The 72,089-nt window shown below is 38.2% G+C and overlaps 1 protein-coding gene across 3 annotated transcripts; it reads right to left on the bottom strand.

The window, feature by feature from the left end:
• Positions 1 to 23,413: 23,413 nt before the first annotated feature.
• AZIN1 (antizyme inhibitor 1) lies at positions 23,414 to 58,054 on the bottom strand. 3 transcript variants are annotated; one of them, XM_036749814.1, is made up of 13 exons: positions 57,227 to 58,054; positions 50,724 to 50,861; positions 42,484 to 42,629; positions 38,206 to 38,404; positions 36,395 to 36,568; positions 35,436 to 35,608; positions 33,389 to 33,523; positions 32,184 to 32,265; positions 31,390 to 31,464; positions 28,659 to 28,818; positions 28,124 to 28,239; positions 27,676 to 27,890; positions 23,414 to 26,188 (listed from the first exon to the last, which is right to left on the bottom strand). In XM_036749814.1, exons 4-13 carry the CDS (start codon positions 38,305 to 38,307, stop codon positions 26,074 to 26,076), a joined length of 1,347 nt encoding a protein of 448 aa, XP_036605709.1. In that variant the 5' UTR covers positions 38,308 to 38,404; positions 42,484 to 42,629; positions 50,724 to 50,861; positions 57,227 to 58,054; the 3' UTR covers positions 23,414 to 26,073. The 3 variants fall into 3 exon arrangements, with proteins under 3 accessions (XP_036605709.1, XP_036605701.1, XP_036605714.1); XM_036749806.1 differs by lacking the exon at positions 42,484 to 42,629; XM_036749819.1 differs by lacking the exon at positions 42,484 to 42,629 and having other exon boundaries at positions 28,124 to 28,236; positions 57,227 to 57,597.
• Between the last annotated feature and the right edge of the window lie 14,035 nt (positions 58,055 to 72,089).

Genomic DNA, 72,089 nt, shown 5'->3' with positions numbered 1-72,089 from the left:
AAGGAAATGAGATGTTTAGCCTAAAGGAGAGAGGACTTGGGTCTGGGAGAACACGGTGGCTTTCTTCAAGTATTTGAGGAGCTGTCATGCAAAAGAAAGATTAGACTTGTTCTAATTGGCTCCAGAAGACAGAACTAGGAGCAATGGATGGAAGTTTCAAGGAAGCACCTTTCAGGAAGATGTAAGGGAAAATTTCCTAATTATTAGAGCTGTACAAAAGTGAAATGGGCTAACCCTGGAGGAAGTGGGTTTCCCTTCACTGAAGGTCTTTAAGCAAAGGCAGCATGACTACTTGTCAGGTCTGTTGGAGCAGGAAGTCTATTCTGGTCCAATTCAAACCTCATGACCTGTGAGTTCCCTTCTGACAGAAAAATGGTTAGAATAAGGATAGAAATTGTTAATATCACTTGTCACTCCCTTAAATGATCCCAGTAAAGTCAGAATTTCATAATGTCCTTGCATTCCTACTGTTAAGCTATTTACTCTCCATTAGGTTAGTCCCTCCACCCTGGGATTTTACCTTGTAAAGAAACCTAGCTTGAGCTGGATATCAGGTCTTGATGTTTTTGTCCTCTTCCATTGGGATTCACAGCATGAAGGGCCAAATACCCAGAATGAAGTGGTTTTCTTTGCCTCTATGGCCAAGGGTCACTGGAGTCTCATAACCAGCCTTTGCTCCTCACCTATCTCTTCCCCCTCTCTTCCTAAAGCTATAAAAACTCTTTCATGGGTTTCTTTTTGTTAGAAATATGCTTGACACTGAAATTCAGGTATCAAAGGCAATTTATTATTATCGAGGAATTCAAAGGAATTGGTAAATGTTCCTGGCCAGGAGCAGACTCCACCCTCCTTCAGGAAGAGGAGTGCTGCTTACAAAAATGAGATCAGTTTTATAGTATTAAACTGACACAGATTGATGCACCATCAACTCAGTACCTCCTCTCAGAGAGAGGATTGGTCTGCTCCCTTATAGGTCACAATCTTCCCTATACTCCCCCAACATGCAACTCCTTGGCATGCTCCCCCCTCCTCGACATATGCCCTATGTTCAAAAATGGCAAAAACTCCTCCCTGTGGGTGCATAAGGTAATATTCAATTAACCAATTAAGCACGCATGATAGCCATTTGACCCAGTTTTCTCTTCAACCCTGACCATTATCTGGCCAGTTTAGACCAGTTTTCCTAACATCCTGAAACTGTGGTTTCTGCAAAACCACAATCTCTGTTCCCATTGGCTGGGGAGTCACATCCTGGTTAATTTTTACTCCTTCTTTGTTCAAACTGACAATTAATTATTCTGTGGAACTTGATTAACTCTTCTATGGAAACCTAACTTTCCCTAACTTTTATCCATCTCTCACATTTTGATGGGAAATCCAGTGGACATCCCCCAGGGTGATAGGTTTGCTACCATGTTATCTCAGTTAAAGATGCTTTACTCCTCAAATCATGGCTTTGATTTATTTCAGGACTTGACACTTCTATTTCTGAGATTCTGAGGTGCAAGACTGTGATAATGACTTTTGTACCAATGGAAACCTAAAATCAGTTGTGAAGCTCAATAATCTTGTCAGTTAGCAATCAGGAAAGCCAGTGTTGGTTTTAGTTGGCCATTTCATTGCCCCTAGCCAGCCTGATGTTGTTTGATAGCTCAGATGACAGTAGGGGATATGGGAGGTCCCTGGACCTATTCTCCTCTTCTCTCCACTTTTACTAATTGAGTAGGCAGTCCAGAGCAGCAGCCTAAAGATATGAAATTTGCCCCACTTCTGTGTTTTATAGAGTGCTCCAATTGCTGCATTGGGGGTCCAGCTAGAACCTAGGCCTTGCCAAATTAATCAACCTCTTCAAATACCCCAATGCTTTTATGTCCCAATGCAGATAAACCATCAGAACTGAATCAGCTGAGGATCTTGTACATAATTCCTTAAAGACAGTTGGGCAGCTTCAGGAATGGTACTAGAAAGTAAAGAGAAACTGTGGCCCTTATCTTGTTCCTTGTAGAGAAAATAGCTTTGGACTATGACATATAAGTAATGAATGATTCTAGAGGAGGTCATGGAAAGGCCAGCTCTGATGATTAGAGGGGATGGGAATGTGAGGGTTTTAGAAGGAAGAAAGATGAATATGGATGTTTTTGGCTCTCTGGGTGCCATAGGGGTGGCTAGTTCTTGGTATCAAAGGCAGGAATTTGGCTAGGCTACAAGAAAACAATGAATTTATAGGGGTGGGGGTGGCTTTCTTCCTATTCATTTGCATGAAAAACCAAAAAGAATCTGGAATGGAAAAACTAGGGGTAGGGGACCCTCAAACTTATAGAGTTCTCAGAAGTTTGTTGGAAAGATAGCCTTTGAGCTGATGCTGACTGGGTGTAGTTTAGCAATCAGATATTAAGCAGAAGTGATGAGAAATTTCTAACATTATGTCAGATTCAGTCTTCTGACAGACATACTGCTTCAGTAAGCAGGAATTTGGGGTTAAAACAGGCTTAAAGCCTGAAGATATTAGTTTACTGAGAGTCTTGTTCTAAATTCCAAAGAGTTTGTCTCTTAAGATAATTAGTAACCTTCTGGAAAGAAAATGCCCATTACCACCAATACCTTGAGAAGAGACAGACTCTCCCTGTGAGAAGGAAAAAACTACCAAGGGTTTTAATTCTCTAGTCCAATGACTAGGTATGTGAAGATTCTAAGAGTTGAGGCTAAAAGCTTCTGTATTCTAAGATAAGAGAAATAGCAAAGCTTGTTCTTACAACACATACTTTGCTACCAAAAACAGAAACAATACTAGGAGAATCTTGCCAAACCTCTACAAATTTGATCCTGAAATCTAAACCAGGGAGAGACAAAGTAGAGAAGAAAAACTATAGGCCAGCATGCCTAAGGAATAGTGAAATAAAAATATTAAGTAAAATATTAGCAAAGAGGCTACAACATTATATTTAAAAGATTATACATTATGGATAGGTTAGAATTATAGCAGAAATGCAATGTTTATTCAATATAAAAAACTATAAACAAAATTACATTAATTATTAATAATGATTAAGATATCAGTAGATGCTAGAAAGGCTTTTTGACAATTCAACCCCTGCTTCTGTTAAAAATATTAAAGGGCACAGGAATAAATGGAACTTTCCTTAATATGGTAAGTAGTATATAAAACCAAGAGTCAACATCACGTGTAAAGGTGGTTGTCCTTCCTGCTTGAAGAGGACCAAAATGACATCACTATGTCAAGGTCAAGATACAGTATGTCCATTCAGACCAATCAAATCAATATGAGTTCAGAATGTTCTACCACAGGTCGGGGACAAATAATCCATAGGAACATTTGGAGTGGAGATGTTATCCTTTGTTCTCAAAGAGGACAAAAATGACATCACTATATTGGAGTCAAATTATAGTGTGTTTGCCTGTGGCTGATCAGACCAGTATGAGCTTGGAATGTTCTACCACAGTTGGGCACAAATAGTCCATATGAATATTTGGAGCAGAAATGTCTCTAAATTTATTCATTTCATGTTTCTTTTGTGCTATTGCACTTCTGCTTTGCTCATAGAGCACAGCGCCTTCTTTGATGTGGACTTACCATGCTAAGGGATCCTAGGTCAGTGTCTCCCATGTTTCAAAATCAATTCCAAAGTTCTTCAGAGAGACTTTGAGAATATACTTGTATCATTTCTTCTGACCTCCATGAGAGTGCTTGCCTTGTGTAAGTTCTCAATAAAATAGTCTTTTAGGCAAATGTACATTTGGCATTTGAACAATGTGGCCAGCCCAACAGAGTTGTACTCTCTGCAGTAAATTTTGCATGCTTTGCAGTTCAGCTCAAGAAAGGACCTCAGTGGCCAGGACTTTACCTTGTCAGGCAACCTTCAGAATCTTCCTAAGATAATTCAAATGGAAGTGATTCAGTCTCCTGGCATGGTGTTGGTAAACTTTCCATATTTCATAGGCATACAACAACGGATCAGCACAACAGCTCTGTAGACCTTCACTTTGGTAGGCAGCCTAATCCAAACACTGAGCTAGCTCTAGCAATGCATGCATCAATCTCATCATCTATGTGTACATCCCTGGAAAGCATCCTTCCACGGTAAGTGAACTTTTCCACAGTATTCAAAATTTCTGTTTGCTAGAACTGATGGTTCCATATATGGATGGTGCAGTGCTGGTTGGTAAAGAACCTCTGTTTTCTTTATGTTACTTGTCGGGCCAAAATTAGCACAAGCAGCAGAGAATCGATTCATACTCTATTGCATCTCAGTCTCAGAGGCTACATTGAGTGCGCAATCACCTACAAACAAAAAGTTGAGCACCAACTCTCCCTCCACTTTATTCTTAGCTCATAGCCTTTTCAAGTCAAATAATTACTGACTGTGCAGTCACTGACCTTGATGATGTTTTCTATCTTGTTGAAAGCATCTTACAACATCACTGAAAATATCATGCTAAAAAGGAAAGGATGAAGTACACAGCCCTGCTTCACTTCACAGATGACTGGGAAAGTGCAAGATCATCCCCCATTATCTAGAACCCATGCAAGCATACCATTGTGGAACTGGCGTACAATACTGATGAACTTGTCCAGGTAATCAAATTTTGCCATGATCTTCCAGAAGCCTTCCTTAGTCAGATTGATGAATGTTGTATATAGACCTCTGTTCTTCTCCCGGCATTTCTCCTGGAGTTGTCAGGTAGCAAACATCATAACAACCATTCCTCAGCCCTTTCTGAAGATACATTGTTCTTGGATAGATGACCATCTTCCAGGTTGAAGATCAGTCTATTAAGGAGGACTCTGGCAAGAATCTTGCCAGCAATGAACTCCTGGGGGATAACTTCCTCTTGCCATGTAACCCAGAAGATTTCAGTCAGCTTTTATATGAGCAGTAGACCTCCCATCTTATCAATCTCTGCTGGAATAGAATCAGTACTAGGTGCTTTCTCACACAAAAGGAGCCTAATTGCATTCAAAACCTCTTCTTCAGTTTAAAGTTCAACTAGAGAGAGATTGACTTCAACCTGAGGTAAACAGTCAAGGGCTTCAGCATTGGTTGTTGATAGTCTGTTGAGAACAATATAGAAGTGTTCAGCCTATCTCTCCAGGATCATGTCCTTATCACTAATCAATGTGACTCCATCAGCCCTGAGTAGTTCAAATGTACCATAGGTCTTTGGCCCATAAATAGCCTTCAGGGCATCATAAAAGTGCTTTGGATTGTTACTATCAACATAAAATTGAATTTCATCTGCCTTCTTACTGAGCCAAATTGTATCTCTCTAAGCTTTACTTCTACTTTACTTTTGGTGGAGCTAAACGCTGCCTTCTTAGAGACACAAACTATCCTGCTGGTAAGCCCTATGGAGCTGTTGTTTTTCATTTAGCAGCTTCTGAATTTCCCCATCATTTTTAACAAACCAATCTTAATGTCTGCAAGTGTTCTGACCCAGATGAGTAAATGCAATGCTGTACACCAAATCCCTGAGAGCTGCCCATTCCTTTTCTGCTCCACTGTTGCCAGTTGTGTTTTGACTCAGCTTTCCCTCTGAGTTACCAACAAACTGTTCCTGCAGGAAAATGTAATGTTGACATCAAGTCTTCTGGTAGTTATCTTGCCTTGGGTTGCACCCTTTGTTGAATGTGAATGTCTAGCTTGGAGAGGATAAGACTATGATTGGTCCAGCACTCTGTGCCACATATCACATTCAGTACCTTCACTTATCTTCTAACAATGACATAATTTATTAAGTGACAAAGATGCATCCATGAAGTTTTGTTGCATTTAGGTAAACAGAAGACAGTGTGGGGGCTGAGTAGGTCATGAGATGCACGAGTCTTCAATAGTTAAGTGATCATTGCTATTGCTGTTTCTGACTCCATTTCTGTCTGTCATGTCTGTTAGTCTGTGCCTACTTACTCTGGTGTTAAAGTCACTCAGAATTATGAGTTTGTCCTCTTTTGGCACACTGATGGTAAGGATCTCCAGATCTTCATAATATTTTCTTTGATCTCATCAGAGTTTGTCATGGTGAGAGCACATTAACAAATGAAGATGCCTGCAAGTGGCAATTCCGTTGTCATGAGCCTGTCATTTACTCCTTTGGGGAGGCATACAAACTTGTTGACTTGATTAGTTTTGATTGCAAAACCTATGCCAGCTTCATGGCCCTCCCTATCACTGTGGTCACTCCAGAAATGTGTATATTCAGCTCTAACTTTGCTAAGCTGGTCTTCATTTGCCAGCCTTATTTCACTCAGGGCTACTATTTAGATGTGAATTTGCTGAGTCCTCTTGCAACAAGAGCTGTTTGTCTTTCAGATCTACTGGATTTCATGTTGTCCATAAGTGTGCACACATTCCCTGTACCAATGATGAGTGGAATCATCTTTGCAAAAGTCTTTGTGCATTTTTTTATTTTGACCACAGGATGGGATCCCTTATTACTTCCCGATTACTACCATAATAAATTATATAGCATTACTGCCACCAGGGGTGGGTTAAGCAGACAATTTTTAGGGCATTTTTTCTAGCCTCTTCCTCATGCCAGGAGGTGAACAGTGTGGTCCTTCGAAAAGACTGCTCAGACACACAGTTTGCTGCCAAGTCCCACTCTCTTTTCCAGAATCATCAGAATCCAGCAGTAAGACAAAAATCAGGACTAGGAATGGCTTGGGATACAGCAGATGACCTTGGTGCCTTCAATGTCTAACCAATCTCTAAGTGTTTCAGAGCACCTGCTTCAGTGGCCTTCATGGCCACTGGAATAAATCGTTCTCATCTATCCATTCTACTGGGGGGAAGTCTTTACATGCTTTACATGCCCCCAACTCACTGATGGTTTGAGGCCCCTCAACCTGGTTTAGCCTGTCTACCTAAACAGTTTACCAGGGTGTGACACATGTGCATGCTATAGCTTCTTGGATCCACAGGTGAGAGTTGGGTCAGTAGGTGGACACCAAAGGTGGAAAGCATCCTTGAAAAGAGCTTGGCAGCCCTTGCACCAGAGATACTAGTTTTCCCTGAACACCCATACACCCCATTATGTGTAATAGAGACTCAATCTATTAACAAACATATTTAAGAATGTCCTGTGTGCCAGGCTGGGGATACAAAAAGAGGCAAAAGATATTACAGTCTAATGGAGGAGACAACATGTAAACATATATAGACAAAGCAAGCTATATACAGGCTAAATAGGAAATAATTGAGAAGGAGGGCACTAGAATTAAAAGGAGTTAGGGAAGACTTCCTGTAGAAGGTGGGATTTTAGTCAGGTCTCAAAGGAAGTCAGGGAGGTGAGCAGTCAGAGAGGAGGGGGAAAAGTCAGAGAAATTAGCCAGAATTGAGAGATGGAATGTCTTTGTGGAACAGCCAGGACAACATCACTTGATTGAAGAAAATATTTCAATGAGTAAGGTGTAAGAAGATTGGAAAGGCTGGAGGAGTCTAGAATGCCAAACAGAGCATTTTGTATTTGCCCTTGAAGACAATGGGAAGCCATTGGAGTTTGGGGGTTTTATTTGGGGGGGGGCAATATAATTGGGCCTGAATTTTAGGAAAATTGTGGCTGAATGGAGGATAGATCGGAACAGGGAGAGACTTGAGGCAGGTCAACCCATCAGCAGACTATTACGGTAATCAAGGGGATGAGGGCCTGCACCAGAGTGGTGGTAGTGTCAGAGAAGAGAAAGAGGGTAGGGAGCATATTCAAGAGATGCTGCAAAGGTAAAATCAGCAGACTATAGTAGCAATTTGGATTTGGGGGGAGGGATGAAACATAGTGAGGAATCCAGGATGACTCCAGCCTGAGTGACTGGGAGGATGGTGTTGTCCTCAGTAGTAACAGGGAACGTAGGAGGAGGGGATGGTTTAAGGGTGAAAGACAATGAGTTCTGTTTGAGACATACTAATTTTAAGATGTCTATTATACAACTAATTCCAGATATCTGGAAAGTAGTTGGAGATGTGAGGTTGGAGGTGAGTAGAAAGACTTAGGCAGGGAAGGTAGATTTGAGAATCATTAGCATAGAGATGGTAATCAAATCCATGGAAGCTGATGAGATCACCAAGCACATAGAGAGAGAAGAGAAAAGGGACCAGGATAGAACCCTGAAGGACACCTATTGCTAGAGGGGATGATGTAGAGGAGGATCCAGCAAAGGAGACAGAAAAGGATTGGTTAGATAGGTAGGAGGAGAAGCAGGAGAGAGTGGCATCCCAAAAACCTAGAGAGAAGAGAGTATGAAAGTAAAAAGAATGATTAACAGTGTTTAAAGCTTCAGAGAGACCAAGGAGAACAATTGTGAAAAGTCCATTGAATTTGGCAACCAAGAGATCATTAGTCACTTTGGAGGGAGCAGTTTGGGTGGAATGATAAGATCAGAGCCGACTGTAAGGGATTAAGCAGAGTTTGAGAGGAAAGACAATGGAGGTAACTAGATGGCCTTTTTGAGGATTTTAGCTACAAAGGGCAGAAGACAAGTAGGACAATAGTTAACAGAAAACTTCTTAAGAAAAGTACAATTCTCATCTCCCGCTGCATTCCTAGAAATAATCCAGTCTCTTTGTATCATAGACATTTTTGACCCAAGGATTATATATTTTTGGATGTATATATAGTGGCCAGAGTACCAGACCTGAAGTCAGGAAGACTTCTCCTTCTGAGTTCAAATCTCACCTCAGACACTAGCTGTGTGACCCTGGGCAAATCACTTAACCCTGTTTGCCTCAGTTTCCTCATTTATAAAATGAGCTGAAGAAGGAAATGGCAAATCACTCCAGTATCTTTGCCAGGAAAACCTCAGCTGGGTCTCACAAAGAGGTGGACATGACTACAAATCAACAACAAATGTATATATAATATGTATGTAAGTATATCCTAGGATCTCAGGCTTAGAGCTAGAAGAAGCCTCAGGGGCCATCCTGTACAACTTTTTTTTTTAATAGATGAAGAAACTGAGATCTAAGAAGGTGCAGTTATTTGCTTTAAAGTCAAACAAGCTGGAAGCACCTTCCCTATTAATCTGTAAGCTCCTTAAATACAGAAAATGTCAGTTATGATTCTTTGGCTATAGTGCGTCCTTCCTACCATACTTACTGGGTTCATATTAGGCATTTAGTGCCCAATGAAATATGAATTTTTAAAAATTCAGTAAAAATCTGTCAGGGACAAATAAGGAAGAGTCAAGGGGACTGTCATTTAGCATAGACTCCATTGGAGAGCACGGCAGCAATGAGATGACCTATCAAAATTTATGGGATACAGCCAAAACAGTACTTTGGAGAAAATTAAGATCTCTAAACACTTAATAAAATAGAAAAAGAGTAGATCAATGAATTGGGCATGTAACTAAAAACAATTAGAAAAAGAATAAATTTGAAATCCTCAATTAAACACCCAATTGGAAATCCTGAAAATCAAAGGAGAGAATAATAAAATTGAAAGTAAGAAAATTATTGTGAGGATCAAAGGAGATAATATTTGTAAAGCACTTAACATTAACATGGAGCCAGGCACATAACAGGCTCTTAGTAAATACTTGCTTCCTTCCTTTCCTTCAATTAGAATAATGGGGAAGAAATGCAATGGAGTGTCAACAGTGAATTGTCACCTGGGAAAGAGTATTGCTTTTGTTTTTTAGATGGACTATCCCTTTTGACCAAATTTAATTCAACGTCGTTAGTAGCCCATTATGTATCCAATGGCACTATATGCTTCCTAGGAGAGGCAGTCTGCCATAGTTACTATCAAGCCAGCCTCAGAATCTGAAAGAGCTGGGTTCAAGTCCTATTTCTGACATAGACTGATTGTGTAACATTGGGCACATCACTTAACCTCTTAGTATCCATGAATTGCAGAGGAAGTTGCTGACTCACGTTAACGCAACATTTTCCTTCACTGATGAAATCATAAGCCTGGACCAAAACCACTGTGGCTGGTACAGTGTTTGGCAGGAGTTGGGGCTGAAAACAGGCCAAATGGAGACAGTCCTGGTCCTCAAGGAATTCATATTCCACTCGGGATATGCAACATGTACATAGATAAAGAAATACAAAGTAATTTCAGATAGGTGTGGTGCCAATAAGGTGTCTATTTTAGGAGACCTGATGGAAAACAGGGGGTTCCATTTTCTATCTGATCTTTCTACACCTGTGAGACAATAGATCTTGCAAACTTCAAGGTACTTTATAAGTGTCCAGTAATATCTCCTTTGTAATCTAAGATGATCGTCATCTTTAATCTTTGCCCCCTCTTCAGGGCCTTTCAACCATCTCACTTGGTTATTTTTGGCAATTTTTTAACCCCGGGTTAGCTTCCTACTACCACTCAATACTTTACCAAGTTGTCTCTTCCTCTCATAAGTAGTTATGTCCTAGGAGAATGCAAATTATGGTAATTCTAATGGTAAACCTAGTGTAAAACTGGGAAGGCAAATCTAATGGGGAAAGAATATAATGTTTCAAAATGAAATTACAAAGATTTTAAAATTGTTATCTTGGATTATACAGAGGCTACCCTCTTAATTTGTACAATCTTGAACTGCCTACATAACCTAAATTTTATGCTGGAGATATAAAATCCTGCTTTCTTCATAAGCCTGTCTAGAGCTCCTCCCCTCATTCTCTAGAGCATGCTCTAGACACATGCTATTTACATTCTCTAATTCCCTTAGAGCTATGTGATTGTTGTGTGATGTTTGGTTTCCTTCTTTCCTAGACTGTTGAAACTGCTCTCACTTGCTCTATTTCTTTCAAGAATTTAATCGAAGAATACACAGATTGTGACGGAGAAAGGTGTTACTTAAGTCAGAGATCAAAAAGGAAATAATAAAATACCCACTCATGAATTTTTACAATGGGGCTACAAAGTATTGCAATCATTTTCTCTGAGAATTTTTAAGAATATTTTATTTGTTTGAAATAGATGGAGTTAAGGGACAGGGAATATTTTTTTTATTCAGGGTCACAAATTAAAATAACTAGTTTTTAAAATATTAAAATTAAGAACAAGGAATGACACTCATTAATAAATGCAACAAGAAATAATACATTTCAATATAAATATTATTAAGGAAGAGAGACAAAAAGGAAGAGGAATGGTAAAAATCTGTAATTATGTTTGCCAGTAGAATGTAAATTCCTTGAGAGCACAGATCGCTTTGTTTTTGTCTTTCTTTTCCTAAGTGCCCAGCACATCAAAGGTGTTTAATAAAATACTGTGGAATTGAAAAATATCTTGTTAAGTTTTAAATAAAAGTATCAAACATTGCCCAATTTGTTATAAAGTTTTATTTTCTAAATATGCTGCCATCTATATGCCTGTGCATATAATATGTGCAATGAATAAAAATGAGCTAGCAATCTTTATGCAAGAAATTAAACATGACCTCAAAGGAGTCATGGTGACATGGAACTTTTTGCTAGAATATGGCAATAAAATTGGCATTTATAGAGCTTTAAAGTTTGCAAAAGAGGTACATAACTTTGTATGAGATATACTTTGTTGAAAAGGAACAATTTAAATAAAAAGGATAATGGAGAGATAGTATATATGAAGAAGGTAGAGTCCTGTGTGGAAATCCATGAACCTGAGTTAAGATGTATAGCTCAATATGTGGGTGAGGATATGGAGAGGGAGAGACAAAAAGGAGATTGTCTCCCAAGAGCTGGGAGACAGGGAGATTATACTATAGACTGCCTGATGAGAAAGAGGACTTTGTGGGATAAGTTCTTTATGCAAATCATGATATCAGCACAAAGGTATAGTTGAAGGAAGATTTCAACTCTTTGAATGTGTAGGGGAGGTCTCTCCTGGTGACGTGGAGACTGAGAAACTCTTGTCTTCCCGATAATTTCATCCTGAAATTTGAACATTTTCTGTTTCATTTGCAATGTTGGTGTGGGGAAAGTTCTTCGTAAACCCTAAGGCACTTTATATGCGCTTGGGAGCAGAGAGGGAAAGTTGGTCAGGACTCTGATCTCATTAGTATGGAAAGGAAAACTCCTAGTTCAAAGGATGAAAATACTGTGGCCCCAAGGGCAGCTGGGTGGCAAAGTACAATAAACAGAGCACCACACCTGGTGTTAAGAAGACCTGAGTTCAAATTTGACCTAAGACACTGGTTGTGTGACCCTGGGCAAGTCACTTAAGCATATTTGCTTTGGTTTCCTCTTCTGTAAAATAAGCTGGAGAAGGAAATGGCAAATCACTCCAGTATCTTGCCAAGAAAACCCCAAATGGGGTCAAAAAGAGTTAGATACCTCTGAAACAAATGAACAACAACAATGTGGGCCTAAAGCTTTAGGAGGGAAGATTTCAAGGAATTTATGGGTACGATTCCCCATTGTCTAGAATTCCAAAAGGGGCATAAGCTAAAGAAGAATGGGAGGCTCTCAAGAATGGGAAGGACAGAGCAAAAATGAGGAACAGGGAACTGAAATTCAAGATAAACAAAGGAATGGTGAGAAAGTAATAGGTTACCTTGATGAACACAAGTCACCCAATAGTAATGAATTACATCCCAGCATATTTTTAAAAAGTAACTTGTGCATACTAATGCAAAATTGGTCAGTAATTTTTGAAGATCTTGGAGAGTGGAAGAGATGCTAGGACTAGAGGAAGATAAACATTGTGCCAATTTTCAAAAAGGGCAAGGTGGATCCTTTAACTATAAGACAGTGAGCTCTTTACCCAATAAAATTAAAAGTCATTAAAGAGATGGTTTGAGGGTGCTTAGAAAGGGAATAGCATCAGCCATTCTAACTATCAGTCAACATAATTAAGAAGTCATGCCATCAGGGTACATTAATATAATAGAATATTCCTATTGTAAGAAATAATATGAAGAATTCAGAGAAACATGGGATGATTTATATGAACTGATAAAGAAATACACAAAATAAGGAAAATGCACACAACAAGTACAAACAAGTCCGACAACAACAACAAAAACCAACCCAAACTGAACAGCGTAATTATAATAATCAAACTTGGCCCTAGAGTATTGAGAAAATGCAACTTCCTCATTTTTTTTAGAAGTGGGAGGACTATGAGTGTGAAACATTATATTTATATATATATATATATATGTGTATATACATATGTATATATACATATATGTTTTATAAGACATGGAGTATTGATTTGATTTTTTAATGCTTTTCCTCTCTTTTAAAAATCTTTCTTATGAGAGGTGGCTCAATGGGTAAGGGAAGGAACAGGACCTATCTGGAAAAGAAAATACAAAAATGAAAGATGTGAATAAAAGCTAAAACCATAAATAATAAGTCATGTCACACTGACATATCTTTTTACAGTGACACAATTGGCAAATAAAGAGAAAGCCATAGACATACTTGTATTTCAGTGTAAGAAATGGGAGGAGTTTTGTTTTCACAGAACTAAAGGTGTACTTCCCCCCCCTCCCCCACCCCAGCTTTAGCAGAAACCAGGCCTCAAGGTTGGTCAGGTGGGAGGTCAGGGGCTTGTATGCATGCGTATGCTTTTTGAGAAGGCAGTCAGGGGAACTAGAGAGACCAAACTGGTTGAACCAGTTCAAGCTTATCTAGGGTCTGGTCTCGGTCAAGACTCCAGGCCTACTGATTTGCATATGTTAAAGAGGGAAGGTAGGGAAAGTAAAAGAATGTAGATTAATCCTAAACTAAGACAAGGAAAATCTAATTAACTTCACTTTTGCTTCTGTATCCTTATTATCCTACCTATATAAACTATATATCCTACCTATATAAACCTAGGAAAACTTTGTAAAAGGTAAAGAATGTAAACTAACCATAGCTCTAGCAGGAGTGGAGGGAATGGTTGTCCCCTAAACCAGGAAAGCAATGAGCAGCGGAAGCTCATCTTGGGCTGACTTCCTGACCCTGCCTTGGGGAGTCCTGTGATCCCCACTGTGGTGTTAAAGAGGGCTACCACTCAGGATCCCCCCCGGGGAACCCTGTGGTCTGCACAGCCCTCTTAAGGGGACATCACTTGGGTCTTCCAGCCCTGTCTCAGGAGCCTTGTGATCTTACTGCCGTCCTAAGGGGCCATCTCTTGGGTCCTCCTGAGGGTCTGACCCCTAGGAGCCCTGTGATCCCCATGGATTAAGGGGGGGGCTACCACTTGGTCTTCCTCTGGAAGTCCTGTGGTCTGCACAGTCTTCCCTAGGGATTATCACAGGGTTCTTCCTCAGGACTTTGGCCCTGCCTAGGAAGCCCAGTGATCCCCAAAACCACGTTTCTCACAATTTGGGGAAGTCCAGTGATCCCCAAAACCACATTTCTCACATCAGCAAGGATTAAAGGCCTCTCATGCCATTCTTGGATGGAGAAATTTGGATTGGGTGAAAATAGGTAAGTTCAGAATGGATTGAATAACCAAATGAAAATGATAATTTAATGGATCCATGTTAGCCTAAAGGGAGATGATTAGTGGAAAGTGACAGGACTTTTGTCCTTGGACCTGATAATATCAATGAAAGTATAGGTATTTTTTCACATTGCCAGATGAAAATAATCCTGGTTAAGAAAACCAATGCATTAAGTGGGGGGTGGGGAGGACCAAACAACAGAAAACAGGATTCAAAGAAATCCTGACAGACTGGTATAATGGATTAAATGTAATATGATGAAGTTTAACATAGGCTATGAACAGCTGGTTCAGAGTTAGAAAGACCTAGGTTCAAGTCCTGCCAGTGACAAATGTTAACATTGTGGCACTGGGCAAGTCATCACTTTTCAGTGCCTCAAGCAACTTTCTAAGATAGTAAATTACAGAGAAAGTGCTAGTCTATGTGAGAAGAGGGAATGCCTCTACACTATTGAAATCATGGGTCTGATTAAAAAAAAATCAAAGTGAGCAAAATTGTACCTATCTCTGAGTCAGTTTTGTGACGGCAAAGGTATAATCTATTATGAAATGTTACTTGCTAAGATCTGTTTCCTTCTAATAACTTCATCAAGGATACTCTTGATACGTATATTCACATAAAAATTTGAAATAAATGAAAAAGTAGACATATGGGTTGATGGTTATTGGTGCCTTTGCTTTTTGTTGTTAATATGGTTTGAGTTTGCACAACTTTGCTGTCCTCCATTTCTTCAGATAGATAGCTTGAGTCTCAATCCCTCAATGCCCTCATAACTGCACTGCCTTCAGCACAGACTTCCTCTGTATATACTTTGTTCTAGTCCAGCTGCTTTTCCCCGTTTTTGTTTTTTCCATTCTATTTTTAGTTCCTTAAGAAGCATATCCAAGACTGTGATGTTGATCCAAATGTGGTAGTTCTACTGCCCTTGATGATGAAAAGTTGGCTATAAACATTTTTTTACAGATCTTTTCCATCTTTTCTGTCGTTTTCCTTTCAGCTTGATCCTCTTTCTTGGGTATACAAAAGAATTTTACTTTTTAAAGCAAAATGATGCTTTAAAGGTTCTCATATGAGATGCCTTGTATACATACAATGAAATTGTATGATTGTTTGAAAGATATAAAAGATATCATCTTATTGATTATTCTAATTCTTAATATTTAAGAGACCAGGAATATGTGCATGTGTGCATATGTGCGTGTGTGTGTGTGTGTGCGCACGCAGGCATGGATGTATCTTGGATGGGTACTACATATTGGACAATGAACTGGGTCTAATATTTAAAAAGAAAAAGAGTAGGCTGGCTTATTTTTGGACAATTACAAATTTCTTTTAATGACTCCAAGTTTCTCCTTGCCATCACCTCTGGCTACACTCTCAACCCTTCCTACTCTGGATGCCTGCGTAAATCATTTCAACATATCTACATCTTCTATTCTTGAACCCTTGCTTCCTTGGCCCTATTATCACTCACTCCTTTCCAAACACCAATGCAGTATAATTCCTATCATCTACCTCCTTTTCTCCTACAGAGGTAGAAGTCACAAAACCATGCTGTGATTATGTACATGTACACCATAAATTTATATTATCTAATTTCAACTGGACCCTCACTGAAGCAAAGAAATCCTGCTCCCTAATCAGTTCTCTACCCCACTACCCACCACAGGGCTTTTCCACTTCTCAAGCTTACACAGCATCCCATCCCCAACCAAAACTCTCAGGTGAAGATGACTCATACTTTGAGGTTCCAATTTCCACCTCCCCCAAAGTACATTCAGGACTGTGACATTAAGATGAAAGCTACTGTCTTTGATGACGAAATGTATTATAAAAAGGTTCACAGACCTTTTCCATCTTTTCAGTCACTGTGAAGAGATGGCCCTTCTTGCCAAGTTTGACCCTTGATCTCATCCCCTCCCATCTTGAACAGATTATCCCCATCATTGTATATCCTCTTCTCTCTTAGTCTTCAAACTCCATCTCTCTCTACAGGTTCCTTCTCTGCTGCCTATAAATATGCCTAAGTAAGACTCCATTCCGAAGACACTCTTATTAAATCTTACCTTCCCCACTAGCTCTTTCTCCCTTCTCAGCTAAACTGGAAAACATTATCTACATTCAAAGCCTCCTCTTTCTCTTTTCTTCTAAATCATTTCCCATATGACTTCCAGTGATCTTAGTTGACAAATCCAGTGGCATTTTCTTAATACTCATCCTTCGTGACTTCCCTACCAAATTCAAAACCATTAACCACCTTTTCTTCCTGGATACTCTCTCCTTATTGGGTTTTCCTGATGTTACTTTCTTGGCTCTCCTACTTGGGTGCCCACTCATTTTTTAAAATTTTATATCTAAACATTTAAAAATTTATTCTAATTTATGGAGCAAGTATTTCCATAACATAGTACAATAAAAGATTGCACATGAAACTGCAAAATATATTGTGTACAACTTCCTATTCCTTTCAAATACATGATAGTTATTGTGTAAATGTCTTTTTCTTCCCTCCCTTCCCCCTGCCCTAGAGATGGCTACCATTAGGTGCCCACTCCTCAATCAAAATCTGGATCCTGTCAGTGCTGGATCTTCTAGTCAGTAAACATGTATTAATCGCCTACTATGTGCCACCTACCTTTCAAATTTCCCTTTTGCTATTGCAGGTACTACCATTATCAGGCACTCAGGTTCAAAATCTCTTCTCACTCCATCAGTTGCTAGTTCATTACCCAGGCCCTCCATCTCTCAGCTCACTCCTCTTCTTTCCATTCATTATTCTAATTCAGGTTATCACCTTTTATTTGATCTTCACTTTTCTCCCCACACCAATCTCTCTTCCATAGAGCAGACAAAATGATTTTCCTAAAGCAAGCATTGCACCATGAGACCCTCGAGCTCCATAAACTTCAGCAGCTATTACCTCTAGGATCAAATACAAACTGTTTTGTATTTAAAGCTCTTCATAACCTGGCCCTTTTCTACCTTTTCAGTTCTCTTACACAATTTCCCTCCAAGTATTCTAGTCTAGACTAACTTGTCCTCTTTGCTCTGACTGTCCAGATCCCTGGAATGTTCTTCCTTAGAAACCCAGGCTTACTTCAATACTTTGCCCAAATGACCACCTTCTATAGATTTTTTCTAGGTTCCTCAAGTTGCTAGCGCTTTGCCCTCTAAGGTTACTTTGCATTTTGTATATATCTTGTGTGTATCTATGTACATGTTGTCACAGCATTAGAATGTATGCTCCCTGTGGGCAGAGACTGTTTTTGTGTTTTCTTTGAAATGCTAGGGCAGCTTAGGACAGTGCCTGTTACATAAATGCTTAGTTGAATTCTGAATTGTGCAACAATACTGCATCCAAAAAATGAAAGTTGAAGGCCACTCAAAGCGCAAGAGAGGCACATGGAAAAAGTGAGCATATTGCCAAAAAATATTTATGAATGAAAAACATGGTCTGATTCCATAACATGAGGGAGAAACTGATAAACAGCCCACATGCTCCATTGGTACACTTGTTTTGTAAAAAACAAAATACAAAATTTAAAAAAACCCAACAAACTCCAAAGCAAATCATGAGGTGAATTGTGGAATTGGAACAGCTGTGATCCACTGAAATGCCTCTAAGATCTCAGATCCATGGGAGTACACATGCAAAAGTATTAGTCTTGTATCTAAAAGAAAAACTAACTGCTTTAAGTACAGTTAGGGTAGTGTGGCTAAAGCAATAATTAAAATAGTAACTTGGGGACTGCAAACTAAATTATGTCAAGAGTCTGATGTATTAACAGAAATATAGGGTCTAGAATAAAGTTAACTGTCCTATAGTACTTTGCTCTATTCAGAAATAACAGTGACAAGCTGAAACCTGGGCAATTCTTAACCTTATGTCATGACACATATATTTAGCAATTTGGTGAAGCATATGACCAGAATTCAAACCTGAATACTGTGTGACCCTGACCTGGACTTAAGTAACTTAACCTTTGTTTCAGCTTAAACTATAAAGTGGGGATAAATAGGTTCTACCTCCTAGGGTGGTTGGTTGTTAAATGAGCCATTTGTAATATAATTAGCACAATGCCTGGCATATATTAAGCACTTAGGAAACACATGCTTACTTCCTTTCTTCCCATGGATCCCTATTCAGAATGTTTGTAAATATGTAAAATGCATAGCATTACAAAGGAAACCAGTTGCATAGGAAAAAATGCTTTTCCTCATCCAAACTCATAGACCCCCAGAAATCTACTCATGGACTGTTTGGAAATCCATGGATGCAGATTAATAACTCATCCTTCTTGGGGAAGTTGAACAGAAGGATAATAAAATTAAGAGTCTGATCTAGGCCTTAGAGATTATTTAGTCCAAATTCATTCTTTTGCAGATGGAAGGTTGTGATTTACTAGCCCAAGGTCAAACCCTTAAATTGGGATTAAAAAAACAAGTTTAGATTTGGCACTGGTTTAAAAAGGTCTATCAACAGAATTAGGTCCAAAACAAAGTAAAAGAACCTAGTAGCACAATATTTCATAAATCCAAAGACCCCAGCAACCAAGGATTATGACAAAAATTGTTTTATCTGGGTTACATGATTACCAAGATGGAAGACTGAGCATGTTTTCCAACCTCTCAAACCTTTTCAAAATTAGAATTGTGTAAGAGACAAAGAAATTTCTGTGCCATAATGAACTGATTGCATCAATATGTAGCACTCCACTAGGCCTGAAGTAAGCATTAAAAACCTACTATATGGGAGAGACTATAGCAAGCTCTTTACAATTATCTCATTTGATCTTTACTACAACCCTGGAAGTAGGTGCTATTAGCATTATCATTTTGCAGCTGAGGAAGCTAGGTTATATGATTTGCCTAAGGCTATACATCTATTAAGTGTTTGAGGCTATATTTGAACTCAGGTCTTTCTGATTCCAGGACCAGTGCCATGGTCAATGTGCCACCTAGATGACTTAAGGGGAATGGCATGTAGCTGTGGCCAATTGTTTCTCCAGAAATCATTTGGAGCAGAAACTGAGGTCAGTAACATGCAAATTCCCCAGCATGGGAGGGAAAGATGAGACAGTTTAAGGTCTGGGAAGCTCACCATTAAGAGGAAGGAGTCAGAAAATGAGTGATAGGGGAAAAGGACTGAAATTACCAAAGATCTTAAAAAGAAGAAAATTCAATTAAAGACCTCAAGCATAGGTAGATAAAACTAACAAGGAAGATAACAGAAGGGAACATGGCCTTCAGATAAATGAATCTAACATCTATGAATAAATATTGCAAGACAAAGGAAAGTAAACCAACACCTGAAGGGCACAGGACCTTTTGGATTCCCAAGGGAGTATGGAAACACAGGATATTCCTGACTAGTTTGAAGAGAAACAAAAATTACAAGAAAATATGATCTTTATACAAGTAAAATATATTGTTCTCAAAGAAAACCCAAGTTCTCACAACAAACCACAATAAACTCTAAGTGGTTAGGTGATCCAGGTATGAAAGGTCACCTCAAAAAGATATTAGAGAAGATACTTCCTTTCAAATCTTTGGAAGGAAGAAGAGTTTATGACCAACAAGGTATACTGTCCCATGTGATAGAAGAATTAGTAGTTTTCAAAGGAAATTAGCCAAACTATCAACTACATTAAAGAATGCTCTAAATCAATGAGAAATACAAACTAAAACAACTCTGAGGTTCCATCTTGTACCCATCAGATGGGTAAAGATGACAAATAAGAAAAAAATGGCAAATGTTAGGACAAGAAGAGGAATATTAATGCACTGCTGGGGTAGTTAGCAATTTGTTTAGCTATTCTGAAAAGCAGCTTGAAGCTACGTATGATAAAATACTAAATCATGCATACCATTTGACTCAGCTTTACCACTACTAGACCTACACCTCAAACATATTAAAAAAAGGACTCACATGCTAAAAAAAGCCCACAAACATATGTATACATGTGTGTATATGTATGTACAAATATATAGAAGCTTTTTCATGTAGCAAACAACTGGAAGCTACAGGGGTATCCACTGATCTGAGATTGGCTAAACAAATTTGTCACGTTATTATGCCATATAAAAGATAAGACTTCAAAGAAACCTGGAAAGACGTATATGAACTAATGTGAAGTGAACAGAACCAAAACAACGTATACCATTAACACTATAAAGATAAACGACTTTGAAAGATCCAGTATGATGACCAACCATGAATCCTGAGGACTAAGATCCATGCCATCACCTCCTCCTAGACTGGAAATGGATTCAAAATGCAAAATAACACATTTTTGGACATGAACATGGGAGTTTATTTTGTTTGGTTATGTATGCAAATTTGTTACATTGTTTTTAAATTCCTTTTCATTTGGGGAATGGGATAAAGGAGAAAAAATGGTTAAAACAAAACAAAAATGCAGTGTTCTTTCCACCATACATTGTAATTTCCCAAAATAGCCTGAGGAACAACTGAAATAAAAGGAAAAAAAAAACAACAAAAAAACCCAACCAACAACAAAGGGCATTTAGCCTACAGAAGACTTGGGTGGAACATCAATAGCATTCAAGTATTTTAAAGTTTCTCATACAGAATTATTACTTATTTTTACCTTTCACTTTGAATACAACACTAGGACCAAATAAACTGCAGAGGCAAACTGCAGCTTAATATTCAGGAAAAAGATCCTAAAAATACAGGTGTTTTTAGTGGAATGGGTTGCCTCAATAGATGGCTTCCTCACCACTGGAGGTCTTTGAATCTAAATGACTTGTCGAGGATATTATCATAGAGGACTCTCATACTTCAGATATAAATTTGGACTAAACTATCTCTGTGGAGACCTCTCTTTCAAATCTTAAGGGTACAAAATGAATTTTTTTCTCCAGTCAGAAAAACCATTCTTACTCTTGAAAATGCCTTCTTCAGCATCAATATTATAAAAGGCTTTGTTAAGACTAATTTTAAAGGGATACTGCATTTTCACATAGCTTTTTTGGTAGTTAGGTACTTTGTGAAACTTACATGACACTCCTCATTTTAGGTGACTACTTAAGTCTTTTTTTCTAAGACAAATCAAAAACATCTTTTGCAAACTCATAGCATCTTAAAGCTACAACTAAAACGGATCCCTTACACTGCAAATAAAGAAACGGAGGCCCACATAAGTGACTTGACCAAGTTCAAAATCAGGATTCAAACTCAGTTCCTATGATAACTTCAAGTTCAGTGAACTTTCTATTGCACCAATGATCTTGGTTCAACTCCCCCCTGACACCCAACCAAAAAAAAATCACTTTTCCCCTAAATTTTCACTTGTGCCATTGCCTTCAATGTTGGAATAGCATAAATTGTCTCCCCCTTATTTGGGGTACTGGCTGCCCTTGCTTGCCAGCTGGCACACCATAAGTGGGACTTAAATCTAGACCTATCCACTACGGCAAATTACCTCCCCTTTAATCTCTCTACAGCAAATTCTAAAATCACATCTTTTCACACCTCTCTTTCAAACCAAAAATAGTACCAAGTATTGTAGATTCCCATATTTTTTAGAGCTTGAGATTAAAATGGGAAAGTTAAATGGTCTAAAATATAAAAACTTCTTACACCCTGCTGCCAAGTGCTATAAAGAACCCCAAAGGGTGGAGACCTTTTCAAACCACTGTTAGAAACCCCTTAAACTCAGAGCTGAGTCTTCAAAAGACCATGACAAATGCTTCATGTGTCCAGTAGTGAATTATAGGACACTATATTGTGGAAGTAGCAATCCACGACTATGCAGAGCAAAGCTACCATTAGTAATACCCCTAAATGAAGCTTGCATAGGTATCTACCAAGACTCCACACCCCCATAGTTACCTAAGACTTCTCCCAAAATACTTATCAGGCAGGCAAAAAGGACCTATTTTTCTACATTTCAAGGAACATACAACTAAGTTGGGATGGGGAAAACAGATACACAGATGTGGTAAGGAGCAACAGGACAAATGAAAACTCCAAGAGCTCAAGGAATAGTTGAAGAATTAACTTGCGAGGGTAGGGGCACAGATTAATTAGAAATGTGTGAATGAAAGGCATCTGAAAGGAAAATAGTGATTTGGAAAGGCCAAGATGAAAAGGATACATATATTTTAGAGATGAGAGAAATTTCCCTGGAAGTAATATTCGTTACATACAGCTGGAGCCATATTGTGGCAGCCCTTAAATTCCGGTAAAAGTAGTTTGTATTTTACCCCAGAAGCAATGAACAATGGTTTTGCATAGTGCTTTGCCATGGAGAGTTAAAAAAAAAAAATCACTGGAAAGCTGTGGCACCATAGACAAAATGGTTTTGAGAGCTAGAGGAGAAAAGGATTTTGGATATACTGTTTGAGGTTCTAGCAGAATATTCCATATGGAAATGGTCAGGAGGCAGTTGGAAATTCAGGACTGAAAATCAAATTAACGGGGCTGAATATGCAAATTTGGAACCAGGGACAACTGAATCCATAACTGGAAAAGAATAAAGTAAGAGGGCTTAGGAACAGAACCTTGAAAAACATGCCATGTTTAAGGACCAATGGTGAGTGAATAGTCAGAAGTAAGATAATGAAGCAAGAACATTGCTATAAAGGAGTCAAGGAAAGAATGACAGAATAAGTAGTATTAAATGTAAAGGAATTTAGACTGAAAAAAGGTCAGAAGCTGGGCAACTCCCTATCAGCATGTTGTAGAGGGGATTCTTAGGTTGGACTAGAAAGGGCCTATGAGATTCTTCGCAGTGTCCTTACTGACCAAACTATTAAGCATGCTTTAAATGAGTATCCCAAATGCTCATCTGAAGAAATTTAAAAGGCCTTAGTTTGGAGGTACAGAGAAAAAAATACCTTACTCAAATTATGGAAATGAAACTTTTCCAATCAATTTGTAGCAACAATTAAAAAAACTATAGTACGATTCACTTTCGAAGTCTTGAAATATTGTCTTTTGGCTACAGACTTCTATATGCTTGTAATAACTTCAGGGGGAAATCATATTAAATTTTACCCAAAAAAGAATATGATTTAATGCTTTTAATACTTAACTTGTACACAAGTGTCAGTTTTTACTCTTGGATTTTCAGTTTTATAGGTATTAAGACACTATATAAATCTACTATTAATCCTGTATTGCAACACCAAGTTATAGCAAGTGTTGGGAATCAATAAAATGCTAATGTTTCTCTCTTAATATGCATGTGGTGACAACTTATGTGGCCCTAGGAAATCTTTACATTATTGCAAGCAGGATTTTATTTGATATTTTCAAAACATTCATTTTTTTCTGATCTTAAGTACTTCATCAGCTTAAACTTGTCATAGCTCTTTAAATAACAATCTAATGCAAACGTTAATTGTACCATAAGAAAACATTCTGGAAGAATGCTTAGAAGTTAACATACCAAGGCTGATATTTAAAACTTCAACTTCACATTAAAAGCCATTAGGATTAAAAGGTGACTTAAAAAAAACTTTAGGGTGTGTATTTAGAATCACACACAGGTTACCTTTACAGTTCAATTTACTATATAGAAATCATGTTTTTATATTCAGTTAAATTCTGAATTGAGATTACAATATTGTAAACAGAAAGGATAGTAACATTAATTCAGTATTTTTTTTTTAGCATATCAAATTGGAACACACAGGTTCAGAACTTCGATTTTTATGGCAAACAGTCTTCAAATACAATACAGACATCTCCTGAAGTTACTACCATATCATTCACAAGGTAATACAGCTCTGAGCTGTTTTCATTTTCACATAAAACAAATCTTCTACAGACTTCACAGCAAAACTGATACGCTGTGAAACTTAGAAGCTATCGTAAGTGATCAATGAGCTCGAAGCTGCAGAAGTTTGGCATTTCTGGGCCACAAACAAGCATGACATGTAAAGGAGGTAGGGAAGCAATTCCTCCATCTCTCTGAGTTCCAAGGATATTGCATGGTAAGTTTAGAATTTTGAATTTTGCATAAAATCCTACATTTAGCCTTGGTCACCCCCACAAATACAATTAAGATGACACACCAGCATGCTAGGATCCTAAATTTTAGTAGCCCCAATATTAAGTTCAAATAGGCATTCATTAAATCACAAAGTATCAAGCAGTGAATGCACCCTATTGGTTTCAAAGGTTGAATTTTTGGAGAATCATGATCAATCTCTTTCTGCTTTGAAGCACAAGTGTAAAAACCAGCTTAATATTTATATTCCTAACTCATTAAGTACAGGTCAGGATTTTCTGTCAGTTGGCACCAATGTGAAGTTATATTTCCACTTGGGAGGCAGAAATTCCACACCTGAGCAAAAGATAAGTTAGGAACAATGATCCTTGTTTCATTACTATTTCAATCCTGAAAACTAAAATTAATAATAACATTAGCAGTGAACATTGCAAATCCTGACTAAACACTGTCAGGCCAAGGATAAACAAAGAAAAACCCCAATCAAATTAGTACAAGAATTAAAAGAATAATGTTAACTCCACTGAAAGTAACAAAGAATTAAGGGAACAGCTTAAATTTTTTTTTCCTAATTATTACTGCAGTTGAAAAACTTAATAGTGTGCTTTCCTGCAATTAAAAATTTAAATATCCAGTGCAAAAGAGCATCAAGATTTTTGAAGATGGATATAGCCCTTCTTTTTACTGATATGCATAACTATTTGCAATTTATTCCCCCCCCATCTACTCTGCTATTTAGCATATATTACCATTTCAGCCAATAAACTTGTACTTGTATGTCTAAGGTACTACATGCATTGTATCTATATACAGCTGCCTATTTATTACTGTTGGGCTTGCAGGTTTAACATTTTTGGTGTTAGAATTGTTAAAGAAACATACTATGTTTAATAAACATTGCAAACTACATGTCAACTTTCCAGTAAAGAATCTGAAATTCACAATGATTTATCAAACTTATTTTACTTAAATTACTGAAAACTTAAATAATTGAAAAAAAATTAAAGTACTGCCAAACTAAACTTGAAATAATGGGCTAAAGAAAAATAACTTTCAAAACAGTCATATACACATCTATTTCAAAACTACCTTTGCTAACTAGCCCCTTTCCCAAAGTTTTAGCCTGAAAAAACAGTAAAATCTACACAAAATTTTATTGCAATCATACAAGGGTTACGTCAGGTCAAATACAACAAATACTATGATGCAATTTTACATTTATTAAACTACAGTTCAAAGCACAAATTTACACATTCTAAATACACTAAACATATCTAAATGAAGTCACACTGGTCTTCCACTTGACATCTGATATATCTGAGCGAAAGACAATAACTTTACAAGACTTTCTAACAGGAATCCTTAGTATAAAAACTGTGTACTTGTATGTAAACGGTTTATAATGGGGAACCCAAGTGATGGGCTTCCATCTCCACTAAGTCATCCATTTTGTTGCATATTTTATTTTAAACGCTTAGGGGTTGGACAACTGGTAAGTTTAAATCTGGACACATTATCTAATTCCCACTTCACCCCAAAGAATTGTAGTTGTAAGCTGGTTTTGCCTGGTCCCAATTAGCTATTATTACTAATTTGTTTCAAGTTTTGGAGAGTGAATAGTTAAGATTGTTCAATTTTTCTTCCACACTGGAATGTTGACCAGACAAGCTTAACTTGCAACTTCAGGTCTAAAAGGAAGCGTTAATGCCTGTTTTAAGCTTCAGTGGAAAAGCTGCTGTTATCTTGACTCAGCTGAATGCAAGAAGGCACAAAGAAGAAGTTCTTCATCATTGTGTCTGAAGTAATTCCAGCATCTTGCATTTCATACCTATATTTTTGAAAAGAAAATAGCTGAAATCAACTTTTGCTGAAATCATCACTCGGCACAAATAATTTAAGGGTGATAATATAGTAGTTTTGTATATCAATGTTTAATTAACGTTTGTTAAACTGAAAAAAAAAAAAAAAAAAAAAAACCAAACAAACCCACCAACAGCTATAAAATGACATACTAGAAAGAAAGATACTAAACGGCTTGCCCAAGGTCTCACTCGCCCAGCAAGTAACTTGAACACAGGTCTTCCTGACTCTGATGCTGCCTCTTATACCACTTAAACCTCAGTGTTGTTGTGAAGAAAACACTATTATTACTCTGAATACACATAAAAACTTTCATTCTTTATATTACAAGTAACTAGTCAGTCAAAAAGTATTTATGAAGCGCTAGGCACTGTGCTAAGCACAAAGAAAAGAAAAAAGAAAGGCAAAAGAAGAGTACCTGCTCCCAAGGAGGTCACAATCTCATGGGGGAGACAACAGGTAAAACTATATATGAATAAGCTATTTACAAGATAAAGGGGGCGGGGAGAGAGAGAGACACACAGAGACAAAGAGACAGAGAGAGAAAGAGATTGATCTAAGCTTTAGGAAAACCACTTTGGTGGCTGAATGGAGGATGGACTGGAATGGGGCACACATGGCAAGCAGACGAACCAGCTAGTCTAGGCATGAAGTGACAAAGGGCCTTTGGTGGTGTCAGAGGAGACAAAGAAGCATATGCAATAGATATTACGAAGATAAAATCGACAGGTTTTGGCCAGAGGTTGAATGACGAGTGACAGCACCTAGGCTGCAAAGCCTGGACAATGATGGTACTCTTGATAGTAATAGGCAAGTGTCTGAAATGGTGTAAGGTCTAAGGGAAAAGACAGTGAGTTCAATTTTGGACATGCTGAGTTTAAATCTACTGGACGTCTTGTTTGAGATGTCTGAAAGGCAACTAGACAGGTGAGACTGGAGGTCAGCAAAGAGTCTGGAGCTGGATAGGTGAGAATTATCAGCACAGAGTTAATTAAATCCATGGGAGCTGATGAGATCACCAAGTAAAGGAATACAGAAGAGGACCCAGGACAGAATTATATGGGGCACTTCTGGTTAGTGGGGGTGGTCTGGATCCAGCAAGGGCAACTAAGGAGCAGATACATAAGAGATCCAGGAGAGCGGTGTCATGAAAACCTAGAGAGAGGAGAGTATCAAGGAGAAGAGGGTGACTGACCTTGTCAAAGGCTGCAGAGAGATCAAGGATAAAGAAATTGTTAGTAACTTTGGAGATAGAAGTTTTGGATGATGAAGTTGGAAGCCAGACTGTAAACAATTAAGAATGACAGGGAAGGAAATGGAAACATTTATTATTGATGGCCTTCTTTTAGTCACAAAAGTCAGGAGAGATATAGGGACGGATAAATATGTAATTAAAATTATCACCAAATCAAACTCCAAATATCCCATCTAGCTTAAAAAAAAATCACACCTTACCAATCACTGAATGACATCATGTAGTAAATAGTTGGCCTCTGAAAATCATTAAAAGCAGATGGCTCATGGAGAGTGTCTGCCCCCATATTATCAAAGATCAGCCAATCTCCCACATTCAGCTCAGGAAGAAGACAGTTTTCCACAATTTGATCAAGCTCATCACAGGATGGACCCCAAAGGCTGCTTGTAAACAGAGCCGCATCTTTCTTGTATTTCTACAGGAAAAAAAAGTTTTAAGTACCTCATCAGAAAATCCTAAAACTTCTGATCTCCCACTAACCTCCTCCTCCAATCCCCAAGACATAGCTAGACAAAGTTTTCTAAGGGCAGAGACATCTCTTTCTTCTTGGTATCCTCCCTCTTTTCTTTATCCCTCAAGTGTAAAATGCCATCCAATGTTTTTTATGTGTATCTAATAGGTATTTGTTAAATGACTGAATGCTCTTACCTTGTGAACCTCTGGGATGGTATTCAAGTTCTCAGACAATTTACTTGCAAAAGAACCATAAACACCATCATTCATGTAATACACAAAGGCTGGTTCATTACTCCCGGTTTTTCCTACTGAACGAAAAGGATAAGGCAATTTGAATTTTAGTACAATGACTGAAAGTCTAAACTATACTAAAAACAGAGTGAACACAATTAGTGGAACCAGAAAGTTTTATATCAATCAAAAGAGCTAACAATCATTATCAGACAAGGTGCCAAATGCTTTTTGGTGTTTTGAATGGTGTAACATTTGCACAATAAGATACTATTATTTTAGACACATAAGCTTCAGGAGTCTCAAAACTGTCCCCTAACACCCAAGAAAAAAAGGAATACGGGTGGCAGAAAGACTCTGCTAGCATTTAAGTCTATTTAATATTGGGTCAACGTGTACAGTGGGAAACTAACCCCAGGCAATGGAACTGGGATTATCTCCCCTAAAGAAAGAAAAACAAATTTATATTTTACTTCAAATTTTTCAAAATTCTTACCTTCAGAGGAAACATCATTTTCAACAACTTTCTTTGCAATGATATTAACTGCTAAAGTGAATGCAGAAGATACATAGTAGCTTCCAGGTTCTGAAATGACCTTAATGCCAGATCCTTCAGGAAAGTAGACATCCAACAATGGGCTGATGATGTGATTAACCTATGGAATTATAAAGTCCTAGACAGTTATGTATGGTAAGTAAACAATTCATTTATCACCTAGTTTAGCCTGAATCAGTCCCCAAAAGTACAGTTTAAAAACCCATTTGGTTCTCATCTTAAGCAAAATGGATTGCTTAACTTTTTTTTTAAACGAAGTTATCCACATTTTCAAATCATACAGATGACCTAACAGACAATAAAAATTTTTTTAGGGATTATAATGTTATTATAACTATTATTGAGGAAAGGCACCATTAGCCATGATCTCTCTAAAGTTTAAGAATCACAATCTATAGTTTTCAGCATAGTTATCACTCCTCCTCTGACATACAATAGCAATCAAAATTTTAAATAAGGGAAATGGAGAATCTGTTTAAACACAAATTTTACTATTCGGTTTATAGTGACAACAAATTAAAGAGTTGAAAGTTTTCCTATACCCATCTACCAGTGACTTCAGATTACAACCCAGAAGAACCATTAACTACTGTCAGAAATCCATTGGCAGATAATCACAGTTGGTAAGCTAAGGCTCAGGAATGAGATTAAGGGGCTAGAGATTTATTAAAACCATGGAGCTGATGAAATCACCAAGGAAAGAGAATGTAGAAGACAAAATAATCTGTGACTATAATTGTACTCAGAAATCAGTTGCCATTTATTTTGCTTTTGTTGTAGGCATACTCAGTTTTGTAGGCTCATTTTTGTCAGCCAATCAATGAACATTTATAAACTGCCTGAGAAGAAAGAGTGCTAGCATTTGGAGTCAGAAGGGGGTGCATTCAAAAACCACCTGCAATGTAACCTATGATCAATAATATTAAAGCAGGGACCTACCAAACAGCACTGTGCTAGGTGATACAGATAGATAGCAAAACAAAAATAAAGCTTAGTCTTTGTCCTTAAGGAATTTATATCAGTGGACACAACATGTAAATATTAAGCATATGCCCAACACATACAAAGTACTTTTGGGGGGCAGTGGTGGAGAGAGAATCAGGATAGTCTTCATAGAAGCAGTGCTTAAGAGAAGTTTTGAAAAAAACTAGAGATTAAGAGGCAGAGGTGAAAAGGGAATGCATTCTAGGTACAGAAAACAGCCAGTACAAAGGCATAGGAAAGAAGGTTCTGAGTCTAAGGATCAGAAAGAAGGCTAGCCTATCTGGACTGCAGAGTGCAGTGGGAACAATGTATAATAAAGCTACAAAGGGCCAGCTAGGTGGCACAGTAGACAGAGCCAGGCCTCTTTAAATCAAGAAGACTCACCTTCCTGAATTAAAATCTAGCTGTGTTAAGACTGGACAAGTCACTGAACCCCGTACTCTGTTTGCCTAAGTTTCTCATCTGTAAATGAGCTGAAGAAGGAAATGGCAAACCACTCCTGTATCTTTGCCAAGAAAATCCCAAATGGGGTCATGAAGAGCCCAACATGACTGAAATGACTAAACAACAATAAAGCTAAAAACAAAGAATAGGGACAGACTAAAAAGGGCAATGACTTTGGCAGCTATATGAAGGATGAACTGGAGAGATTTAAGGCAGGGAGACTGATCAAAAGAATGTTGCAACAGTCAAAGAGAGAGAGGCAACAAGGGCCCCAAAGGGGTCACTGCTTTGTGAAAAGAGGGAGGGGGATAAATAGAAGATATTGTGAATGTAGACAAAAGATTGGACAACTCACTGAATATGTGGCTTGAGAGAGAACAATGAATTGGCAATAACTGAGAACATCACTAAATTGTATCCAATATGGAGTTCAGATATTTAATATTTAAGAACAAGAAGTTGTCAAGGTTTTGTAGTCAATTTGTTAAAGTACCATTAAATCTTTTACATAGTAGTCAATTGTTGAAAGAATTTACTTTGGCAAAAAAGTAAATCTGATTTTTTAATACAGTACCGATGAGTGACCTCACATGTTCTGTTGTCATTCATACAACAGATTCATTTAATGTGAATAAAAGGCAGCACTTTTCCACTTTTTCCTATCTTGTTAAATATCAAAAGAACTTCTATCCATTTTGGAAATAGTAACTGCCTCAAGATAAGGTGAATTGCACAGAGTAGAAAAGGACAAGAGACAGATCTAAGATATTAGGTTCTTTTGAACTTCATGCCCACCCACACCCCACTTTGAATATAAAAGACTAAATAAGCCTAAGTTGGTTAACCAGATGTGATTCTTGGGAACGGCTCAATTCCTAGAATTCTTTCTTTAGATAGTAGCTACACTGAAGATACTGTGGAACTGGGGGCAGCTAGGTGTCGCAGTGAGTAGAGCACTGGCCTTGGAGTCAGGAGGACCTCAGTTCAAATCTGGCCTCAGACAGTGGACACGCTTACTAGCTGTGTGATGTTGGGCAAGTCACTTAATTCCAATTGCCCTGCCTTCCCCCCTCAAAAAAACAAACAAACAAAAGAAACAAAGATACTATGGAACTGTCCACCTGAACTATAACCAATGACAGCCTGTATAAAAATTGGCTCTGTTCACATTCTTAAAACCTTTGACAGGGACAAATGACTGCTATACATATTAAGTGAAAATTACGAATCACTGTAACTTTACCTCTTGCAACTGAAATTCACTACCGGTGAAGCCTCCGCCAATGTCCAATATGGTCATCTTAAAGCCAAATTCTCCCTAAAGGACAATGAATACAATAAATAGAATTCAGCCTAAATGTTAAGATAAGCAATATAGCACCATGGAAAGAACACTTTATTTGAAATCAAAGGACCTGGTTCACACCCTATCTGCTACTTACCTATGTGACTTTTAACCTCTCTAGGGTTCAGTTCCTCCATCTGCAAGATGAGACTAGAAGACCCCTAAGATTCCCATTTAGTTCTAAACCCTATGAACTATAATCTTTAATAATAGTTGCACTTTTGCAACTTTGCTTATAGAATACCATCAGCTCCTTAATTATTTCCACCAGTGGAGAAAGCAAAAACAAAAAGTTTTATATCCTAATTCTTGTTATATAACAGTGCTTTTTAAACTGGGGATAGCAACCCACAGCTTAAGAAGTGCTGAAGGGGTCAAATGTGGAAAAAGTTTAAGCCCTATTATATACCTATCATCCTGGACATTGTCTTTCATTGTATACATAAATAAGCAAAATGGTATAGCTGGTATCTCCGTCACCCTACAGGCAAAAAGAATCTTTGATAGCAGATAACCCACTATTCCCCTCTTAATACAGAACCGATCCTTACAGCACTTAAAAAAAAAATTTGAAGTGTGTGTCATTTTAGGAGCTAAATAAGAGCAACACAAGGAGATTAACATTTTGAACTTCAGTCCACAAATAATATTTTTAATAAAACTACAAATATAGTAAAACTATAAGAACTTACAGCCATGTCAAACACACATCGAGCATCAGATAAAGCATGAATATACACTTGAGGTTCTTTGCAAGAGCTTGAAACATGAAACCTGAAAGATTAAAAATAGGGTATTGGTTTTTTCTTAAAGGAACTGCCATTAATAGGTTTGCTTCTCATACCCTCTAAATTTACTTACTTCACTACTCAACAGTATAATTCTTCCTAACACACGAGGCGATTCATGACAGTATACTTAAAATTTGATACAAGCAATATACTGCAATCAAAGGTATTGAAACCAATTGTTATAAGGAATAATCACATGTTTACAAAACAATGTTGTGAATCAACTACCCTATTGCAAGCAAAATTTAACAGAAACAGACACACAATTTGTTCTTTTGTAGGCTATTACCCCCAGAGAGGTTAAGCATCTGAGTGAGCATGCACACAAATATTTAGCCAAACGCAAGTAGTTCAACAAAGAACATATTAAGCAAAACATAGTTATACAGAACAGTTAATTTCACAGCAGAAAAAAAGTTCATGTGCATCAATATGGTAAGAGTAAAGAGACTGACTCTGGCATTAAAGATGGGCCTCAAATGTTAGCTCTGAGATAGGTCATTAACTAATGATATGATGGTTCTAGGGACAGGATGAATGTTATGCTTTCAATATTTCATAGAGGCTATGTTAAAAAACATTGAAGACAATGTTATGTGGAGTACTTCTATAATGTGCTAATTCAGTAAACCTTCAACATGTCCACGTCTTTAAAAGGTGATTTTAAAAAAGACTATCTTTGGATTGCCCTTTTAAACTAAACAAGTTTTGAACCTGAATGTAGTTACAGGACAATGGATCTAAAGTTGGAAGAGACCTTAGAAATCATCAGATAAATTAACACATACTCAAGAGAGTTTGTGACTACCCAAGGTCACACAAGTAGTAACACAGCAGAGCTGAATTATGAAGCTACATCTAGATGTGCCGGATGACCCTGTATCTGAACTTAAATCCAGTTTCCTTTCCCCTGAATCATCATATTGTCTTCAAAGAATTTTTCAGAGGCACAAAGATTTATCCCAAATTCAGAAAAACAAGCACGTGTAAAATCTCAAAGAGACGCTAAAGATATGCTTATATTTTATACTAATTATAACTTGGAAACTCCTGAGAATCAGCAAAGCTATACTGATTAATACCATCATAATTTTTACAAGACTTACTTAACACCAACAATTTGGACGTCAAGTTCCTTAGCACATTCCAAGAGGTGCCTACAATTCTTCAGTGTGGTGCCAAACTTCATGTTATTCTCTTCATCTCCACTAATATCTTCTGTTGCGATGTGTAATAAGAGCCTAAGAGAAGGGGAAGATGATTGGGGCACAGTTGGTTTACATCATCATCAGCACATGTGAAGCCTGAAGATTGTGTTGATTAGGTTTCCAGTGCTCTCTCCCAATCCATCGTCGATGAGTCAAGTGAACCTAATGAAAAACAATCCTGTATAGAGAAAAAACTAGCAATTAGGGCCTAAAACATGGAGCTAACAAGGATGGGAATATGGAAATTCAGCAAGTTTAAGACTCTGTTGTAGCACCAAGAGTCAGTTGGGTTCTGTAATAAAAGACGACGTTACTTTCAAATGAAGTGCGTCAGTCCATAAATTCACCTGGCTAATTTAAAAAGACTTGGTAATGAATAGAAATAGCATTTTTTTTCCCAATAAAAATGTCAGGACTTAAAAAAACCTCCCTTCAAACAGAAAAAAATAATCCTAAAATAGTTTGGAACCTTTTATCTCAGTATTTTGGCCTATGTAGGCCTAACCTTTATAAGTTATTACTTGAAACTGTAAACATCCAACACAAGCGTAGTGCATTTCCTTCTAAACATGATTACAACCACAATAAAAACTTAATAAGAATTAAAAAAATTAATTTTCCATTGATTCTAGTAATTTTTAAAAATGTGAAAAATACACTAGAAACAGCAGTAAAGAAATAGACAAGCTAGAAAAATTTAAAATATGACTAAAGGGGGAAAAATGCTTTCCCAGATGAGAAATTTCAGAAAGATTAATACTAGGTGCTCAGAAAGTAAGTAGGACAGGAAGCTAATCATTCCAATTGCGTTGAAAAAAAAAAACAGAACAAACAACCCCATCTATCTTAAAATGCACCATTTAGTTTGGGCCTGAGAATATAATGAGATATACATAAATAATAGGGAGTCAAAGTAAACAAAAGTCTAGGGAAATGTGAAAAAGCAGCTCTACTATAATTTGCCATCAAGGAAAAGCAACTTACCTATATTCCATCAGGCTCATCACCTGAGAGAAAACAGGCATAAAGTCCCTTACTCTATGCTCAATTCAGTATTTATACAGAGCTATATATAAAAAAATATATAAAATTTGCCTTGACTCATTAAACTTGCTTTAATTGATCTCACTTAACAAAGGTTTCTTCCAATGTAAAACACCTCTTAACTAGTCTACTTAAAAAAAAAAATCCACTTATCATCCCCTCTCTTCCCCTAATCTAAGTCATGTAACTATTTTTTGGCATAAGGCTATTATGTAAAATAAGGTACATAAATACTATATTTTTTAAAACTAAGCTAAAACCAAGGTCTTTCAAAAATCAATCTTAAAGTAGCTAGCCTTTTATAAATTTTTCTTTCAGGGCGAAATAACAAAGCTAGAGTTTTTATTTTAGCAATCTTTGTTTTGAACTTTGTAGTACTCCAAGCAAAAAAATCCACTACTACCAAGCTAGTATAGAGGGCTAAAATTCCTTCCTTGGGGCGATAAAGGTGCAGGTAAGATCAGTCCTTTACTCACTTTTATCTGAAATTTTCACATTTATAGTCTGGAACAGGGAACCTTAAATGATCCAATCTTTTGAACTCCAAAAACAGCAAACAACTGGTTCTATAATTTACAAGTATACTAGGCTTGTTTATAAGGCCAAAGGAAGGGGATGGGGGTTTAAAAAAAAAAAAAGGTCACTACAAAATTTACTTGAACCAATTCTTCCTCAAATGAAGAGCACAATATTATCACAGAAACTGCAAATGAATCTAATATGGGAAAATATAATAAAAATGCTGATTAGCACTGTTCATTATTGGAATTTTAAATGAAGTTTAACACAGGCTGGGTGTCCTATTTTATTTTCCTTCTTTCAAGCTAGTGGGCCACTCAGCTAAAAATAAAGAACCCTAGAGTAATTAGAAAAACCCAAGAACGTATAATTTTGCACTTACTTAGCATTTGGATGATTACGTGCAATTTTCTTCAATTCAATTTCATTGTCACACGACATGATGTTAACCCCAGTTTTCGCTGCATACTTTATCTGAGAAGATTGCTTACATGGACTTATATCAATAATGTTTTCAGGAGAAACACCCAACTCTTGCACCAATGCCATTTCGTTCTGAGAAAAGAAAAAAAAAACCAATGCAAAACCACATGAACTTCTTCCTCCCATGGATTAATTTATTTTAAACAACATATGTCCAAGCATGTGTGTATATGTACACACATACACACACAACACTCACTCTCCTGGTTAATTTTAAAGGATTATGGTAAAATTTTCAATTACGTAGAGGTAGAGTAGCTGAAATTTTAGATAATAAAATGTGTTCAATGTCATAATCCTAGACTTAAATATTTTTATTATTACTTTGCATATAATAAAGCCCAGTATATTACAAGATGTTTTGTCAAAGCACTAAAAAAAATTGCACTGTACAGGGGTTTTTTTTTGTTTAATCACCCTGAGAAATTAATTTGGACTGGCAAAGAAATGAGGAAAAAAATTTCTGACCAAAATCAAGGCAACAGAAAAGGACAGGAAGCAATCTAGAACTCAGCTCTGCAGAGAATCTGAAAACTCATCCAATATTTCCATCAGATTTTTTTTTTATAGTGAAGTCTTACTATTTCTTTTGAAGCAATTACAAATTCCAGAATGAGACCAACTCATTTAAATTTTCAAAAGCTATTTAAAAAAAAAAAACACCTTCCAATTCTTACCCTAAGATTGATTAAAAAAACTTTATCAATTTCATAACACATCTTGAAATTTCAATTATCTCCAGATACACCCACACCTACACCCCTCGATAAAGCACAGGATTGCTTTGGTCAAAAAAAAAAAAAAAAAAAAAAAAACAACAAAAAACAAACAAAAAAAACAAACTAAAAATCTACTTACTTTGCTGGAACATGCAAATCCAGTTCCAAGAGCTGCTAAAATCTCTAGAACAGCTGGAGTTGAATTGCATTTTACTGTGTAGAATGGCTTTATTTGAGCCACAACATTCTGCCACTGATTGTGTTTCTTCACAATTTCCCCAAGATCTCCAACAAAAAAGGCATTTTTTCCTGTCTATGAAAGAATTAAAGATTGAGAAATTGGAAAAAGTTATTCACTTCTAAAAAATTGTGTTCAAACCCCCGAACTTCTTTATTTCTAGACCAACTGTCACTTTAAAAACATGGCCATGTCTTCACAAATTTGACTTAAAAGACCCTTGTCATTTATCTCCACATGTTCCAAGAAATTCTTTCCCAAAGAAAATTTTAAAATTCAAAGATCTTAAAGTTGTAGAAGGAAACAGACAACTTCAGGCTTTTGTATGACATGTATTTACACAGGTATATTTACAGTTCTTCACAGCTCCGCTTAGAAGAGCCTCTAGGAATAAAGTCAGAAATAACAATAACTACATTTACCAGAGGGGAATATCTAGCATCATCTGTATATATTTTAGACTTTGGGAGAAGAAATTTCAGAATTGGAAAAAGCACAGGTAGGATCTGCCCATGATTTGAGTCTACAGATGAAACCGGAAAAAAAAAAAAAAAGAAAAAAGAGAGATGTTCTGAACAATCAAATTCCAATGCTAAACAAAAACTGATCACAATGAAGAAAAAGGAAAGCAGTTTGAAATGATCAAAGTGCAAAGTAAACCAGCTAACTTGGGTTAAAAAAATAAAAAGACAGGAACAAGAGACAGAAGCTTGAAAAAGCAGTTAATTGAAGATGAATACAAGAGTAGCATGGATGACTGAAAAGTTCAGGATGAAATGAAGTTTGTTGCTACTACTGGTAAGAAGGCATGATTTTTCCTCTAAGATGTGTGCACAGACAAAAAAAAATTCAATTAGACTATTAAAAAGGTAAAGCCAAAATTTCTCATTTATCTTTTTCTTCCTACCAAAAAGAAACGATCCTCAAAGAAATACTGAACAAAAGCATTTGAAGAGACAAAATGCCCCCAAAATGCCTACAGTGTTTTCAAATTCACCAACTTGGTCAAACTCTCAGGATGTTAAAGCAATTTGCAGATTTGAGTCTCTATGTATAAACTCTGAAAAATCACTGAAAACAGGGAATAAGCACTGTCAAGAGACAGAGAAGCAAACAAGTCTGACTAAAATTTCTGAAATTTTTTTCTATAGCCTATCATTAAAAGTATGGTTTGTGAGCAAACAGTGATCATGCAAAGCCAGAATGGATTTATGAATACATCACAAGAAGTTACTAAAATATTTATAAGCAGCACTTTCCATAGTAGCAAAGATCTGGAAACAAAGCAGATGCCTATTGACTGGGCAAACACTATATAGGCTATGATACATAATAACAGTGTAATATTACTATGCTAAAATAAACATATATTCTGTATAATAAAACACAGAAGCACTGGAAGACCCATGAACTGATAGAAAGCAAAATAAACAGAACCATAAAAACAATGGAGTCCTAGGTAAATGGAATGAATGATAAAAAAGGAAACTAAATGCTGTGAAACTGTAATAATCCATAAAAAAGGATGTCTCCCCTCCCTCTCTGGGGGTGCAGGGGAGACTATGATTAGGAAAGATTACAGATAATGGGAAATGATCTAGGGAAAGGTTATCATGGCCATCACCCTGAATCCTGTCAGGGTCAGAAAGACTCAACATGCAGGTGACATAACCCTAAATAACATATCAGCAGACCCTAAGATATTTACTTACTAGGGTATGTTCATAGACATAGTTATCAATAACATTTCCAAGATGTGTTCCTTCATCCAACAAGCCAACAGAGTAGTTTGCATCTTCAATAAATCCTTTCATCTCAGCCGTATTCCACAAAGCCGAAAGTCATAAACCAGGAAAAACAAGGAGATGGGCCACCAAGCCTTACGTTTGGGTCCTTAGAATATGCAACAAACTGTCAAAATAGAAGATCATATGCACTTTGTTAACAACCGAAATCATTTTTCAAAGATTACATTAATTCACAGTTACAGTACACATGTTAAAATTTGACAACATTCTATGCAGAAAGACTGTGTTAAGGGCTTCATTTGGCAGGGTCCACAATGATTTCGTACATACTACATATTGGCATTTGTAATCACAAACCCATTTCAAAGGAAAACATAAACCTGAATTAAATTGTTTGCTTAGAAAGTTTAAAATATATGCCTGGTTATTTCTTTAATATAGCCTCACCAATACTGAGGCATACTATTGTGAAGAACTACCACTTATTTATGACTTCTTCTACCACTTAACATTACTTTTATTAAGTCCTAGACTATTCAGAGAACTTACCCAGTCTGAATTATCAATTCCCCTCCCTCCAACTAGATACACACATTTTAGTAATTGCAAGTCTCATTTCTGAGATAAATTCAGATCAAATCAATCTCTTCAAGGGGTTTAAAATGTACAGAAGAATAAAACTTAGTTTAAAAATTTTAACAGTTCACTTCATTTACATCTCAACTATTTAATGCTTGGTCAGCAGACAATGACTTATCTCTGAACACACTCTTCTGTACAATCCATTACAAAGTTTTTTGATACCATGGGGGTGTGAGGTGGGGGTGAAAGTGCAAAAGCCTTCTGAAACCATGGTGGTAGTACTGGCATTCAATCAATTACTATTTAAAATTCTCACTTTTCTAGGCAGAGAGACTAAGTATCCCCAATTAAAAAAAAAAAACCTCAATCTCCTTGAATGAACCTGGCAACCCAGCATTGGTCACAACGCTGATCTCCACAAGACCTTTGGTACAACCTTGCTGAGCACAATTTTAAAAAAGGAAAAAAGGGAACAAAATTCAAAAAAAAAAAAAGTTAAAGTCAGAACTAAGGAGAAGTGCAAAACAAAGGTATAAGGACAAGCTCCCAAGAGCCAGAACCATAACAGTGCCTCATGCCTGGGCTAACAGCAGCCTGTATTTACCACCTAGGTAGTTTCCAAGAATTTAGATTTGCTTTTGGCTACCTTGATTTGAGTCCTACTCCTGGGAAGACCCATCCATTCTTAGAACAGCATAATGCAGTTCTTTCCTCTTTATTAAAATTTAATGGTTAGGGATATGACAATTAACAAATATTAATATTGTTATATGGAACAAAGTGATTGTACTTTAGTAGCTTGTCTTTTCTTTACATAACAAAAGACTATAGTTTTACACACAGAGTTACAGAGCATTTACACTGGAAAGGATCGTAGAAATTAAGTCCAAATCCCTCCTTTTATATATAAGGAAACTGAGACCCAGAGTTGAATGACTGCTGAGCAGGGCACTAGTGCTCAGGTTATCACTAATAATACTATGTGCTTTTTCATTAGCATGGATATATAAACACAAGATGAAAAATGATCTTTTTTCTACAGGACTGTCAAGAAAGAACTATACCACGTTAGGAGGTACCAGACAACTTACTTACTAATTAAGGAGCAGACAGATTTTGACTAAACCCAGTGCTCTAACATGTCATGCTACCTAACCCCACCCACTTCCAATCCCCCAGCTCTACCCCTAAGGTTGTGTCCCTAAAATTCCTCTTACCCTAACATCATGGGGTTTAGTAAGGTATCTACAGAATTAGGTAATGGCCTCCAGGTAAAGAGGTTTACATTATATACAACACCTCCTAGGTCTCACTCAGAGGTAAATTTTAAAACCTCAAACCTCCACAAAATTCAAGTCACCCATAACCTAAAATTCTTTAAAAGCTTATCAGTTTCATGGAATATAGAAATACTAATTTCCAAAGTCTGTAAAGATACGAATTCTAAGACACTGACAACACAAAGTTGCTTAAAATTCAAAGTACCCTTTTCTCTAAACAGAGCTCATAAACAATGCATTTTCTAAGCGCCTACAGTTATATTCTTACTTTAGACAATAATCTTAGACAAGAGGCCGATTTACAATTTTGAAATAATCCCTCAGGTTGGTAGAAATGCCATTAACCAATGGGCAAAGGCAAACAGGATCCCAAATTAAGATCAAGACAAAACAATACAAATCTCTGAAGCTGGGAGACTTGTGTAGGGAACTCAAGTCTCCTTATTTAATTAACAGAGATTAGCAGAAAAGCATTTAAATTCTTCACCGTAATTCAGTTAATATTGTGGAATACTAGAAGCAAAACTATCTTGTGTTTTATTTGCTAGTAAATATGCAAGTAAATGCTATGCAGTATTTACCTGGAAACCAAACTGCATTTAAACAATAACCTTCAATCCATGCTCAACTCCTGCATTCTACAGAAAACCTTTTTTCAGGGTATGATTATAGTGAATAGGAATCAAACTGTCTATCCCAAAACTTTATTTAGTGGGCTTGCATTCACTTATACAATGCCACTCCAAACAATACTCAGTTACCCAATTATTGACTGTTTTAAAAGTAACTCTAATAGAAATTATAGGTACCTTAGGAAATTGTTTTAAAGTGACTTTTCAAACTATAAAAGATAAATACAATATATAAGGAAGCGCCAACTGACATACAATAAATGACTTCTATCAATTAAAAAAGGAGAGCACTAGGAACCTAGCCCTAGGAAAGGAACCTAAAAAAAGAAAAATGTATTTAGGTGTTGCTATAGGATTACTTAATAATTAACACCCCACAAAAGGATTTTTCACCTGAGCTGACACTTGTTCTGTAAATTCAGATGTCCTTGGCCATATGCCTATATATACTAGTTTGGCCCGCAGCACTTTCAGACATCATTCAAGTATTTTCTTAAGAGTCAATTTCTGGATTTTACTATTTCCTTTTTAAAAGTATATGAAAGACTGTTATTGTGATGCTAATACTAGGCAAAGCCATTTAACTCTGAAAGTTGGATAACCTTAATCTAAGATTCTTTATTAAGGGAAATGACCTGTTAGGCCTATTTACAATACATAAATCTGTTTCCTATCACAGGTTAAAAAAAAAACCTTTAAATCCTTCCCAACTCCTCCTAAACCTACTCAGATTATGCTGGCAAAACTATACTTCCTAGTTCCTCTTTCTTGTCACACACAAAAAAGGGACCTGAAATTCTAATTTTAGAAAACAACTAAAAGAATTACATTGGAATCACAGATCGATTTTGTTTTTATACCTTTAATAAGTCTTTGTTCAAACTAAATTTTACCATCATATTTTAAAGTACTTCATAAAGAAAGGCTAAACAAAAGAGCCAGTCTTAGATTTGTAGGATGTTCCAGGAACCCAGCAACATTAGCTGGTTAAGGGGATGGCTTACTGCAGTCCAAAACTATTTTAAGAGCTCCTTTAGGAATTAGTTCCAGACATTTTCTTTTCCTTTACTTCTATCCAGAGCTCTAGAACTTACCCATGGCTAGCACCAAGTAACAGCTGTAGAATGGAGGAGGAACAGGAGCACCTTTCCATCAGCATATTAAGACCGAGTTACTATGCATATTGAGACTTGAGATGGACCAATAATATTCCACAGGCTCTCCAGCACACACAGTTAGCTGTATGTCGATACATTCTGGCACAGCAGCAGAAGCTTTAAGCAACTGTGCCTCATTGAAGAGCGGATCTTTAATTTAGGTTTGCTTTACTAAAACACTTTAGAACATGACAAGTTAACTTTGAACAAAGACCTAACTGTTTCATCACTCTACAATCTAAAATTTCTGCAAACAAATAAATGTAGGGTAAAAAGTTTGCTTAGTAATATGAACAATGATAATAACAGCTGTAATTAAAAAAAAAAAGTAACTTCCATTTGGGCTTCACAGCTGTAAGGAACAGTTTATAACCTTCCCTTCTCAGTACTTCCTGGTGCCTTCATATTGGTGATTGTGGATATCAGGTTTTACTGAGTAGGATTTCCATCAGTAGCTGCCGAAGAAACATAAGGCTCCAAAGAACCAAGCACTGCTCCGTGGAACCATCCATGAGGCTGATCCTCATGTAATCAAGAAGGCAGCTCCAAGAGTAGTGACTGCAGCAGCTGAGCACTTGCCTTGTTACACACCTGCTACAAAGGCTTCTACAGTTGATTGTACTTCAGAAGAAACTGATACATCTCTCAAATAATCACAAGATAATTCTGGCAGCAACAGCCCACTTGACACCAAGCTGGATGAATATGGGTCTTGGATTTCTGAAGTGGAGACCTCCCTGGAAGTAGAACAGGGAGAGCTGAAAGGTTGGGAGTACTGTTCCAGAGATACCTAAGCAGGAAACCGAACCTTAACATGATCAACCACAGTGTTACCTTGTTAATTGTCTAAGGGCAAGTCTACCCTTGACAGGTTTGACTTCTTTCAATATGCATTTTATAACTTACCACTCTATCCAGAGCTCACTAAATTTGAATCAGAAACATTTCCTCTATGACACCATCCTGTGAATGTCACACCTATATTATAACTTCCTCACTTACAAAATGGAGAACATTACTTACCATTCAGGTTATGTTAGTAACTGAGAAAACTACTGCACAGTTCCATACAAACGGGGTGGGGGAAGTTAAATCCCTATAAAATTGCATCAATACAAACGATAAAATGATCTAGGAAGTGAGAGCAGAAAATTGAATCTCCAGTACGCCTATAGCACATAAGGCCTGTCTATTCAATATTAAGGAAAATTTTTTTACTTTATCTTCTCATCCTGTAGCCTTTTTTGGGGGGTGGTAGAGGGAATTATGAGGACAGACAGGAAGCAGAAGTTGTGACAGTAAACAAAAACTCTTCCCTAATCAAGGAGGGAAGGTAGAGTCAATCCTAAAGTACATGATATTTCCTGATTTATTCAGTTCCAGAAGAGGGGGCAAAAATTGGACCCACTATTTATGAAGCTGAAGGAAGGCTACCAGCATGGTGTAAATGCAGGTCAAAGAAAATTTAAAAAGGAAGAATAGATGAAACTGGATATAACTGGCATGAGTACGATAAATAGGAGGTGGTAAGTCAGGTCTTCACTGGCAAATGTGTCTAGTTAAATATATCTGATACCTACTTAACAAGTAGAACATAGAAATTCAAGTCCTTGGAGTTAATTGATAAAGACATGTATTAAGGCTGAAAGATAATTATACTTCCATCTACACTGAAGTCTTTAAGTAAACATACTATCTTAAGTTTAATAAATTACAGCAATGTCTTCCCAATTAGTGCCACTAAGAATTGCCTGAAGTGGTCACATGTATTTAGATTTGTACTATCTGAAGTTATAATTATGTAAAATGTGGTAAATATTTTAAGCCATGTTTTAACAATAATACTAATAAAGACTCCAATGGATGCATATTTGAAATAAAGGCCAAAGCTTTACTAGTCCTTTAAGGTAGTTGTATGGAATTGTACTTTACTCAGTTTCTCTCTCCTCTCCATCAATCTATGATTACTAGGGTAGTTCTCCTTTAATCAGAAAAATAGCTAATTCTTTTGTTTAAATATTTAGTCTCAAAGTAGTATGAGTTTCACAAACTCAAAAAATTATGTTGCTATTTGTTTTTAGTATTGGGTCTCTTATGTCATGCATACCAAGAGGAAAGCAAGTTCCTATGTGCATTAGTATTAATACTGATAATTTGGTATTATTGAATTTCAAATTGAAGCTGAACAACTTGAGACTGATGAAAACTATGGTTCATAATATAAACCATTCTGTTAACTCATTTCCTAACACAGGGCTGTCCAAAACACGGCCTGCGGGCCACTTGCAGCCTGCAGCATGATTTTATGTGGCCCGCCCATGGGTTTTAATTTTTAAGAGTGAAAAAATAAAATAATAATTTGCATGGAATGTGTATGAGATTTTTAAATTCCATCACTAATAAGTAATCTCAACGTTAATTTTCTTTGGTGTTTTTAAGCAGTGTTACAGACGGAACATATCATACGAAATTTTTAATCGATCTGTGGGATGCGTCCTATCTGTACAGTGCAGACTAGTCAGTATGCACCAAACTTTATACTGTTGTGTTGTTGCTCTGTTGTTTTGTGTTTGCCTTCACCTATCATATTGATGATGTGCGTTCCCCCATTTTCTACTAGTGTACTGTATTTTTTATTCTGAGTGCGGCCGTCGAATAATTATTTTATTTTAATGCGACCTAACGTTGGACAGCCTTGTCCTAATACCTGTTTGGGGGTATAAAATACCCTTTTTCCCCCCAAGTGGAGCATATGAACTGAAGGACAAAGAATTGGTGATGGTTTGCACCTCTTTTGCAAGACAGATACCTAGGCAAAACAAGGACTTGGATAGCCTCACTACTTTTTTTTACACAAGCAAGACTGACTGGTCTACTCTTCAATTCAAATCTTGACCATAGCACATGTGAAGTATTGAGGCTCATAATTACAAGATGGAATAGACTAAACAAGAAATACAAATACAAAATATGGAAACGATTACCTCTTTGCACCCACTCCATTCCCAAGAAAGGGAACAATCTCACAGATAAATATATAAACCATCTGGTTTTTGGATACATAATTGTCAACTCATTTTTCTAACTGTTGAGGTGGTTTTAGGGATGACTGAGAAGGCAGAATGTAGCAACATTCTAGAAAAAGAGAAGTACTAGAGAAGTTAAGTTTGAAAGAGTAAATAGATATTACAGGTATGTTAATTTATTTCTAGAGAATAATTACTGTGCTTAGAGTACAAAGAGCAAATATAACATTTTTTACATATTATGCATACACAGAGGATCCAATTTGTGCAGGAAAGAACAAAAATGAGGTAACTAAATGTACAAATTCCAGGAGCCATAGGGTTAAAAGCACTAATTCACAAGACCTAACATTTTATACACACTTTGTACATATTCTTGTTGTGTTCTCCAAAGAAATGTATGTTTCAAGGACAGGGTCAGTTTCATTTTTGTCTTTGTATCCTCTGCACCCAAGAGAGTACACTGCACAATGTTTGCTGACTGATTTCACTAAATGCTGTACCAGGCCTGCAGTTTCAAGTACAGTCTTTCTCCTTTGTATATGCAAATGCCCATTTTTTCATTTAGTGTTTAAAACTGGTTTCGTCATACCATATTGTCAGTTTCATTAAATATTAAACACTAGTTTTGCATTCTCTGGCCATACACACAACAGTATGGAAGGCATCCCCCAAAATAAGCTACACAAAAGGAAGAAGCCACATTGAGATTTAAGAGTTATTAACATGTACAAAATATAGTAAATCTTCAAACAGATAACGATATATTTTTTAACTGGGTCTGTGATTTCATTGCTATAAAGAACTCATATAGGATAAGAAATTTGAAGTTGGACGAGACCTTAACTGTAATCTTGGGTCCATGCCCCCTTTTCCCTCAATCTTACTGGTGAGGAAACTTGAGGCCTAGAGGATTAAGTGATTAGCCTAAGGTCATACGGGTAATTAGGTGTCAAAATTTAGATATACCTCCAATCCAGCACTCCTTCCACTGTAACCATGCCTCACATCCCCCAACAAGAAGGAACTACTACCTCTACCACTGCAGAACAGCAACTATTTTGCCAAGCAATTTCCGGAGGTACTAAAAAGTGAAATAACTTGACTAGGGTCACACAAACACTATGTATCTAATATGGGACTTGAATTTCAGTCTTCCTAACCTCAAGGCCAGGCCTTCTACACAATAGTGCCTATACTGAAATAATTAACTACTTGAAATTCAATTCAGCTTCTGTGATTCTATTAGGGGAGGTATTTATATTCCCAGATGTGTGATTTAATGTTACTTATGGTCACAAAAGGGGAGAATAATTCATAGGATGGTCTCAAAGAATTTTGGATCTAGAAGAACTAGCCCAATTCTGCCTCCACACCCCATTTCACAGGTAAGGAAATTGAAATCTTAAACAACTTCTCCAAACTCACACAAGCCCATTGTTCATATGGCATAAATCCAAATCAAATTGCAAATCAAATAATCAAATATGTATGTCATGATAGAATTAGATGGTGGCTAAGATAACAGAGAAGAAAAAAAGGAGAATAAAAAAGAAAACAGGGAGCCAGATAAGAAACAAGAATAGGCAAACTTGCTCTCCTTGACTTTATAAATAGTTTGTGACAATTGGCCTCTGAATACACTTGTTGCTATTGAACTGATTGACAAGAGTGTCTGGAATCCCTAAGAATCAGTTTCTGGGATGGTGGCAGAGATGGAGGAGAAAGGTGTCAATACTGTTAAGCACTCTCTCCGAGTGGCCTGCCTAGACTCGATTGAAGGGTGTTCCTTCTAGGGTTTAGCTCAAAAACATCTTGGAAAAACTTGTGTTATTATGGAGGAAAGGGAGGGAGAAGTGCTAACAAGTGTTAAAATTATGCAAGGTCAGAGAATTTGTACTTTGACCTGTTCCAAAAAGTGTTCTCTTACCCTTTTAACTGTGAGCAAATTTAGTGTCACATGAAAGCTCCACAAAGATTTTATTTTTTCAACCATTTGATAATCTTAAGGCCCAGAGAGATAAAGCAACTTTCCCAAGTAAGAAAACTTGGCAGAGACCACAATTCCTGATCTAGGCCCCAGTGACATTTCCACTACCCAAAATGATAAAAAAGTTAAATCATTTTGTCAAAGTAAGGTAGTAAAAATGTGTCGCCAAGATTAAAGGCAATTTAACTTTGCACTATTTCTGTTCCTACAAAAGTCTTGAGGACTACAACAGACTAAGAAATCTGAAACTATGAGCGGTTGTTTGGTTTTTGGGGTATAGTGGAAAGAGTTCTGGACTTGGGAATCAGGATGACACGGAGACAAATTACCCTTAGAACAATTACTGGATGTGACCCTACCACTTAACCTCTCTGGGCCCAAATTTTCTCCTGTCAGTGGGGAGGTTCTTTTCAGCTCTAAATCTATGGTCCTAAGGAACACAGCTAGAAAAAAAAAAACAACAACAAATAAACTGGCAGCACCACCATCATTCATTAAATAGCTCACACCGCCTTTAAAAAGCAGAAGACGACTGTTTGCACAGTGGAAACGTGAAACCTTCTATCTTCTTAGACTAAGTACGTTCCTTTATTTTAGTTTTCTCTACCCAAGATAATTTTCCCACAATTTTCTTCTATTCAAAAACTAATTTATTCTACATAAAAACTGGTAATTTAACGAGGCAAATTAACACACCCATCAGTGTACATTTTAAATGATCCTTTGCTTTTTAAGAGACACTCAGCAACGTTAACAGTTTGCATGTGCTGACAACTTAACGTTTTTATTAAAAAAGTTGGAAAAAACCATGAAAAACCATGCACATGCCATCAGAACTGTGAAAGACTTTTCTAGTGAGAACAACTATTTATTAATTTAAGACCTTGAAGCCTCCATTATTGATATCATATGAAAATACTTTTCTCAGTTTGCAAAGGATATATAAAAACTAAAGTGTTAACATCAAATTCACTTTATTGAAAATTGCCTTAGAAAGGCAATTACACAGAGCCTACTGTAGAGTTTAAACTGGATTTTTCTGTCATTAACCTACTATCAGGTCCTAAATGTATATTTTCGTTGAACACTATGTACAAACATGTCATCTACTTGTCCACTTGGAATCTCTCAAAAAGGTACAAAAAAAATAATAATGATTTAGTTATGGTGACTTTCCCCCACTTCAAGAACCTTTTGATATATTTTCTATGTTGCATGTAATAACACAGTGTGTGTTCAAAGGAAACATTTTGACAAAAACGTTATTATGCGAACAATTCCGAACTTTTATGAACCTATTATCATTTGACAGCTGAACAGAGATAGCCATTGCCTCGGCTATCACCACCACCCCAAATTTTCATGAGAGGAAACCAATCTATTCTTGAAACCATTTACATATGTCACACGTAACACTCTGCCAACTGTAATACCCTAGCTTTAGGTTATTACTTTAAAGAGGCAAACTGGCATAGCGGAGAGGATTAGACCTAAAAGCTGCAAGGACTTGGCTTCAAACATTTAAGAGCCTTGAAGGCCATGACCAAGTCAGTGAAACATCACTGAACTTCAGTGTCCTATATATAAATGAGGATAACACCTATAGTATAAATCTCGTAGGATCATAAATTTAGAGCTCCAAAGTATCTTAGAAGGTACCTACTTCAACCCTTCTTTTTATAGATGAGGGGAGACCAATAGAAGGTATATGACTTATTCAAAGTTAAATACGGAGCGGGACAGAAATAGAATTTGAATCCAAGTTCTCTGACTTCAAAGTCAGTGAGCGTTCCACCTAACACAATGTTTCGTATAAGGCCCAATAACTTATTTAAATGTTACATGCCATTTACTACAACCTCTGTAATCAAAGATAAACGTTTTATGCTAATCAAGTTCAGATTTAAAGTCTTTATATTCCCAATGGTAGTCATAGAAAATTATTTTCAGAATTATAATATCCCTATAAATTACTTCATCAAAACTATTCTGATATCACTATGCTGTGATAACATCATTTCTGTAATTTGTACTGCCATTTGGTGTGGTAGCTTACAAAAAAAATAACACCAGTCAAGTTTTTCAGTATGCTTTTATCAAGCCCACTTCTCATAGCTATTTAGCAAAAGAGCAATGAAGCTTAATTTTAAAGGGAATATTCTTCTCTTAAAAGTAAGTGACTTCAAAAAATTTTGTTTTGTTTAAACTTCTATATACCGGTTAGGCAAGTGACTAATAGCACTCACTAGGCTTCACTTCAAGAGTGTCTCTTCGGAGGATTGCAAAGTAAACTAAAAAGAAAAAGAGAACTCCAGGATTTGATACAGATACTCCCTGGGACATAAAGCATGCTTTATTTCCTACCTGAAGTCACTGTAAACTTACTTGCTTGTTACATAAACAAAAAGTATAACAGAAAATCATAGAAAAAAATCACAAAAAAAGAAAATCATAAAATTTTAGAAGGGAGAGTACCCTATCATTTTTAGAGCTGCTCAGCTAATGGTAAAACTGTCAATGAAACTCAAGTCTAAGAGCTATACACTAGGAGACCTTTCTTGTTATGCTAACAATATATTTTAATATTAATATTCTTTTAGCAATGGGGTTTCAAAAAAGCCAAAATGTTCACAATAAAGTTATCTGAAGATACTAGTTTCCCGTCTTTCAAAATCCTGCTTAGAATGGATGTTAAAAAGATAGTATTTAAAATGATATGATAAAAATAAAATTTGAAAATACATATATTATGTTAATAAAAACTTAAAACTCCCTGCAAATGTGCCCAATTTGTTTGAAGTTATTTAGGGTCATCGATTTAGAGTTGTTAAGGGACCTAGGACAGTCTAGTTTATAAATCACTCACTTTATAATAAAATAAAAAAAATTGAGGCTCATAAGTTAGGTGACTTGTTTAAGTTCACACAGCTACCCTGATATTCTTTCTTTCTGCTATATCATGGTACAAAGGAAAATTGATAGTCTATACTATTTCCAAATCACACACAACTAACTGTTCAATACTACTTTTCTTCCTATTGATCTTAAGAAAGTTAAAACTCCCTCTTTCAGGGTTAAAATAAAATCAAGCCAATTAAATGCTCACATTTGTATTTAATAGACTTAGGCCAACATAGTAAATTAAACAGATCCTATCAAATAAAGACAAAACTAGAATGTCTAGCCAAAATGCCAAGCCAATTTGAAAAATCCAAGCTAATCTTTTTAAATTCACAGATACAAAGGGATCAAATCCTCTTAACCAAACTACAATATTAAAGGCTAGAATATGAAGTAATTTCTCATACATACATACATGTTATATATAAAATATTATACCTCATACCTAACATATACTGAACTACAGTAATATATCAACTTTCAGACACGATTTTATGGTGACAAACTTCTAAACCTTCTCAAATAATCTGTCTGAAAATAGAACATAAACTTTAGTTCAGTGATGTATCTAAGATTTTATGTAGACTATAGAAGGGAGCTGGTAACTATCAAATAACAGAGATACTTTTTTAAGGGCAATGTGCCTAAGACATTTACAAATAACATATTAACAAGAGAACATTAACCTACAGACTACACACCTAAATACTAATAATTAATTTTACCTTAATATTTTCATATTTAGAATAACATTATTTCTACAGAGTTCAAATCTTTAAGCAAACCAAGTTAACTATAGATGACTTCTTAGCAACACAGCAATTCTACCTATCAAAAAATAAAAAAAAAAAAAAACAACAAAAAACCCCTACTTTATGACAGTGAGCTTCTACATGAGGTTTAGGAACACTTACATGGACAAGTTAGGAGATGGAACCCTCCTATCATCAGCTAGGTTCCCAAGGTGGCTCAGCGTTGAAGTCGAACTGCTCTCTATAAAGCACTTCTCCTAGGCCCTCTGGATAGTTGTATACCTGGTCAGAAAGTTCGCCCTAAGAAGAAAAATAAAAGTATTCAGAAATGACCCAAACATAAAAATCCTAAGTCATTCTGAAACAAAATTTTAACTACATACATCAAGAAATGAAGTCTAAACTAGTACAAGATTTTGTTAGTGGTATTGCACATGATTTCCATAAATGATTTAACAATTCAGAACTGGAAGGAACCTTGGGTGACAAACTAGTTAAAAAAGAAAAACCTACTATTTATATTCAGAAAAACTTCAATATGTTTATTACTGAAAAATGAATTACTCAATAAGTGTTCCAACTTCCCTTGTACTATGTTTTTCTTTTTCAGATAAAAAGATACCCACTTGCAAAGGAAAAAAAAAAAGTCCATTAGTCTACAACTGTTAATACTACAATCCTTCTCCTTAGGTTTCCCGGATACCATTTTGACCTTGTTCTCCTACCTTCTGACCACTCCTTCTTAGCCTCCTTTGCTAGTTTCTTCCTAGAGGTTGTGTCCTCTCAGGGCTCTGTTCTCTTCTCTTCTCCCTCTAAACTATTTCACTTGGTGAGGTCATCATCTCCCAAGGATTCAATTATCTCTATGCCAATGATTCTCAAATCTTCTTATTTAGTCCTAACCTCTCTGGAGAATCTCCAATATACTGTTACTGTATATCTCAATCTAAAGTCCTGTAGACATCCGAAACTCAGCATGTCCCAAACTAAACTCATTATCTCCTCTCCCCCCACAAACCCCTCCTTTCTTCCTAACTTCCCTATTACTTTGAGGTACCACCATCCTCCCAGTCCCCTATCTCTCCACTCTCATCCACTTTACACCTGTACTACGTAATAGACTGCTAGTTGGTCTGAACAAATCACCTTCCTACTCCAACTCTAGTGGTTCCCCACCAGCTCCAGGATAAATTAAAAAAAAAAACTTCATCCCCCACCTCCTACATTTCCAGTCTTGTCACACCTTACTTGAAACTCTCTCCCCCATGTACTCTGATCCAGTGATGCTGGTCTCCTTGCTGTTCCTGGAACAAGACATGCTATCTCTCAGCTGCAGGCATTTTCACTGTCTTTTCCTCATGCCTAGAATGCTCTCCATTCTCCTCTGAGCTTCCTTGACTTCCTTCAAGTCCCAGCTAAAATCACACCTTCTACAAGCAGCTTTCCCTATTCCCTCTTAATTCTATATAGCTTGTTTGTACACAGTTGTTTGTTTGCATGATGCTTTCCTTAGATTGTGAGACCCCTAAGCACAAGAACTGTCATCTTTTGCCTTTCTTTGCATGTCCAGTGTTTAGCGTAGTACCTGGCACACATCAGGCACTTAGTGTTTACTGACTTACTAAAATCCTTGTAAGCCTTTGGTAAAGTTCAAATTTTTAACAAGTTACACATTGAACCATCTTTCTATAGTATGATTACTGCTTCAATTCAACAGCATTATCAAATGTCAAGCATTGTGGTGGAGCTATGGATACAAAAACTTCCCTTTTTAGGAAAATAGTTTCTGCCCCCAAGAAACTTAACTTCTATTAAAGCAAACTCCTAGGGCCTAGTACACATTAGATGCTAATAAATGCTTGATTTAGGTCCCTGTGTTTTTATATTATATTCACATCCATTTTAAATCTCTCCCTTAATCTTCACAATCCTGTGATTTTATTATTTAATCAGTTTGGAAACTGGATGGTTTGCCATTTCCTTCTCCAGCTCATTTTACAGATGGTAAAACTGAGAAACAGCTTTAAGTGATTTGCCCAGGGTCACACAGCTACTGTCTGAGGCCAGATTGGAGCTCAGGAAGAGTCTTCCTGATTCTAAGCCCAGTGCTCTATCCACACTTCACCACCTAGCTGCCCAACCCAGTGCTAAGGTTCAATAATCAAGGAAGGCCTTGTCCCACATAGTGCAGGAAGTCTATGCCATAACTCCTAAGATAAAGAGATCAGTAGAAGTTATTGTCCATATTTTTAAAATAATGAAATTGAAACTTGACCATGGTTACACAGCTTAGATAAGAGCCTTAAAACAGTCTCTTTATTGATGAAGGTTCTAAGCAGTTGCTGATATAAATTAGTTATTACTTTACCTGATCAAAGTGCATCTTTGTTAAGGGGAAAAAAAAAGACTGATGTCAAATTATAATAGTTAAAAGGTATGGCATATTTCATGATTGACAGTTTCATTCATTTATAAAAGAACTCAAATAACAGATGGGAAATTTTCAGGACTGTGGATAAATAACTATTACTCCAAAATAGTTTAAATTTACTAGAAGAACTTCACCCCAATCTCTGAATATTCTCTAGAGGCCAGTGACTCCAATTTAAGTCAAAAATAATGATAATCTCCCACTTACCTACAATAATCATCCCAGGCTAACCTAAGACTTCTGAGAGTCAGGAGTACAGATATGAATAACAAAGAACCATTGTTCTTTGTTAATCTTAAATCAAATTCCAGACAATCAAAAAGCATGGACTACCACCAGCAATGCAACCCAGAGGTCACAAACTGAGTTAGGCATCAATCCTCTAAAACCTGTGCCCCGACCCAATATACTTCACAGTGTAGCTCAAACCAGATTAAAATGTAAATGGGAAATATTTAACAAGATAAATAATGCACGTGTTGCATTTTAAAATTAAGTCAATATGCAGTCCACCAGAATCCTTATGTACAAATTAGTCTCTCTCCTTTCTATTTGAGTCTGACACCACTGCTCTTAAGATAAAGGAAGGGGGAAAAGAAAAAGGAAATTATCAGCACTATTCAAATTTATACTTTCACAGATCTCTTCCATCACATCTACTTCCAAATTACTTTCCAACATCAAGGAATGCCCCAAAGGGCAAGAAAAAGGAAAAGGCCCTAGAGGGCTTCCCCAGAAAGGGAGGCAACATTGATCTGATGATTAGGAGATCTGGGTTCTCCAGCTAGTGAGATCTTGAGCAATCACAACTTCTCTGAGCTTCAATATTCTAGTTTTTTACAATTAGAGTTAATAGGCCAAGTAAGATAAGAAAAGGAAATATGGAAATGTAGCAACAAATGATATTCCACCTAACTGGGATACATTAAAGCTGGATTAAAAAAGGTTCACTTCATCAAAGTATTGTTCATATTCTCAAACGTTAATGTGATGGTAGAAAGACAGTACCTCACAAACCCTTTATTTTGAAACCATATCCCCTTCTATTTTTCTTAACAGTAATAATATTAAGTATCCACCACAGAACATAAGGATTTTTGGAAAACCCTGGCTTCCTTATTCAGCTGTTGTTTTCGATTTAACCTATCTTTATAATATATTGTTTTTGAGAATAAATTACAGCTTTGAGAGGGCACTGCTTAAATTTATCCCATTTCCTTACAATGTTCCTTTCCTACTGGATTTCTTGAGAAGACCTAACAAACATCTATTTAAAAAAAAAAAAAACAACCTCAGAAGTTACCACACACATGTTGCTAGATGGGAGTATAGTCCTGTTCACTGTTACACAGTAGCATTACTTTACAAAATAAGTAGCCTGTTTGTTTACTTCAGAATTTCTTTAGACAATAAAAGAAAAAGGCATTCAACCTCTTAATATTAATAAGTTCATGGGGAACATTTTAATTAAGGGGGCATGCACAAAGTACAAATATTCAAATCAATAATTAAATATTTGTAACTTGAGCTTACATTTCTTTTCCCTAACAGAACAGGGTTAGGGTAATGAAACACTTTGTTAACTACATTTTAACGTTTTATTGATACATTTTTGTTTAAAGCAAGATGCCCAAAACTTCAAAAGCACTATTTCAGCAGGAGCAATTTCCAACCCCACATGACTTAAATTACCCATGTCTCTTTTATCCACTAGCTGGGGAAAAACCAGCTGCATAAGGCTAACTCATTTTACTGCATTTGAATGAAAATAAAACCAATCAATTATCACATCTTAAGCCTAGGAAAGAATCTGAGGTGCTTTGATCTACCCAAGTCACTGCTACACCTTTACTTGTCTATGTAGCCTCCTCCTTTCCATCTCCAACATACTTGCCCCGTCAGCAACCCTAAATACAAAGCTTTTGCTACATAAGCAGTCAGATTTATTACCTCTGAGAAAAGGGCTGCATAATATACACAAGTAGTATTCTCCATACTAGCAACAATGCTGCTGTCTACATCCTGAGCTTTGTTTGCTTCCAGTAACCACTGGTGTTATTTGTTCCCCATCACCTAAAAACAGGTTTCCAGAAAATTAGGCTTTTCATACTAAGCTTTTACGGGAAGAGTCACTATTCTTATGTGGAAAAGAATGTTACAAGCAACATTTACCAGCATTTTTATTTCCTTTAAATAAGACAGAAAATCAGCTATAGGCTTGGTCTTCCCCTTGCTTATGCCTATTTAGAAGAGAAGTTCAGTTTGCCAGGGAAATGACTTTAAGGTCCTGGGGGTTAGATGCCATTTATATTGCAAAAGGATAGTGTAGAGGCCACCACAACACAAGCAGCACCAAGCTCTCCAAGACAGCAGCATTGTTCACATAGTGACAGGAAGAAGAGAACTAGATTGGAGCGGTCCAGACCGGAACAAACCCCTCCTCCTTCCCCCCATTACCACCCACAGTCGATTCAAACAACAACAAAAAAAAAAACCGCTAAAATGCTGCATCAATGCTGTATTGAGTGGAAATTCCTCTCGGGTTCTTCCCCAAAGGTCGAACTGGAAAAACAAATGTTGGGACACTTTTTTTTCCTAGTTGGGGAGCGACAGAAGTGGAGCAAGCTGATAAACGTAAGGGGCACTCACAATTTTAATCCTTGCACGTAAACACAAGACATACGGGGGAACAGTCTGCAGAAAAGGAGCATTAAGAGCTCCGCATTTTTTCAAAGTCCTTAACTCCCCCAATAAACAGGGTACCATGTCTCTCAAGTAAGTACGAGCTGCTTGGGTGGTCATCAGATGCTGGTGCCCAGGGCAGTAGCAACCAGGTATCTAAGCAGACCACCACCGAACTTGGTGCTCACAGCCACTCTCTTCCCCATCCTTCCTTAAAGTTCTCAATTCTCCCGTCTAACTCGAAGAGCTCACTAGTGGGAATTCTGATTTAAATACCTTCAATTGTCCACCTGAAGCAGATTCAGTTGAATCCAACTGTCCTTGGGTCATGACCAGTGTGCAACAGACACAGCCAGCTTCCCTGACCCACAAGCTTTTTATTTGCTTAAATATTTTTGAAGAAAAAGAAATTATTTGCACAAAGAGTATTCGTTACTTTCCTGAGTGGATAGGATTAATGAAGCCAAATCTACACCCTTCATCTCTATTGCGCTCCCTCCACCAAAAAAGAAGAAAAGGAGCAGAGAAGTGACTAATCCTTACTTTCCAAGAGGTGACTGGGTGAGTGACGGCGCCTCCGCCCAATCTGAGCGCCGCAGGGGGCGGGGCGGCAGCCCTCGAGTCTTCCAGAAGGGGTACCTGACACTCGGTCTTTCCCGGGGCCCGGACCCTCTGCTGGCCCAAATTCCGTCAACCTTCTCCCAACTAAAGGGCACATCTACTCCGCTGCTGGGATCCACCCCGGGCAGTCTAGGAAGCTGTCACCGGAGGCCTGGCCTGAGGACCCGCCCCCGCTCCATTCATAACCGAAACCCCCAGCGGAGGCAGCCACGCCAACCGCCGCGGCGGCCGGCTCCACTCCAGCGGGCACCGAGAGGTCCGGCAGGGCAGTCCATCCCCCGCCTCTGCCTTTCCTCCCCGGGGTGGGGGCTGCCTCCCTCGTCGCCCAGCGCCAGGGGGGGAGATAAGCCCCGACCCCATTCGGTTGTAGCATCCAGGAGGCCCCCTCCCCGGAAATAGCAATGCACCACGGGAGAAGGACGGGAGGGGGGGTCGGCGGAGGGAGGAGAGACAACGACCCCCGGCGGCGAGACAGTTACCCCCCCACCCCCCACTACTCCCTGCTGCCGGCACGGCAGAGCCGAGCCCGGCGCAGCGGAGAGAGGGCGCCACGCCGCTTCCTGAAACAGGTCCGAGGCAGAGACTCGCGCTCCGGCCTCGCCCGCGTCCCCTCCACACTGGCCGCGGCCAGCGCGGGGCTGCCGGGTGGCCCAGAGACCCGCCACCGCGCACCCGCGGCCGCCATGTTAGAGGCGACGAGCCCGGCGGGGTGCTCCGGGGACAGCGGGGCAGGCCGCCGGGAGTAAGGAGAGCGCACTGCCCCCTCCCCCCCGCCTAGGCACCCGGGGCAGAGCTGCCCGCCGCCGGCCTCCCATTCCCCCCGCCCCCAGCTCTCCTCCGGCACCGCCCGCCGCCCCCGCCGGCCACCTCGCGCCGCCCTGCATGCCGCGCTGCGCCGCCGCCACGCGCCCCCTCAGGGGTCGGTACTCACGTGAGATAACGGCCCAAAGAGTCGGGTAAAGCGTCTTCTCTTTTTAGGCGGAATTTTTAAAGAGGGATGTGGTTACCTAAAGCAGAAATACCCGAGGCGGCCTGGGCCATAGGCTGCGGGGAGGACGTGGGGGGGAAAAGCGCGGCACCGACACCAGCTATGCAGCAGTGGCGACGGCGGCCGAGGAGAAAAAAATAAATAAACGCTAATTTAAAAAACTCCCAAAACGAGGTGGGGGCGGGTGGGGATCGAGGATGATAGGCAGGTTCCTTAAAGAGAAGAGCAATAGAGCGAGGGAAGGAAGAAGAAAAAGGCGACGACGCAGAAAGAGGGGAGAAACCTAGCCGGGACGAAGAGCAAGCGAGTGTGGGAAGGCAGCGCCCGAAGCGCCCGTATTTATAGTAGGGGCGGGAGGAGGCGGGGCTTCACGACGTCACAGCCGGCCGGGCCACTGTTCGAGTGGGGCGGGGAGAAGCCACTGGGGAAAGGAAAGGGGAGGGGTACTGGAGTAGGAGCGAGGGGAGAAGGCGTGGGGTGAGGGAAAGGGCTGGGAAAGGGGAGGGGGGCGACGTGACCAGGCGGTGCAGGTGTCTATGGTCTCGCAGCCTCCGGCGGGCTAGCCGCCTGCCAGCCTCCCTCCCCTTCCCCACCACCAGGAAGCCAGGGATCAGCTCCCCTGCTGGCGAAAGGACTGCAGTGAGGACATGGGAGGGAGGGAGGCAGGCGGTGGTGGAGGAGGAAAGAGGGGAGGGGGCCGAGGAGGAGGAACAGATAGAGAGGGCCGGCTCTGCGCGCGCAGGCGCCCGTCGGAGGGGCCGCGGCCGCATTGTGAGATGGGCGCCTGGGTCTCCCGGCGGGCTACGTAGCGTTTGTGAGGTCTTCCTCCAATTTGTCCTGGACCTCGCCTGGGGGCCGGAACCCCGGCGCTCTGACGTATACATCGTGTTAGGGACGCGTTGTAAAATAAGGACCGTCGCAAAGAGCTTGTGCAGTGCAACACTGTTTCTTTTGTGGGGAAGCTACTAGGCTACGCCTAAACTTGATTACGAGTCTTTCCTGTTTCTCACCACTCCTTAACTAGTGCGGACCTTCTGTTGGCTGAGGTATCCTCGCCAAAGAGTTCTGCTGCTCATAATAAAGCTCTGTTACTGGACATAAAGGCTTCATGGGTTTGTCGGGTAATTCAATGTGAATTAAAACACCAGCTAACATTTATGTATTCAAACCTTCCTCATTTGAATGATCTCGCCATTCATTGTGCCAGCTAGCTATGGAGCAAACAAATAAGGTAAGGTCCCTGACCTCAAGAAACTAACAGTGTTAGGGATGATAGGACATAGAGACAATATTTATTATACGGGGTAAAATGTAGTAATGGTTAAAGCATTAGGAGTAGAAAGAAATTACTTCTACGGGGGAGGGTTGATCATAAAGAATCTTCATCGAAATTGGGCTTTGAGGGATGGGAAAGATGTCAGTAGTAGGAGGGAGGATAGATTTAGAGCTGGAAGGGAACTTAGAGGTTAACTGGTACAACTCCCTTATTTTACAGATGGAAGACACTGAATATAGACAGGTTGTGACTGCCTCAATCTCACTCTGAGAGTAAACAACAATTGAAATCCCTAGTCCTCCGATTTTAAATTCAAATACCTTTTATTGTACCATAATGGGGGAAGGAATGATAGAAGTAAAATGGCAAAATTGGGAGGGGGAATGTATCAGAGGAGAAAGTGAAGTGGCCTTGAAATCAGATTTTGTCCTGCTGTGTAAGTAGCCACATGACCAGTCACTTCCTTTTTCTTGGTCCCATTTTTAATGAATGAAAAAAAAATTTTTTTATCAAGACTTACCATGTGCTGTGGTGCTAATATAAGCAAGTGAAACAATTTTTGTCCTCAAAGAGCTTACATTTTGATGGGAGAAGACAACAGCTAAAGGAGAGCTGGAAGAGGGGAAGAGTATGAGCTCAGATGTATGGTTTGGAAATAGCTGGTAAATGTCTTGCCTGCCTGGTTCTGGGCAAGATAGAGTAAAAGTTAATCTTCTGTAAAATGAGGAGATTGGAACAATCTCTAAGGTCACGTCCAACTCAAACACTGTGTAGTTTAGTGAAGTCTGATTAGGGCATAAGGTACAAGATGGTGAATAGTAAACAATAAAGCTGGAAAGGTAATTTAGAGGCCATACTTTGAAGGGACTTAAATGACAGGAGAGAAATTCTGACCTATTCAATAAGTAATTGGGAACCACTGACTGTTGTGAAGCAGGAACATACTATGTTTAGAGCTAAGCATTATTTTTGTCTGGACCTGTGATTTCACTGCCGATGAGAGTTCCCTAGTGAGGGAACTCCCTCTACCAAGACTGATCAGCAATCCTCCTGCATAGTACTGAAAAGTTAAGAGATTTGCCCAGAAGCAGAGTCACTATATGGAAGAGGTAAGATTTGAACCCAATTCATCCTTACTCCAGGCTGGCTTTCTATCCATTTGCACCATGTTGTACATTAGAAAGATTAATTTGGCAGCAGTGTATATTGGGATGGTTTGCAAGGATTCAGGGAGATTAGTCAGGAACTTATGACAATAGTAATAAAATCTGGCCTCAACTGGTAACTCTGGAGATAAATAAGGGACAGTTTAAAACAAGTTTCTGAAGTAGATTCAGGGGTGAAAAACAGTTGTTAAGTTTTCAGTGTAAACATACCTCAGAAATAAGCAAATGCTGCAAATCAGCACTTGGTTTATTGTTTTGTTAATTTTCTAAACTTAAGAAAATGATGGAGAAAATGTTAATAACTCAGGTTAAACTTAAAAATGTGTTGTGCGTACTTTTTTCTCCAGAGAGCCAGTTGTTAAACATTTACCAGGAAACCACTGGATAGACCCATTAGGACCTAGTTACATATGTGCATTAATAAAGCAGGAAGATCAAAGATGATTCTGAATCCTTAGTTTCTGGAAAAGAATGGTGATGCTTTCATTTATCTATTTATTTTTAAACTTTGGACAATATTTTTTTCCAATTACATGTAATGACAATTTTTAACATTCGTTTTTTTTTAAATTTTGACTTCCAAATTCCCTTCTCCACTCTTTAAAACATTAAGCAATTTGATAGGTTATATATGTGCAGTCATGTAAAACACATTTCCATATTAATTCTGTTGCGAAAGAAGAAACAGACCAAAAGGAAAAGAAAACCCACAAAACAGTAAAGAAAGTTAAAATGGTATGCTTCCATCTGCATTCAGACTCCATCAGTTTTTTCTCTAGATGTGGATAGCATTTTCCATCATGAGTCCTTTGGCATTGTCTTGGATCATCGCATTGTTGAGAAGAGCTAAGTCAGTCATAGTTGATCATTATACAATGTTGCTATTATTGTGTATAATGTTCTCCTGATTCTCCTCACTTCACATCAGTGCATGTAAGTCTTTCCAGGTTTTTCTGAAATCCACCAGCTCAACATTGCTTATAGCACAATAGTATTCAATTATATTCATATACCATATGAATCTGTTGTTTTACCTAACAAATTCTCAAGCTCCCACCCGCTACTGAACCCTCTCTTCTTCCTGTACTTGCTGTATTTCATTTAGCCTAGTCTTTAGCATAATGAGGACAACACTCCATAGAAATACACAAATAAACTTAAGTATTATAGGCAGTGTATGTTAATTCCTCGTAGAGGAGATATAAAGACAGTGGGCAGTGCATAGTAACAAAAACAATTCATTATAATAAGGTATTTACCATCGTGCTTGCATGCCTGTGCTTTCTCAGACTCTAGAAGTTCCTAGCCAGAGGATTAATCCAATCTAGGAGTTCTAAGAAAAGCAGTTTAAATTTCTTTACTTCCCTATTTCTGCTTTCCTAAAAGCAAGCAAAGGAGTGACATGTGATGCTCAATACATGCTTCCAGTAAAGGAGGTGATGAGAATCTGAGGTAGAAACTCTCAACCCATGACCAACAGCATGTGAGATGGCATTAGGATTCAGGTGGATTCAACATTCTCATCTCGGCTGTGTGTATGGAACTTACTCCTGGCTATCTTGTTGCCAGCAGGGCCCTCGACCCTCTTCTGGCTGCAGCTAGGCTGTCTTGGAGTTCAGTAACTAGATTGAAGAGACAAGCCTGCCACCAATATTGTAAATGCCCTAGTGTTCCTATTTCTCCAGCCTTGACTTATGCCCCTTGTAGCAGGTGTATCCCCTCTCATAGCCTATCCCTACTCCCTAGCCCTAAATTCCCTTCCCACTCCCAAGCAGCAAGATTAGAGCAGACACATGAAGGGGTATTGCGCGCCCGTAAGTCTGTCAGTTCTGGAAAGACCTGGTGAGGTTTTGAGAAAGAACTGTGGCTTACCAGAATAGAATTTTTTTTTTTATAAATTTCTTTATTTATTTTTAGTTTACCACACACGGTTCTACATAGTCTTGAGTTCCAGTTTTTCTCCCCTCCTTCCCCCCTCCCTCCCCAAGACGGCATGAAGTCTCATATAACTGTCATGTATAACTTCGCATTGAATTAATTTATGCACTAGTCAAGTCGTGGAGAAGAACCTTGACCAATGGAATGAATCATGAGAAAGAAGAAACAGAACCAAAAAAAAAAACCCAAAAACAAAAACAAAAGAGAAGCAGAAAAGGCGAGCATGTAGTGTGCCTCAGTCTGTATTCAAACTTCGCAGTTCTTTGTCTCGATGAAGATAGTATTCTCCATCGTGAGTCCCCTGGAGTTGTCCTTGTCCCTTAGGTTGCTGAGAAAAGCGCAGTATGTCAGGGTTTCACCAGAATAGAATTGACACTTTCTGAGAGGATTGGTGACACAGTCTAAGAGAGAAAAGAAAAGAGGACTGAGGAGAACTTTGAGCAATATCTTGAAGTAAGAGAAAGAGAAGCTAAGTCAGAAAAGAATCAGAGAGATGAGAGAAGAACCAGGAAAGTACAGGGTCATGGAAACCAAGGGAGGAATGAATATTAAAGAGGTGGTGATCAGCACTGTTAAGTGCTTTTGACAGAGGTCGAAAGATTTGTAGGACTAAGGGGGGAAATGTATCAGTTCATTATTTTTAATTAATGTTTTATTAGAAACAAGGTTGAACATGAAAAAAATCATACTTGTATAATAATGTTTTATATTTAAATGAATTTTGATGGATAAAGTATCATAACACATTTTCAGTTTTCACTTTGCATTATTTTAAATAAAAGAAGCATGATCATGTTTGTAGGCAAAGGAGAAAATGTTCAATTCAAATATGTGATATGAGACCAAAGCTGAGCAACAACTTTTTCTTGTTGATGGTATATATCCTGTGCAGGGGGGCACTGGGACCCAGATTCTAGCCCCTTAGTCAGTATTCACTGCCTCAACTCCCTCCCTCTCCCTTGTTCTCCAGTACACAGACACACTCTTTCTACTCTACACCTACTCATGAACTTCTAAACATGTAAGACAAACTCTCTTTCAGACACCCAAACTCTTAAATTTTATTATATAATACCCCTCCTTCCTTCTTTTCTTCCTTTCTTTCTCTTTTCCTTCTTTCCTTCCTCTTTCTTTTCTTCCTTCCCTTCCCTTTCCTCCAGTTCTAGCCCTCACATCATTTACCAGCTCCTTTAAATATTAATCATAGCCACATCCCAGCAGCCTTCTTATTCTGGAAGATGCCTCCACCCCAGTAGCTTTCTCATCCCAGAAGATTTTCAACCCTGCATGCCACCCTCCAACTTCATTTAGAGGAAGTACCTGGGGTCACCAGGTCCTTCACTCCTCTCCTGGCTCCTCCCCAATCCACCCCTCCCTTTCACCTCCCTTTTACATGTTGTCTTCCCCCATTAAAATGTATGCTCTTTGAGAGTGTTTCAACAATCTGGCTAGCAGCTTCTGTGGGGGTGTAAGATCCACCCACAGCCAGCACTCAGAAAGCTGCCAACAGCACAGGTTCTTTTGATCTGCTTAACTAAGGAAAGCAAGGTGAAGGGGTTGACAAGCTTACTTTAATTCAGCATACAAATATCATTCCCTTAGTTCAGGGGAAAAAGCGAGCACACTGAACTTCACAGCAAATTACAAACATTAACGGACAGACGAAATACAGATTCATAGTTGCCAACATCTAGGTTCAGCCCAGGAGCTCAGAACAAGGGCTGGCCCAGAGTCACGCGCCACCACTGCTGTGAGTAAGAGATCTCCAAAGAACAGACAGCCAACCTCTGGTTTTTATATCTTTTTTAGCGTCAGGGGTGAGTCACACATGCGACTCACCCACGTGACCTAGAATCGTCACAAAGAGCAGACTTAAACCCATGTGGTCTAAGAGCCTCTTCTCTCCCAGACATGTAAACTAGGCCCTCCCTGGAGTTAGCCCCACCTTGGGCCCCACCTTAGTTGCCAATCCACACCCACTAAGGTTTTACACCTAATAGGGGTTTGGGCCTGGGGCTTAGCACCTAGTAAGGCTCAATGAATTACTCAAAGGGAACAAAAGCCAAACTATTCAAGGGCACTTGTTGAACTAAGTGCTAAGGAACCCATTTTGCTTACCAACACAAAGAGCAGGAACTTTTTTTTTTAACTTTTTTGGTGCTCATATTTGTATTCCTAGTGCTTATAGCACAGTTCCTGGCACATAATAAACTAAATAAATTCTTGCTGACTTGACTTGACTTGGAAGGGAACTCAGGAGCCATCTAGTTCCACCTGCACCTGAAAAGGAATCCTCACCACAACAAGTGGTTATCTTTGCATGAAGACCTCCAGTGAGTGGGAAAGAAAAACTTGGTGTCTTATGTTTTAGCCAAAGTCAAAGAGCCAAAGAGACAATTTGTTAATATGTAAGCATTCCAGCTTACAGAAGTCAAAATAGGCGGAGTGCTTCCTACTAATTAGAACTCTCTATGACCCAAGCAATTTCTATTTACATTCTATAGTAATCAGGAAACAAAAGACAAAATTCTACAAAAATATTTATTAAAAGGTACATGATTTAAATTTGGGGTTTACTGAAATAGTAGTAATACAGATATCTTCTAGAAACTACTTCCTCCATTTTTCTGGACAAAAGCAGACAAAGAGGTATATCTCTAATTCCTTCCCTCTGTTGAATATTTCCTATTTATCCTGTATAAGCCTTGTTTGTACATAATTGTTCGCATGTTGTTTCCCTCATTAATCTGTGTGCTCTTTGAGAAACAACGATTATCCTTTGCTTTTCTTTGTATCCCTACCACTGAGCACAGTGCCTGGCAATCAGTCAGTAAACATTTTTTAAGCACTTACTATGTGCTATGTATTGGGAATCCAAGAAAGATAAAAAACCAGTTCCTGCCCACAAGGAGTTCACAATCAATAGATGGGGAAAGACAACACATAAAAAGAAGCTGAAAAGGGGTTGGGAAATGGACATGACCAAAACCTGAAGCTCAGTGGGAGAAGATAAGGTGGCTGTACTGTTTTCAATCCTTAAATGGAGGATCTGGGAGTAGCTCTCCAATATCCATTCTCCTTCCTCTACAGTCAGAGAGTGGAAGAGGCCCCAGGGCCAGGGGGGAGTGAGGAGAAGGGAGTTTCAGATTTGATCCAATCTTCCTAGAAAATGAGTTACTGGAGACAATGGTGAGGTCCAGGAGATCAGCCATATGGGAGATGATATCACTTACTAGACACTTAATAAATGTTTATTGACTGACAGACTGACTGATTTATATTACACCAGAGGCCTCATTGCTTGTTATATGCTTACATGTCAGGGAGAACCCACCACATCTCTAGGTTTGCTATTCTGATTAGCTCTGATTAGGAAGTTTTCTTATTAAGTCTAAGTCTTATTTTTTATAACTTCTACCCAATTGCTGCTATTTTTGCCCTCTCAGGTCAAACAATCCAAGTCTAACATTCTTTCCATATGAAAGCCCTTCAAAAACTGAAGACAGATATACTATCTCCCTTTTTCCTTTCTCCAGTATAAATACCCCTAGCTCCTTCATCCATCCTCATATGACATGGGCTCAAAACCATTCACCATCCTGACTGCTCTCCTATGACCTTAAACAACAGTTCCCAGATCCCAGTACAATACTCCCCTTGTGATTTTATGAGAACAGAGTATAGAGAGATGATCACTTCCTTCTTCCTGGAAGTTTTATCTCTCTTAATGTAGCATAAGATTAAATTAGGTTTTTTTTTGGTTGCCATATCACACTCCTGACTCATCTTGGCCTCTAGAATCCTACCTCTTTTTTAATACAAAAATCATGCCACGCCCACCCTTTACTTATGAAGTTAACTGTTTGAACCCAACTGAAAGAATTTATAATTATTCTTACTGAATTTGATCATATTGGATTCAGTCCAACATTCTAACCTGTCAATCTCTTTTTGGATTCTGACTCTGTTATCCAGTGTGTAATCTAAAAATCTAATGAACATTCCATCTATCCCTTTATCCAATTCACTGATAAAAATATTCAGCAATATAAGGCAAAATATAGATCCCTGTGGCACTCTGCTAGATATCTGCCAGGTTGACATCAGTCCATTAACAACTACTTTGAGTCTGGCTAATCAACCAGTTCTGAATCCATCAAACTATATTATCACATATTGTGTTGTTCATCCTGTTTGAAGAGGACCAATGACATCACAGGGTGATGTCTTGACTTGGGAGTGAATTGGATTTAAGTGAGACAGAGTTGTGCAAAGTTCTCAGCCTTACTCTCTCTTCCTGAGTCATCAAAGTCCAATGGCAAGACAAAAGTCAAGATGAGTGGCAATGGCCCAGGATGCAGTGGATGACTACAGCATCTTTGATGCCTGCTTAGCCACCAACATGGCCACTGGAACAGATTGTTCTCATCTACAAATTCTGCCGGGGAAAGTCTTCACCTGCTTTGGGGAGATTCTTCCCTAACTCACCAACAGGTTCAAAGCCTGTAGATTACCCTCAACCTGGTTTAGCCCATCTTCTGTGTTGGTTTATTGGGGTGTGGCTACTGTGCATGCTATAGTTTCTTGGAACCACAGATGAGAGTTGGGTGAAGGTGGATACCAAAGGTGGATGAGCAGCCCTGAAAAGGGCTTGGTAAGCCCTCACACCGGAAGTGCTAGTCCTCCTTGAACACCCCATATACCCCGTATTATCACATGACATAGACATAAAGGATGACATCATAAGCAAATTAGGGATGCATAAGAGAAATTACCTGTCAGATCTATGAATAGTGGGAGAGTTCATGACTAAACAAGAAATGGAGAGGGCTCAAAGGATGTAAAGTGAGCAATTCTGATTACATAAAATTTAAAAGTTTTTGCCCAAACAAAACTAATGCAACTAAAATTAGAAGAGGAGCGGGAAATTGGGGAAAATATTTACAGCAAATTTCTCTGATAAAGGTCTCATTTCTAAGGTATATAAAGAACTGTGTCAAAATTATAAGAATAAGTGCCATTCCTCAGCTGATAATTGGTCAAAGGACATGAATAGGCAGTTTTCAGAGGAAGAATCCAAGCTATCAGTAGTCATGAAAAAAAATGCTCTAAATCACCAATAATGATAGAAGTATAAGTTAAAACTCTAAGGTATCACCCCACACATATTAAATTGGCAAAGTTGACAAAAACAGAAAATGATGAATGTTAGAGGTGCTGTGGAAAAAATAGATACTTTAATCCATTGTTCATGGAGATTTGAACTTGTCCCATCATTCTGGAAAGCAATTTTGAACCATGTCCAAGAAGCTACTAAATTGTATATACCTTTTAACCTCCTAATACTACTACTAAATCCTTACTAATATCCTAAAGAGATCAAAGAAAGAGAAAAAGGACCCATATGTACAAAAGTATTCATAGCAGCACCTTTTCATAGTGACAAAGAATTGGAAACTAAGGAGATTCCTATCAATTGGGGCATGGATGAACAAGTTATGGTATATGGATATGATGGAATACTATTATGCTGTTAGAAGTGATGAAAGGCATAGTTTCAGAATGAAACCTGAAAAGACATATAGGAACTGATACAAAGTGAAGTGAAGGGGGACAATTATATAATAACATTATTGTAAAGATAAACAACTTTGAAAGCCTTAGGAACTCTGATCAACACACAGCCAAACATAATTCCAAAAAACTCATGAAGAAACATACTACTCACCTTCAGATGGAGAGCTTAGGGACTCATCACACTGAAGCATGTTCTTCCTTCTTTCCTTTCTTCTTTTTTTGTCTTTTTAACATGACTGGTGTATGACTGGTAAATTTGCCCTTCTTCAGTATACATATTTGTAATGGGTTTTGTTTTTTCTTCCCTTCTCATGGGGAAGGGAGAGAAAAGAAGGAGATAATCCAGAACTGAAAATTGAATAAAATAGAATTATAAAAAACCCAAAATATAATCTAGTTTACATTCCTTCATCTTCTCCACAAGAATAATATGGGATTTTTTTTCATCAAATTCTTAGCTAAAACCTAAGTAAACTATTTTTTATAATATTTCCCCCACCTGCCAATTTAGTATCTCTTTCAGAAAAGGAAGTAAGGTTAGTCTGGCATAACCAGGTCTTAATGAAGACACATGAGCTCTTGATGATCACTGTTTTCTTTTCTAGATGTTCACCAACCATCCCTTTAATGAGCCGTTCTAGGATTTTCTTAGTAACTGAAGTCAAGCTCAGTGGTCTATACCCTATTTTCTTCCTATTTTTAAAAAATTGAGACAAAACTTGGTCTTCTCCAGCCCTATAGTACCTCTTCTGTTGTCCAGAATCTTTCAAATGTCACTGACAGTGGCACAGCAATGATACCTGCCAATTCTTTCAGAACCGGAGAATATAGTTAATCTAGGTCAGGTGATTTGAATTTATCAAAGATAGCTAAGTGTTCTTTTCTCTTTACTTATTGGGAGTACTGACTCTCTATTAGCCATTTTTGTTTTACCATTCCCAGTATAATGGTCATTCATCTTGGTAGCAAAAACAGAAGCTGGAGAATTAGTAACTAGTATTTATATAATAATTTAAGATTTACAAAGTGCCTTGCAAATATAGCATTTTATGCTCACAACAAACCTGGGAGGTAGGTGCCATGATCACCCCCATTTTACAGATAAGAAAACTGAGGCAGAGACTAAGAGACTTGCCCAGGGTGACAGCTGACAAGTGTCTGAGGCTGGATTTGAACTCAGTCTTCCTGATTCTAGGTCCAGAGCTCTATTGTGCTGCCTATCTAGATCTTAAGCTAAGAATCAAGCAGCTCTGGTTTTTCTTTGTTGTTAATCATCATCTCATCTACTCCAAGCAATAATCCTATGGTTCTTTGATCCTTCTTTTTCCTCCAGAATTGCCCAGCACCAGCTACTAGGCCACTCTCCCATACCAATTATCACCCTTAGTTTCTTAGATTTTTCTTACTAATTCTGAGCCTTGGCGTTTCTGACTGTGCCAACTCTTATGCTTGTCCTCCATTACCTGCCCTTGCTTTTATCTACTGAAAATATCTTTTTAAATTTGAATTGATTGAGTGATTTCATGTGTATTCCCATTTGTCTCTTTCAGCAACTACCATGTTTCCCTCTCTGTCTTTGGAATTTCATTTTTGAGAGTTTTCCCTCCCTCCTGGGCTGAGTTCTCCTAAAGAATATTGGGTTATGGGATCATACCTATTCTTCTTTTTGTAGACAACTTCACTTTGAAATCAACTTTCCCCCAACCTAGAGCGCATTCTAACCATGATTTTCTTTCCTAAATAAGCTGTTTTAACCCACTATATCTATCTGGGTCCAGACCATGATTTATATCTTCACATCCTATACATCAGTTGACCCAGGCCATTTTGCCTTCTGCACACTGTCATACATCACCTTCCCACCTCACTTTCTATCTCTTTGTCGGGCACAGTAACCAAATCAATGGTACTATTACTTCTGGAAAGGACCTGTCAATTGATTGCCCTGAGTCTCCACTCACCATTTATCTGACTACACAGGCCAAGACTTCCTTCCATGGTTACTACTCCTTTTAATGTATTATCTTTCCCTATTAAAATGTAAGTTATTTGAAGGTAGGAACTACATCTTTTTGCATTTGTATCCCCAGTACGTAACATAGTATCTGACACATAGTAGGGGCTTAATAAATGCTCATTCATTCATTCTCTATCACAAACTCTAAGATGAAGCTGTTCCCCCGTGCCAAGGTTCCAGTCATTTCTACCCCAGAAGGTGGTATCTTCTTCTTATTGATAATCATATACAGAGTAAAATGTCCCTTTCTTGATTCTTACACTTTTTAAAGGATGAACTTCATTAGGGCAAGCTGAGAAGTTAATGGCTATTCTACTTTTTGAAGACAGTGCTCCTACTGATATATGGATAACTGAAGCTTCTACTCACTACTTTATTACATCTCTATGCCAGGCTTGGGATCTCTCTCCCAAATTCCTCACCTGTGTCCTCTCTGTCCAGAACTGCTTTAATTTTCCCTTTTATTAATCTTTGCCTGAATGCTCTCCACTATGTTTCTCTCTCCCCTCTTCCCACCTTCTGTATTTCTTCACATATATTTGCCTTAATCTTTGATGCTACCCATCCCCTTTTCAGTACCCTGTTTCTTTTTAAAAAGGATTAATCATTCAATGGCATATTCCAGTCCTAAGTTTTATCCTACCAAATCTGAATCATATCTATAAAGACAAATTTACCTCTTGATTGTTATCTAAACTTTGGACATTTATGAGTTGATATTTGAGGTCATTAGTTTTGCTACTAGCTTCTTTCTTGGAATTTGATGCCTGTTAACTTCTGGGTACCTCATTGCTATTCTCCCTACACTGAAACTATTCATTATGGTATTTATCTTGGTAAGTATACATAAGGAACCTTTTTCCCTTGCCAATCCTTTTACTTTTAAATCACTTGTGATTAGATTTGCAAGAAAGCAGGCAAATATATTCTTCCTAGCCTTTGTAGGGTATTCTCCTTCCTTGACCAAGAGTCTGTACTGCTTACATTTTAAACTCTGGGGAGGACATACAAATCACATTTCCTGAAGTCCAGCCAGCTGTTTACTTTTCAGATCAATTGTTCTTTTCTGTATCCCTTGCTTTCAATGGGACATAGTGAGGAAAGCACAACCTTATCTCCTATGGCCTTCAGTTTTTTGCCCAAGATTCAACATAGTTTTTGGTAGCATTTTCTAGGTACCTTCTAGCACTATCATGTGTGCTCATGTGAATCACCACAAGCTAGTAGTAATCTGTTTTGACAAGTTTTGGGAGGCTCTCTGTTATACCTTGGATACATGCCCTGAGAAGACTACAGACCTCTCTATTGTCGTTATCAAGTCTGCAGATAGCTACTTCTATACCCCTATGCAGGGAATCATCAATTACCACTTCTCTTTGTTCTCTGACCCTCACTGGATGGTCTCTCACCTGATAAAGCTCTACTTTATCATTCCTTGGAGGACAAACAACTGCTTCCCCCTCAGAGCATCCAGAGCCCTCTTCTTTAGGAGTCTCTTCAGGTGAGTGTGTATGTGTTCGTGTGTGTGTGTGTGTGTGTGTGTGTGTGTGTGTGTGTGTTTTAGTTCCAAGAGATAGTCATTGTTTTCCTTACCTTTGTCTGAGTGAAATTTCTCCCATCTTTAACCTCTTAACAGGGATCATATTTCTTCTTTGCCACTTCAGTTTATTTCCTCCCCTCCCCATTTTAGCCCTTCTCCACTGATACAAATCAGCAATTTCTCTGTAATTTATATTTAATACAGGCATAATTCAAATGTATATTTATTTCCCTGGGACATTGAGCAATTAAGCAACTTGCTCAGGATCACAGAGTCAATACATGTCAGAGGCAGAATTAAGCCCAGGTCTTTCTGACTTCAAGGCCAGCCTTCTACCCCATTCCTCAGGGGATGTAACACATATTAATGCAATCCCTTTACTTTAGCCACTAGTTTCATATTCTTCCCAATATAGTTTTTTTTGGAGGCAGTCAGGGTTAAATGACTTGCCTAGAGTCACACAGCTAGCGTTTGAGGTTGCATTTGAACCCAGGTCCTCCTGACTCCAGGACCAGTACTCTGTCCACTGTACCACCTAGGTGCCCTATCTATATAGTGTTTCTGTTAGAGCAGTTAGGACCTAATTAACCTTTCTTCTCTATTTATTAAGTGACTTGTTGTGTTGGTAAGAAAAATGGCCTCCTTAGCACTTAGTTCAACAAGTGCCTTGAAGAGTTTGGCTTTGATTAATTCAGTGTATTTCATTGAGTCTTACTAAGTGCTAAGCCCCAGGGCCCAAACCCCTATTAGGTGTAAAACCTTAGTGGGTGTGGATTGGCAACTAAGGTGGGGCCCAAGGTGGGGCTAACTCCAGGGAGGGCCTAGTTTACATGTCTGGGAGAGCAGAGGCTCTTAGACCACGGTGGGTCTAAGTCACCTCTTTGTGACGATTCTAGGTTACGTGGGTGAGTCGCATGTCTGACTCACCCCTGATGCTGAAAAAGATATAAAAACTTGGAGCTCGTTCCCGAAGCAGTGGTGGCGCCTCTGGGCCAGCCCTTGTTCTGAGCTCCTGGGCTGAACCTAAATGTTGGTAACTACGAATCTGTATTGGATCTGTCTGTTGATGTTTGTACTTGGTTTGTAATCTGAAGTTCAGGGTGCTGGCTTTTTCCGCTGAACTAAGTGAATGATATTTGTATGCTGAATTAAAGTAAGCTTGCCAACCCCTTCACCTTGCTTTCCTTAGTTAAGCAGATCAAAAGAACCTGTGCTGTTGCCAGCTTTCTGGGTGCTGGCTGTGGGTGGATCTTACACCCCCACAGAAGCTGCTGGCCGGATTGTTGAAACAC

Source organism: Trichosurus vulpecula, chromosome 1, assembly GCF_011100635.1.
Source record: "Trichosurus vulpecula isolate mTriVul1 chromosome 1, mTriVul1.pri, whole genome shotgun sequence".
Taxonomy (NCBI): domain Eukaryota; kingdom Metazoa; phylum Chordata; class Mammalia; order Diprotodontia; family Phalangeridae; genus Trichosurus; species Trichosurus vulpecula.
The sequence above is the reverse complement of the archived record's forward strand: the minus strand, read 5'-3'. Positions and strand labels throughout refer to the sequence as shown.

Excerpts from the sequence above, each read along its gene's own strand:
- AZIN1 (XM_036749814.1), bottom strand. The coding sequence starts at position 38,307 with ATGAAAGGATTTATTGAAGATGCAAACTACTCTGTTGGCTTGTTGGAT. Across the intron at positions 36,569-38,205 it reads ATGTCTATGAACATACCCTA|ACAGGAAAAAATGCCTTTTT; the intron begins GTAAGTAAATAT and ends ATTCTTTCATAG. Across the intron at positions 28,819-31,389 it reads GTGAATTTCAGTTGCAAGAG|GTTAATCACATCATCAGCCC; the intron begins GTAAAGTTACAG and ends ATAATTCCATAG.